The sequence below is a fragment of the Pinus tabuliformis genome, chromosome 2_1, assembly GCF_031772625.1.
Source record: "Pinus tabuliformis cultivar Carrire ecotype Pingquan chromosome 2_1, CPIR1, whole genome shotgun sequence".
NCBI lineage: Eukaryota > Viridiplantae > Streptophyta > Pinopsida > Pinales > Pinaceae > Pinus > Pinus tabuliformis.
Window position 1 is genome coordinate 144,392,209 of NC_142299.1, and position 72,089 is coordinate 144,464,297.

Consider the following 72,089-nt stretch of genomic DNA (forward strand, 5'->3'; position numbering starts at 1 on the left):
CTGTATTCCCTTGATATCTTTGGGATCATGCCCAATCTCAATGATTATATCTTCTAAGGATCTTATTCTATTGTCCTTTGCCTGAGATGATGCTCTCTCCAACTCCAGTTGAGAGGCTGTATTATTAAGGCTACTTTCTAGCCTGTAGTTATCTAGTGTTTTGTCTACCAAGGAGGCATACACCATTTCCCCAGTTTGCTTGTGCAATTCAATCTTGTCCATTGGGTGTATGTCCTTGGCAAGGACCTCCAGATTGGTCCTTAGGTAGTCAGAAGCAGACTGTGGATGTATAGTGGTTGGCATAAAATGGCTCATGATCATTTTGCCTTCTTGGACATCAAATGAGGACATTAGTCACTGCTGATTGGTGGGAGCCATTTTCAACAGGTGGTTATACAGTTGTATCTTTATGGGGTCACTCCTCCTCTTGATCTCTATGAATTGTTGTTTAATACCCATTTCTCCTTCTCTTTGCTGGCCAGAAGAGCTGACCTCTCCTCCCAAAGTTCTATCCTGTTCCTGCTAGAAGGAACTGGTGGATGCTTCTCTACTGGGTGGGCCCATGCCCAATGCCTGCCTTATTGTCATATCCTCTTCAGAAAGATCATTAAATCTTTGCCTTTTTTCTCCCTGGTTTATAGATGATGTCAGGGGAGTTTCTCTGTCCCTTTTTCTGCTTACATCCTCCTTTTGTGGAGTTTGGAGGATGGATGCTTCCACTGATATTTCTTGCCTTGGAGGCATAGTTTGCTGTGGTTGTACAGGCTGTTCCTGTTGTTGCTGCTGTTCTTGTTGTTGTTCTTGTTGCTGTTGCTCTTCCTCTTGTTGCTCCATGTCTTCAGTTGTTTGCTCTTCAGTCACAGGAGGTGGCTGCTCCTCCTCTACTTGTTTTTCTTTGCCCTTGCTAGATGCTTGTTGAGTGTCCATGGCAACTTGCTGATGTGTCGCTGAGGATGAGGCAGCTGCTCCAAGTTGCCTTCGGTATGATAATGAAACCTGTCCACAAGTTTCCAAGTCAGCCTCCTTTCGTAGATTTCTGGCTTCAATTTCTAGCATCTGTTCTCTAGTGATTGGCTCTTCTAGAGTGCCTTCTCTCCAGCTCATGGTGTTAGCATATTGCTCAATGTGAGGCAGCTTTACATGTGCATATGTGCCTAATTTGTATCTTATCCTCCTGAGGGAAATAAAGTGATTACGATCATAAAGTTTCCATTGGAAGCTGGTTTGAAATCTGAGGCCCTCTAGGATTCTGTCTGCTTCCCTCCATCCTTCCTCTCTTTTGTTATATAAGAAAGGACCTAGCTGACTCCTTACCTTCAGCTGTACTTTCTTGTTTTTGCTTTGGAAATGGATGAAGTCAGCATTTCCAAACTGTCTGAAGTATTCTAAGGCAAAGATTCTCATGGGGACATATCTTGGTAGCCTGAAAGGGGTCAACTCACAGCCATAGATTCTGATCACTGTGTGGTGTTGGTAAAAGTACCAATCACCAATGCTGTAGACTTTGGAGAGGTGGAGGATTCTTTGCATGTCATCAGTGAGTCTTGGAGGAGGAACACCATAGAGTAGGGTCATCGCTGGATGGATGAAAAGTCTATGAACTCACAGTATGTATATGGGGACTCTGAATTACAATGAAAAACTGAAGACCAAAAAACAACTGATCTTGGAACTCCCTGGGTATTTAGCTTCTTGAGAGGGACAGGGAAGCTGTCTGGTTGATAGAACAAGAACAAATGGTAAATGTATGAGGTGAATCTAAAGACTCTTTCCCTTAGTAGATTCATTAGTTGTTCATGAATCTTTTCTGCAATATAGGTGGCATAATCATAATGTACAGCAGGAGGCATTCTAGGAGAGAAAATAGACAACATTGCCATTATAGTGTCATCAACATCTTCAATTCCCCTATACCCAAGGACATAGCTGATCAAATATACTAGCATTTTTCCCAAGTCATTTAGGTATACATAACCAATAGGAGGAGTTCTTAGAGTTTCAGAACTTGGATCTACAAACAACTGGTTAATTTTGACAATCTAGGCATTTGACAAGCTAGTTCCCTTCTTTACTAAATCTGTCATGGAAAGAGGTGTCAAAGGCCTTGAAGAATGGAAATGGAGCATCTCATTGATGGTTTCTGGAGTAATGAAAAACAAAATTGAGCCATCAGGAGTGAGAACAACTCTTTGACAAGGATCATAGCATTCCTGGCATCTGTGAATTAAATCTGGAAAGGAATTGCTTTGAGGGAGGTTGTAGATGGGAAAATTTGAATCCCAAATCCCTAAAATATCAGCTCCACTAAGGTGTTGGGCCTTCAATTCATTTAACATATGAATATTATACTTGGAGCCCATTGGAAACCAATCCAACATCTGATAGTCAACATCACCCAGGGGTTTCCCATCAATTTCTCTTTGAGGAGCATTCAGAGGCTGAACATTCAGTACTACAGGTGTCTCCATGGCTAATGAAGCTTCTGAATTATGTGCAGAGTAGTTTCAATTGAACAGAACGACACAGAGGAGTGTCTCTTTACCAGGGGGTTGAACTTATAAGAAACAAAAAGCAGTTTGAATAAGCAGCAATTGAAATACTGTTTAAAGGATCGGTGAAACAGTAGCAAGACTGTTCAGGAGTGTTTTCTGTAGTGAATTTGGTTAATGTGTGGTTTCTAGTTCACGATTGCGCGAACTGGTTGTAAATTCAACTGAATTTTGTCAAATGCAGCTCTGCGAGAGGTTAATGGCTTCGCTGATTGGATATGAATGCAGGCCACTGTGTGTTTGACGGTGAAAACAGTGTCTAACAGTCTGCTAACAGCTTATTTGCGGAATTATGGACAGAACTAGGCTCATAGGATGATTTCGAGGAATACCTGGTGAGTTGGTCGACAAGAGTTGCAAATGCAGGTGCAGTGGAGGCGTTTGGCGGTCCCGGAATAGACTTTAGCAGGTTGGCGCCTCTTGAACGTGAGCAGCATGCAGAAACAGCAAAAGTTTGGTTTGCAAAAAGTGAAAAAACATAACGTTTTGGCCAATATATGGATTTTGGGCGTATTGGCGCATTTTTTAGGATGACGTCATCGGGTGGGGTCGGAGTCGGATGACGTCAGCATGACGTCATCCAGTGAGGAGGCAGGTCGTGATTGGTCCACGGGTATAGTGAGGTGGCGGATATGTCAGCGAGGGGACGGACGAATGAGGTGATGCGACGGCGGGGTGGCAGCGACGTGGCTATGATGTGGGATGACGCGGGACCAGCGAAACCAGGCGGTAAATGAAACAGTGGTAACGGTTCCACTTACGATACAGCCCCGGTTTTGTCAGAGGCCGACCCGAGAAGCTGTGAGGGCGATGCGTGGCGGAGGCCTGACGTCACCCTCTGACAGTTTCTCGGGCGCTAAACGTCGGACCTCGGGCCCAACCCGATATGGATAATAGCCGTCCGATCAATATTGCCCGATCGGACGGTTGACGGGTTGGCAACATGATCGGTCAATATGGACGGGCGGGGGACTAAAAAACTGTTTGTTTGGATTTTTGCGCCCGGCGGAAAACATTGTATTAGGGTGTTTTACAATGTTTTTTAATGTGTTTCGGAAATATAATGAATGCGGGCGGAAACTTTGTTTTAAGCGGCAAAAATAGGTTTTTTGGGTTATTTTGCAATTCAAAGGGGGATTATGGGTAGAAATGGGTTTTTATAAGGTTTTTCCTTTGTAGATGAAGGTTTAATGGGTGGAATGACTTGAAAGAAGGGAGAAAGGTGAGGTTTAGGTTCATCAAGAGACCAAATGTCATTTTGATTCTTTTTTTAGAGAACATATGGCTATAATGCCAAGGGGAGGGATATTTATACTTTGTTTGGGGTTTATACACCATGGTGTTAATAATACTAGGGAAAGGGGTAATGTAAGGAATTACATATTAGTGTTAGGGGTTAATATGAATGAAAGAGTGAATGAGGGGGAAATCACTAAGTTTGTTTGAAACTTACTTAGTTTAGGGAGTAGATCAAAATGAAAATAATTTTTACACAGGAAATGTGGCTTCTAAAGAATAAGAATCAATCATAAAACCACAATTTCTTTGATGGATTTCAACTGATGAGGGAGTGTTAGTGATGAACTGAAAAAAAAGGGAAGAAGGGAGGTTAGACATGCTCCTTTTCTTGCTGCAACTTTGATGAAGAAGAAGACCTTCTCAATTCATTGACTTTGCTTTGGTAAACAAATTTAACACACAAGAAATGGTAAAGATAACCTTTCTGCAACCCCAACTGCCTACCCATCTATTTGCCTAACATTTTTTTGTTTCTTCTTGGAGGGTGCACTTTGGCTTGCAGACCCTTTATTTGCCTTTTCTTTTCTTTGGCTTTTTCCTTTGATTGTCTAACTAATTCTACCCTTATTCCTTCCAAGGTCCCAGATTAAACAATTGGGAGCCTTCCTTTCTCTACCTAAGCTACTTGTCTGCCAAGATTGAACAATTTGGATAGACTTCTTGCTCTAATATACAACTGGAAATTTAAAACATGGCCTGGTCCAGATTAGACTGTTGGACCATCCATCAAAATTGGGACACATTAAGCTATTTACACACCTTGTATTCCTTTGGAAATATGTGATCTTTGCATCATCAAAGTAGAGCATATTTGGAACTTCTATAGCCAATCATGAAATATGAAACCTATTGGTATAGGTAGCTAACAGTGGCTCCACATGGGGATGTTTTTTCATTTGAAAAACCAAGAACAGTAGGTCAGATTGCCTTAGCCCTTGGGTGTTTACCAAAACTTGAAGCATGCTGCTTTGAGACACCAAAATTGTGCTTTTCCTCCTTGGTAGATCTCTGAATCTATGTGCCCTTTGCTGTCAGTCAGTAAAACTTGAAAAGCTATGTTTTTACAATCTAAACAGAAAATAATATATACATTTAAATATATACAAGGGAAACCCATGCTGCACTCATGGGTAACAGTCAAAATAGTGCTTCAGCATCCTGCCATTTGCAGGACCTTCATCCAAGTCAGTTTCATTTAGACTTTTGAGAAAATAGGTATTGTTACCTTGCACTACTTGGACAGCAAATGGTCCTCTCCATAAGGAATCAAATTTTCCATGTTTTCCTTTGTCTTCTCTTCTTGCATCCCACTTGAGGACTTTGTCTCCCACACTGAAATCTTCTGCCTTAGTTCTTCGGTCAAAGGCCTTCTTTAGCTTTTCTTGTAACACTTGAACTCTGCTGAAAACTTGGTCTCTGGTTTGCTGCAAACATATGATTTGATTGATTCTTCTTTGCATATCATTTGGTTCAGCTTGGCTTTCTTGAAGAAGCTTCATAACAGGCACTCCTAGTGATCAAGGAAATTTGGCTTCTAGTCCATAAACCAACTCATATGGGCTGGTCCCAATTGATCTTTTAGTTGTTAGTCTATCTGCCCATAAGGCATTGACCCGCTTCTTATGCCAATTCTTCTTATTTTCTTCCAGCACTTTCTTTATAATGTTTACCAGGCTTTTGTTTGATGATTCAGCAAGGCCATTTCCTTGGGGATAGTATGCAGTATAATGGCCCAAGGTAATGTGAAATTTGTGGTAGAAATTCACTATCTTTTTTGATCTGAAAGTTGCAGCATTGTCTGTGATTATTTTATCAGGGCAACCAAATCTAGCCAATATGTTGTTCTCCAAAAACTGAATGATTATTGAGTCATTTGCTTGTCTGCATGGAGCAGCTTCAATCCACTTGGTGAAGTAATCTGTGGTGGTTAAGATCCATCTGTGTTGTCCTGAAGATGAGGGATGAATTTCCCCAATGAAATCCAAGCCCCATTGTTGAAAAGGTCTCTCTGTTGCAATGGGCCTCAAGGGAAGTGGCAGCAACTGTCTCTTTCCCTCAAACACTTGACATTTATGACATGAGGTGGTGAATTTCTTGACGTCAGAGAACATGGTGGGTCAGTAGTAACCAGCCCTCATTATTTTATCCACAGTGGACTTCCAGTACAAGTGTCCACCACAGTCTCCTGCATGAAATTCTTCTATGATATTGTTAGTTTCATTTTCAATTAAACAGTGCAGCAATATTCCTTCATGGTTTTTCCAAAGCAAATTGCCATCCATCACACAAAATCTTGAGGTTTTCATTTTTAAGAACCTAGACTTAGTTCTGGACAATCCTGTGGGAGAACACAGGTTTTGTAACACATAACAGATATCAGAGTACCAAGGGGATTGTTCAAAGGCTACATTGATCTTTGGAGTCGCCAGCTCCGGTTCACTGTCCAGCTGATTGATATCTAGGGCTTGAAAATTTGCTTCTGTCATTAACTTGGCCAAGCCTTGCCCTTTTATCAGCTTTGTAGGTTTTATTTCAATATCAAATTCCAGGATGTTGGCAATCCACTTTCCTCTTCTGCCCTCTAGGTTTTCTTGAGTGAGTATGTCTTTTACAATAGGACTTGGCACATATCCTACAACATGGGAATAAAGGATATAAATCCTAAAGTCCTTAATTGCTTTGATCAAAGCATAAGCTTGCTTTTCCATGATTTGATATTTTAAAGGTGCATCCCTAAGGGCTCTGCTAAAGAAGGCAATAGGCTTCTCATTTCCTTGGTCATCTTTTTGTAATAGAACAACAACAATTGTATGCTGGGAGGCAAAAGAGAAGATTATAAATTCTCTGTCAAATTGAGGATTGGTCAAGACTGGGGTTTGGGTAAGGGCCAATTTTATACCTTCAAATGCTTGATTGGCTTCAACAGTCCACTTCACTTTTGAATCCTTTTTCAACATATTGTTTAGCAGTCTGATCAGTTCTGCCAAGTTTGGGATAAACCTTCTTAGGAAGTTGATCTTTCCCAAGAATGCTTGCAATTCTTTGATATTCCTTGGGTGGGTCATTTGTAGGATAGCTTGTATCCTATCTGGGTCAATTCTTATGCCATCCTTTGAAATGATGTGTCCTAAAAGCTTACCTTCTTCTAAACCAAATAAAGACTTCTTGGGATTTAAGGAGATTCCATATTTCCTGCATATTAAGAAAATCTGTCTTAAATGTTTTAAATGTTCTTGGTTAGATTTTGAAAAAGGTGTGAGGTCATCTAAGTAAATGACTAAAAAGTCATGAATCTCCTTTGCAAAAGCAATATCCATTGCTCTTTGAAATGTTTCCCCTGCATTTTTCAATCCAAAAGGCATTTTTACATATTTGAAAGTTCCCCATGGGGTTGTAAATGCAGTTTTATCCTGGTCATCAGGGTGTACCAGAATCTGATTAAAGCCTGAGAATCCATCAAGCAGTGATATCCTTGAGGCTCCCACCACTCTTTGGAGAATGTGATCCATCTTGGGTAAGGGGTAGTTTTCCTTGAGTGATACTTGATTTAGATTCATTAGGTCCACACAAAGCCTTATTTCACCGGTTTTCTTTCTTGTAGGGACTAAGTTTGAAATCCAATCAGAGAACCTGATTGGTGCTATGATACCAACTTTGAACATTTTTTGCAATTCCTTTTCAATTGAAGGAAGGAGCATGGGATTGATCCTTCTCAATTTTTGTTTGAAAGGTTTTTTATTGGGCTTGAGGGGAATAGTGTGCTGGATGACAGAGGTATCATAGGACTTTAGGTCTTCATAGCCCCATTCAAAGACATCCTGAAACTCTTTGAAAAGGTCAATGTATTTGGGTTTTTGCTCAGGAGGCAAAGATGCAGACAACGTTATTATTTTGGGCTTGTCAATGGTACCAATGTTGCATTCTTCAATGGCTGCATTTAAGGGCTGCATTTTTGGCTTTCTAGGGATATCATTTGAATCAAAGATGTCCTCTAATGGAGTGAGGCCTATTGGAAGAAAATTATCTTTCAGCTCTATGATTTCAGCTTCAGCATTGGCTACCTCATCACAATCAATTTTTTGAATTTGCTGAATGTTTTCCTCGTTGAAAATGGTTGGATGCAGTATTTGTTTTGCTGTTCTAGGTGATATTGGGTGAACAACTTGTTGAAACTGTAGTTGTGATTAACTTGCTCTGCCAAGTATTTGTGATTGACTTTCTCTCTCAGTGTCAATATTTAATCCTGCAAATTCTTGTTGTAAAGTTAAAAAATTGTTTATTTGCATATCATCCTCAAATACTTGCCAATCTTTGACATTGTTTGGAATAGAGGGTCTGTGTTTTATCTCGGCTGTGAAACAATTGTTGGGTTCCAAAGGCAATTTGCAAGTACTAGCAAATGTTTCCAGACTATGAGCATGGAGATTATGGTTCCTGGAAATTTTGGTGATTTGGAATCCAGAGGAGTTTAGTATTTCAGTCACAGCAGACCTATAAGACCTCAACCTTTTGTCATTGGTGACAAAATTTCCCTTCACTTGTTGAATGACTAAATCTGAATCACCCATGATTGAAACTCTGGTAGCTTGTAATAGCTTTACTAGCTTGAGGCCTAGTAAAAGAGCTTCATATTCTGCCATGTTATTGGTACATCTGAAGTTTAATCTATAAGCTCTGCCTTCTGCATGACTGTTTTCTTTGTTGTGTATCCAAACTCCAGCTCCTGCCCCTAGTTTATTGACTGAGCCATCAAATTCAAGGAACCAAAGAATATCTTTTTGTGAGGGAGATATAATGATCTGTCCATGAGCTGGACTTGTAAGTTGAATTTCTGGTTCTAACTCTGGCTTGTTTTCTATGACAGTCTCATCATTTGATTGAATACGTTTAACAATTAGAGCAGTAGCAGTGTTTAGTGATTGATCTGCTGTTGTTTCATGGGTTGCAGTTCCTTCATTAATGTTTTCCTCTTGTATGAGTGTCTTAGTTCCAACATAATTGTTTGAGAGGGTTGTGGTGTCATTGAAGAGAATGTATGAGTCTATGTCAGAATGGACAGCATATATAGGAAAGTTTTGAGGCTTTTCTTCGTTGCTGACCATGTATTTCATGAGTGTCTCCCTGTATAATCTTTTTGGTTGTCCAAAAACAGAGATAGTGGCATATGACATGTCTAATTGTAGGGAGCCTTGGAGTTTAGCCCCCCATGACCTTGACAACAACATCCCATATTTAGGTGGGATATCAGCAACTACAACATCCATTAGAATTGTTTTGTTTGGGTATTGAACCAGAGACACACATAAATCCTTTATGAGACCTAAACACTTGACTTGGCTGGAGTCAAAGGAAAACAGGTCCTTATATGGTCTTGTTATGTCTAAATTCAGTCTTTCCATGACTGATTTTGGCATGAGGTTGTGAGAAGCACCTGAATCAAACATTGCATTATGTAGTATTTTATCATGAACATGTAAGCTGACATAAAAAGGTAATATCCCTGTAACTACTGTTTTTCCATCTACCTCTGGACCAAACAGTAATTCTGGAGTGTCATCCAACACATTGACATCATCTTTGCTATTGGAAAGTTGAAGGGACTTCTTGATCTGTTGTTTATATATGTCATGCTTGGCTAGTTCTGAGAGAGGAATTGCTATATTTAATTTGCCAAGTTCAGTTTCTAGGTCAAATGCTTTTTCAACTTGGGTCCTAGGGTTGTGTATGACAGTCCTTTCCTTGTTCACAAACTCTTCTTCTTGATTTTCATCCTGATCTTGGGGCTTATCCTTCTTACTCATCTCTTTTGGAGTAACCTTTGCATTAAGGTGAGAGGATGATGTAGCCACAGGCTGTTTTAAGAGGAATGGTTCAGTGACCTCTTCAATAGTTACTTCTTCTGCAGGTGATTTTATTTTATCATCAGGTTCCATCACTATGGCTCTTTTAGGCTGTTGGTTGTCTTTAGTCTTTTCAGGCAGATTTACATTAACAGTTCTGCTCCTTAGCTTGTACTGTTTATGGACTTCATAGACAGCAGTGTCATAGCCTTGTTTAAAGTCAAATGATTCACCTGATTTGGTTTGGAACAGTTTGATTTCATCATCCTCATGATCTTCTTGATCCTCATGATCTTCTTGTGTTAAGAAAACTTGACTTTCACCATCCAAACCCATTAAATTAATGTGAGGATAATCATTGGGTTCAATGGATGTAGAAGTCTCAACATAGTTTTCCTGAAAGGGGGGTCTTATGTCTGGATCAACATTTACCTTGCCTATGTTTGGGTTTTGAGTTCTCCTAAAATTTGGATTCCTAGGAAGGTTGTTCTGTGGTGCTTCCCATGATGACTTTCTTTCAACTGTTTCCACTCTCTCACCCAATCGTTTCATGCCATTGAGTATTGCATCCAGCTTTTGATCAAAGCCAGATGGTTCATCTTTGAAGATGGTTCTCTTTTCCAACCTTGCTCTGTTTCTTTTAGCAATCAGGTTAGCTTCCACTGTGACAGCAACCTTTTGGGCTTCAGCAAGGGATTGAGGATCTCTCTCCTTCAACTGATAAGCCATATCAGGGTCAAAACCGTCAGGAAATTTGTACAAGGCCAAATCAAGAGGAGGCCTTAGGTTTTGCGGAATTGCATTATATACATTGTTAAACCTTGCACAATACTCCAAAACTGTCTCTTGCGGGCCTCTTCTAATAGTGTCATATTCACCTAGTATGTGGAGAGGATCTTTCTTCTTCTCCCATCTGTTAGTAAAGGCTTGGTAGAGCTCATCAGGAGTTGTGATAGAATTTGCATTCAGGGATCTAAACCAAGTTCTCACATCACCAGTTAAACCCTGAACAAAAATTCTCATCCTCACACTGTCATCATCTATTTCATAGTTCTAAAAATGGTCTTGCATCCTTTTGGCATGCTAAGTAGCTGTGAAAGAGCCAGTGGAGTCAAAATATGAGATTTTGGATTGGTAGTCTTGGGGTAGAGTTGCAGGATTGGCAGGTAACTGCAAAGGTGCATACCTATTGGCCATATTTACAGGGTTTATAGGATTGACAGGGATAAATGGGATAACAGGGACAACTGGTATAATAGGGTTTCTGGGAGGGGTAGATAATGGGATGTTGATCAAAGGAATATGTGCAGTAGGTGAAGATGTGAAAGGGGAACTTTGAGATGAAGAAGGGGAATTGGGGGAATCAAGGGTAGACCGAAATAAAACCTTGATTGGAGTGGGAATAAGGTTTGGATAAGCTGTCTCAGGACTTGAATCAGCAAAGGTTTGCTGTTCCTACTGCTTCCTAATGATCCTAGGAATGATATTAGGATTTTCAAAAGCAAGTGGTGGGTCTGGGTCAGGGTTTGACCTAGTATGTTTGGTTTTCCTTTTAGGAGCCAGCTTCTAAACTTCTTTTTGGTATTTTGCAGAATATTTTGTGTCTACAAGGACTGGACAAGATTTTGAAATGACTATATATGTTTCAAAGCTAAGAATATTGACCGAGGCAGCTCTTCCCTATAGCTGTTAATGTAACACAGACAAAGTTATCAAGGCTTCCTGACTGATATTCGGGCCTTCTCTATAGCATTGGGAGATAGGCAGTAATTAGAAAATCCTAAAGTCCCCAGTGGAGTCGCCAATAATGTTAACACCCAGGTTGTTCCCTATGACTCCCAAGGGAATACGGCCGGGGTAACCACTAACCAATCTTTGGATTACAGTTTCTAGCCAAACTGCAATCAGAGAGGGATCTCTCTTTATGTTTTGTCTCTGTTTTGTTAATGTTTTAGGCTAGGTATTATGCTCAGGTTTTGGTTTATATTTTGGTTGGAGGATTTCTCTCAATGCTTAAGGTGTAATGTTTAGACAGTTATATCTCATTGGGCAATGGAGTCTGGAGGTGTGAAATGCTTGAAATGCCTGGTCTGAGATGTATATCCTGCAGGGCCTATTGGGTATCCAACAAAACAATTTAAACTTTAAGTGATGAGATATGGTAAACTCATGGAAAGCAGTTAAGAATTCTCCATTAAGCTGGTGATGGGAAAATGAAATATGTTACCCAGGAGCAAAATTGAATTCCTGAAAACTATGATCAATGTGAAAGATATATCTTGTAAGTATAGCAATTAAGAATTACACTTATGCAGATTATACCTGAAGAAAAACATTCATTAACAACATAGATTGAGCGCAGGGTATTCCATGAATAAATCCTAAAGGATATTCTTTTTCTCTGCTGTTAAACCTTTAGAAAACTAGAAACAAATATGGGTTGCAAGAGATTTAACACATAACGAAAGAGTTACAAAAAACTTATTGTATTGTAAGATGCACAGGGATCCTGCAGTATTTAACAAACACCAGATAGCATTCAAACGTCTTTAGAACTTGAGAAATTCCATCACTTTGCTTTGTTAGCTCTGAGAAGATTACAGCAGAAGAATTCCTTCAAGAGAAATAAACAACAAAACAACCAACCCCTCAAGCTAGTGCGAGAGGCATATATATACAAACATTTTTACAAAATATCTAAGGCGTTGAGTCATCTGAGAAATAAATGTTTCACCAACTTTGTACACAATAGCAGGAAAGAAGTTATTGCTACCTTTAATACAACATAAATGCTCTTATCATCTGTCAGAAGATATTTTGGCTTTGGGAGCCAACGAGTCGGTTGGAGTGATCCGCATCAATGCTGGAAAATGCGCTTTTGGAGCTCCTCTGCTGTCGTTTCTTGGCCTGGACACCTGTAGCTTTTCATTTTTCATTGTTGACCATAAGCTCTGCTGAGTTGGCTCAACTTTCATCTTTAATGTATGCTGACTCTAATGAACTGTCCTGTGCATGACAATTCAGATTTTCTGTAACCAAAATTTGGTGAACGGCTTCCTGTTTATAAAATCATTTGAATTGCCTTGGTCCACCAGTCCTGTGTAGGTAATTGATGCCTGAGAATGGCATCCATAGTCTCCTCTGCCTCTGTGTATTTATAAAAATTTGGGGCCACATCGAACAAGTGTGTGATTTCATTCATTATGAAAAATAAACTTTCTACCTTATTGTAGAGAGTCTGTCCTGTAACTGGCCCTGTTTCTTCTGAGGTGCTAGGCTTCTCATTGATCTGACTTGAGGCAAAAGCATTCACTCTTTTGGCATACTGTTCATGTGTGAATAGTTTCCCTGCACTGTTCAGTAAGCTAGGGAGTCCTCTGCTTTGTAATATCTGAAATTTATCCATGAACCTGTTTACCTCAGTGTGCATGTCTTGGGTTCTTCTTTCCAATGTCTGCACCAGATTTCTCAGAGTAAGAACCCTCTTGATCATTTGAATAGTCTCAGTCCTGTTTGTAATTCCCATGGTAGCTAACTGAGAACTTGTTCTATTGTTAAGCACATTAATCATTCTGGTGGCCACTTCAGGCATATTGCTTAATGAAGCTCTTGATCTTTGAATTTCCTTCTGTGCCTTTGGAATGAGCTCTAATTGCTCATGGATTGTCTCAATATATTGCCATTGATGAGTAATAGATTGGCCAATATTGGACCATAGCACTGTCCTAAGTTCAGCCACAATTTTATCTAATTTGAGCTCATTTTCTAGCTCTTTGATCTTGTCTTTAAGGGCTTTAATTTCCCTGCCCTTTTCTGCCACTTCTCGCTTTGATTTGTCATGTCTATCATTGACTTTGGCCAATTTCTCCCTGGTCTCATTTAATTATGTCATTTGAGCTTCCATGGCTTGAATTTAATTCTTTAGCTTTTGCATATCCAAGCTTTGGGCCTGCTCTATGGTTGCTGGTGCTGAAGTAGATGTTGATGTTTGCTCGGTCTGTCGAGGAGGAGGAGTGATAATAGGAGCAGCTTCCTCAAGATTAATGATTAGAGGAGGAGGCTGAGAGGTCTGACCCTCTTCTCTTTGTTTCAATGCTGCTTGTAATGCTGCTTGTGCAGCCTCTGATTCTCCCAGCTTTTCCTGAGTCTGAATAAGCTGCTTATAGAGAGATATCAGCAATGTTGTGGCATCTTGATCATGCCTTTGTTGAGCTACTTCATCTGCCTGAGGGTGAATTGTGGCTGGGAGCTTGATCTTTCTTCTTAAGGCAGCCATATCAGCATCCCTCAACTTCAATATCTCCTGTATTCCCTTGATATCTTTGGGATCATGCCCAATCTCAATGATTATATCTTCTAAGGATCTTATTCTATTGTCCTTTGCCTGAGATGATGCTCTCTCCAACTCCAGTTGAGAGGCTGTATTATTAAGGCTACTTTCTAGCCTGTAGTTATCTAGTGTTTTGTCTGCCAAGGAGGCATACACCATTTCCCCAGTTTTCTTGTGCAATTCAATCTTGTCCATTGGGTGTATGTCCTTGGCAAGGACCTCCAGATTGGTCCTTAGGTAGTCAGAAGCGGACTGTGGATGTATAGTGGTTGGCATAAAATGGCTCATGATCATTTTGCCTTCTTGGACATCAAATGCAGACATTAGTCGCTGCTGATTGGTGGGAGCCATTTTCAACAGGTGGTTGTACAGCTGTATCTTTATGGGGTCACTTCTCCTCTTGATCTCTATGAATTGTTGTTTAATACCCATTTCTCCTTCTCTTTGCTGGCCAGAAGATCTGACCTCTCCTCCCAAAGTTCTGTCCTGTTCCTGCTGGAAGGAACTGGCGGATGCTTCTCTGCTGGGTGGGCCCATGCCCAATGCATGCCTTATTGTCATATCCTCTTCAGAAAGATCATTCAATCTTTGCCTTTTTTCTCCCTGGTTTATAGATGATGTCAGGGGAGTTTCTCTGTCCCTTTTTCTGCTTACATCCTCCTTTTGTGGAGTTTGGAGGATGGATGCTTCCACTGATATTTCTTGCCTTGGAGGCATAGTTTGCTGTGGCTGTACAGGTTGTTCCTATCTTTGTTCCTCTTGTTGCTGCTGTTCTTGTTGTTGTTCTTGTTGCTGTTGCTCTTCCTCTTGCTGCTCCATGTCTTCAGTTGTTTGCTCTTCAGTCACAGGAGGTGGCTGCTCTTCCTCTACTTGTTTTTCTTTGCCCTTGCTAGATGCTTGTTGAGTGTCCATGGCAACTTGCTGATGTGTCGCTGAGGATGAGGCAGCTGCTCCAAGTTGCCTTCGGTATGATAATGAAACCTGTCCACAAGTTTCCAAGTCAGCCTCCTTTCGTAGATTTCTGGCTTCAATTTCTAGCATCTGTTCTCTAGTGATTGGCTCTTCTAGAGTGCCTTCTCTCCAGCTCATGGTGTTAGCATATTGCTCAATGTGAGGCAGCTTTACATGTGCATATGTGCCTAATTTGTATCTTATCCTCCTGAGGGAAATAAAGTGATTATGATCATAAGGTTGCCATTGGAAGCTGGTTTGAAATCTGAGGCCCTCTAGGATTATGTCTGCTTCCCTCCATCCTTCCTCTCTTTTGTTATATAAGAAAGGACCTAGCTGACTCCTTACCTTCAGCTGTACTTTCTTGTTTTTGCTTTGAAAATGGATGAAGTCAGCATTTCCAAACTGTCTGAAGTATTCTAAGGCAAAGATTCTCATGGGGACATATCTTGGTAGCCTGAAAGGGGTCAACTCACAGCCATAGATTCTGATCACTGTGTGGTGTTGGTAAAAGTACCAATCACCAATGCTGTAGACTTTGGAGAGGTGGAGGATTCTTTGCATGTCATCAGTGAGTCTTGGAGGAGGAACACCATAGAGTAGGGTCATCGCTGGATGGATGAACAAGTCTATGAACTCACAGTATGTATATGGGGACTCTGAATTACAATGAAAAACTGAAGACCAAAAAACAACTGATCTTGGAACTCCCTGGGCATTTAGCTTCTTGAGAGGGACAGGGAAGCTGTCTGGTTGATAGAACAAGAACAAATGGTAAATGTATGAGGTGAATCTAAAGACTCTTTCCCTTGGTAGATTCATTAGTTGTTCATGAATCTTTTCTGCAATATAGGTGGCATAATCATAATGTACATCAGGAGGCATTCCAGGAGAGAAAATAGACAGCATTGCCATTATAGTGTCATCAACATCTTCAATTCCCCTATACCCAAGGACATAGCTGATCAAATCTACTAGAATTTTGCCCAAGTCATTTAGGTATACATAACCAATAGGAGGAGTTCTTAGAGCTTCAGAACTTGGATCTACAAACAGCTAGTTAATTTTGACAATCTGGGCATTTGACAAGCTAGTTCTCTTCTTTACTAAATCTGTCATGGAAAGAGGTGTCAAAGGCCTTGCAGAATGGAAATGGAGCATCTCATTGATGGTTTCTGGAGTAATGAAAAACAAAATTGAGCCATCAGGAGTGAGAACAGCTCTTTGACAAGGATCATAACATTCCTGGCATCTGTGAATTAAATCTAGAAAGGAATTGCTTTGAGGGAGGTTGTAGATGGGAAAATTTGAATCCCAAATCCCTAAAATATCAGCTCCACTAAGGTGTTGGGCCTTCAATTCATTTAACATATGAATATTATACTTGGAGCCCATTGGAAACCAATCCAACATCTGATAGTCAACATCACCCAGGGGTTTCCAATCAATTTCTCTTTGAGGAGCATTCAGAGGCTGAACATTCAGTACTACAGGTGTCTCCATGGCTAATGAAGCTTCTGAATTATGTGCAGAGTAGTTTCAATTGAACAGAACGACACAGAGGAGTGTCTCTTTACTAGGGGGGTGAACTTATAAGAAACAGAAAGCAGTTTGAATAAGCAACAATTGAAATACTGTTTAAAGGATCGGTGAAACAGTAGCAGGACTGTTCAGGAGTGTTTTCTGTAGTGAATTTGGTTAATGTGTGGTTTCTAGTTCACGATTGCGCGAACTGGTTGCAAATTCAACTGAATTTTGTCAAATGCAGCTCTGCGAGAGGTTAATGGCTTCGCTGATTGGATATGAATGCAGGCCACTGTGTGTTTGACGGTGAAAACAGTGTCTAACAGTATGCTAACAGCTTATTTGCGGAATTATGGACAGAACCAGGCTCATAGGATGCTTTCGAGGAATACCTGATGAGTTGGTCAACAAGAGTTGCAAATGCAGGTGTAGTGGAGGCGTTTGGCGGTCCCGGAATAGACTTTAGCAGGTTGGCGCCTCTTGAACGTGAGCAGCATGCAGAAACAACAAAAGTTTGGTTTGAAAAAAGTGAAAAAACATAACGTTTTGGACAATATATGGATTTTGGGGGTATTGGCGCGTTTTTTAGGATGACGTCAACATGACGTCATCGGGTGGGGTCAGAGTCGGATGACGTCAGCATGAAGTCATCCAGTGAGGAGGCAGGTCGTGATTGGTCCACGGGTATAGTGAGGTGACAGATATGTTAGCGAGGGGACGGACGAATGAGGTGATGCGACGGCGGGGTGGCAGCGACGTGGCTATGATGTGGGATGACGTGGGACCAGCGAAACCAGGCGGTAAATGAAACAGTGGTAACGGTTTTCTCGGACCGCTTACGATACGGCCCCAGTTTTGTCAGAGGCTGACTCGAGAAGCTGTGAGGCCGACGCGTGGCGGAGGCCTGACGTCACCCTCTGACAGTTTCTCGGGCGCTAAACGTCGGACCTCGGGCCCAACCCGATATGGATAATAGCCGTCCGATCAATATTGCCCGATCGGACGGTTGACGGGTTGGCAACATGATCGGTCAATACGGACAGGCGGGGGACTAAAAAAATGTTTGTTTGGATTTTTGCGCCCGGCGGAAAACATTGTATTAGGGTGTTTTACAATGTTTTTTAATGTGTTTCAGAAATATAATGAATGCGGGCGGAAACTTTGTTTTAAGCGGCAAAAATAGGTTTTTTGGGTTATTTTGCAATTCAAAGGGGGATTATGGGTAGAAATGGGTTTTTATAAGGTTTTTCCTTTGTAGATGAAGGTTTAATGGGTGGAATGACTTGAAAGAAGCGAGAAAGGTGAGGTTTAGGTTCATCAAGAGACCAGATGTCATTTTGATTCCTTTTTTAGAGAACATATGGCTATAATGCCAAGGGGAGGGATATTTATACTTTGTTTGGGGTTTATACACCATGGTGTTAATAATACTAGGGAAATGGGTAATGTAAGGAATTACATATTAGTGTTAGGGGTTAATATGAATGAAAGAGTGAATGAGGGGGAAATCACTAAGTTTGTTTGAAACTTACTTAGTTTAGGGAGTAGATCAAAATGAAAAGAATTTTTACACAGGAAATGTGGCTTCTAAAGAATAAGAATCAATCATAAAACCACAATTTCTTTGATGAATTTCAACTGATGAGGGAGTGTTAGTGATGAACTGAAAAAAAAGGGAAGAAGGGAGGTTAGACATGCTCCTTTTCTTGCTGCAACTTTGATGAAGAAGAAGACCTTCTCAATTCATTGACTTTGCTTTGGTAAACAAATGTAACACACAAGAAATGGTAAAGATAACCTTTCTGCAACCCCAACTGCCTACCCATCTATTTGCCTAACATTTTTTTTTTCTTCTTGGAGGGTGCACTTAGGCTTGCAGACCCTTTATTTGCCTTTTCTTTTCTTTGGCTTTTTCCTTTGATTGTCTAACTAATTCTACCCTTATTCCTTCCAAGGTCCCAGATTAAACAATTGGGAGCCTTCCTTTCTCTACCTAAGCTACTTGTCTGCCAAGATTGAACAATTTGGACAGACTTCTTGCTCTAATATAAAACTGGAAATTTAAAACATGGCCTGGTCCAGATTAGACTGTTGGACCATCCATCAAAATTGGGACACATTAAGCTATTTACACACCTTGTATTCCTTTGGAAATATGTGATCTTTGCATCATCAAAGCAGATCATATTTGGAACTTCTATAGCCAATCATGAAATATGAAACCTATTGGTATAGGTAGCTAACAGAAGGGAGCCAGTAAGGGTTTCTGAGAGAGAGTGGCCAGAACCTAGTATTTCATTTGGGTTTGAAATACAAGAGGACAATTGTGTTTTCAAAAGTGTAGATGAGTTGAAGTCTAGAGCATGGAGTGCTCATATGGTTCTAGAGGAGAGAACCAGAGAGATGCCAAAAGGCTGAGCTCAAAGGAGAGAATCTTAGTGAGCTATCATGTAGTAGGGAGGACTTACTGTTGCAGAGACTTGTGCAACTCATAGTGAGTGGCTGAAGAACGAATAGAGATGGAGAAGAAGATGACTACTAATAGTCATTGTAGAGGTTCACAGAAAAGCCACAAAGTGAAGAAAGAAGATGCCAAAGAAAATGGCATATGGAGAGAGATGAATGATGAAGAATATGAGAGGGAGAAGGCTGAGATAATAGTCCATCTTGAAGTACTTATGGAACTATTACAGAGGATTGAGAAAGACCAGAGGTGTGGATTTCATATGAGAAGAAAGATAAGGCGGTATAAAATACAGAAGAGGAAAGTGCAAATGATGAATGCTCGACTGAAGGAAGAATTACTCATAATAAATGAGTATTTGGAGGAAGAATTGAAAACTGAAACTTGAAGTGAGACCAAAAGGTCACATGATTTTAAATCTGATAATTTGTGTATTTTTGTAGGTGAAACATGTGAAGAAGGACAATTTTCTGATATTGTTGTAAAGGAGGAAGAAGACAAACATAATCTAAATTCTGTTATGAAAAAAGGTGAGATAGATAGGCCTCATGTAAATGCCCGTACATAGTTTGGGAAAAGTTTTAATTTGTTGTAAAGGAGGAAGAAGACAAACATAATCTAAATTCTGTTATGAAAAAAGATGAGATAGATAGGCCTCATGTAAATTCCCGTACATAGTTTGGGAAAAGTTTTAATTTTCGACATATTGCAGGGACTGAAAGCAGAGGAAGTTTGACTCATGATGATGGCAAAAAGTAGGAAGAAGTAGGGAAGGATATCAAGCAACCAAGTGAAGGACTTGAGGAGATTGAAGAGAAGATCATCGAAAAATTTCGGAGTCATGTAGAGGACTTGGAACAGGAGGAGGACTTGATGGTTGAATCATCAAGTGAGATCATGAGGTCTTGTGGTTTTAAAACTAACAAGTTGTGCGTGAATGTAGGTATTGCAGAAGACAAACCATCCTATGGAACCATCTTGAGTGATGTCGAAAGTTGCTAATCAAAGCATGATGATGATTTTCTTTCAAATGAAGATCAAGTTGAGTTATTACAGTAGATAAGTTCATAAATTCCTTGCTTAGTGAAGGAAATATCTTCAATGGAGATGAGACAATTATGTCTTATGATAAGGAATTTGTTATTGATAAGGAAAAAGAGAAATTAATTTTCTGAAATGGCCAAAGTAAGAGTGATGGATAAACATCTAAAACTATCACAAAGATGGAGGATCTGAATTTTATTCAGATTGAGAATGAAGAAGTAGTGTCACCAAGAAATTATACTTTTGACAAAGAAGAAGATAGTGAGGATTGTACAGATATTTTAGGAGAAATCCCAAGTGAGATGGAAAATTTATGGCATGAGATAAGTCTTTTGGAGAAAAGGCTAGAAAACCAAAGAGTAAGTGTTCAGGTTGTAAAATCAGAGTTGAATAAGAATGAAGAAGTTCACTACAGTGGAAAAGAGTAGGAAGACATCATTGAAGCAGATGGTGTGGAAGAGAGACTTGCTGATAGTCTTGAGAATCCTTTAGAGAATTATTTAGAGAGGTTGAATCAGCATACTGATGTGGTGTTAGAGGAGTAAAAATCAGAGCGGCAAGCTGAATTGTTGCCAAAGGAAGAAGAGGCGTAGAAGCCTTATGTTTTTTATTTTAACAATTGTTTTATGATTGCAGGTTTTGTTGCAGATGCTGGAGAATATTTGGTACAAGAGAGCAGCCAAGTAAATAAGAAAGAAGAATATTCTATGGAAGTATTTAATCCATGGAACAAAGATATTAGAATGTTGGAAAGTCAAGACTTGATGCAAGAAGAGGTAGCCATGAAAGAGAGAGAGAATGTGAAGATGCAAGAGTTAGTGGGCAACAACAACAACCTGAAGCAGAGAGAAATAGATAGCAGTAAATGGCAGAGTATGTACCAACCCAAGGATGTGTTGAGATGGAGATTGAAGAATTATGGCATTTGATGATGAAACAATCCAAGTTGAGGAAAATGACAGTAGGAGGAGTGATCATTCAGAATTTGAAATTGATTGAAGAGAGGAAGTGTTATCACTCAGGTTGTCCCTTGGCTCCTTAAGGGATACGACCGAGGTAACCACAAACCAATCTTTGGGCTGCAGGTCCTAGCCTACCTGTAGTCAGAGAGGGCTCTCTCTTTATGATTTAACTTTGTTTTGGTGTAATTTTAGGATAGTTATGGTGTACATGGGTTTCATTTTGATTTTTATGGGAAGGATGATGTTTTCAAGCAGAGTTGGGATGCATAGTGTGAGAAGTTCAAACCATTGGGCATGGAGTCATGGATTAGGGCTTGCTGTTGCATTTTCTTGGTCACAAGAGGAATACAGAGCAGGATAGCTACACATAGAACAATATCAGGCTGGAATAAAGATGGAATGAAGGTCAGAGATGAAAGGCAACTAAGAATCTTTCATTAGCTAACAGAGAGGGAAGGTGAATGAAAGTTTGTCTAGGAGAAGTCAAGAATTCCTAAATAAAAATCATATGTGAAAGAAACAGGGTAAACATGATCATTTAAGTATGCATATTCATAACCATTTCTGAAGAAAACATATAGAAATAACAAGAACTGAGCATAGAGTGCAGTCAAGTGAAGCCTAAGCTATTCTTCTTTCTTGCTATTTAGATGGTAACACAATGGTGGAGTAAACATATATAAACTTTAAAAAGAGGTAAGAAAACACTTATTGAGCCATGTAGTAGCACAAGAATTCCACAGTCACTCTTTGGCCATTAAATAACACAACAGACAGTTCTTCATCCAAAGCATTCCAACAATCTTTGATTATAGAGCTCTCAAAGTATATAGCACAAGTCTAGAATGAGGATTATCAACCAACCAACCCTTTAAACAATGAATCATGGTGGTTTATATAGAGAAAATATCCAAAAATATCTATTACAGCAGATCTTAAACAGATCTGAGGGAGTTCTTTAATCTAATCTTGTCCTGAAATTAATGCAAGAAGATATCTATTTGAGCTGTGCTGGAGGCAGCTGCATCAAAATGAGTTAATATGGTGTCCTTCGTGGCTCGGTGCAGTGTTTCTCTATAACTGTGCCTTTAATCTCTTATCTGCACCTCTAAGGTGGTTCTACTGCTTTTTAGGTGGCTTTAATGTGCACTAATATTGATTTGATAAGCTTTGAATGGCCTTTACTGCTTCTTTGACTTGGATGGAGGCCTTTAATGTTCACCTGCTTTGATATTGCCGATTTGATACTCTTTGCCACTTGACTGATACTCTTTAATTGAATCTGGGCTTTATCTTTCCTCTGATACTCTTTAACACTTGAATCGGGCCACTTTCTCTCCCTTGATATGATTGAAACTGTCAAATCGCCCCTTTTCTGCCCTTTCAAGGCAAAAATAACTGGTGCAAATGCTTTTCGTGGCCTCCAAAATGCTATCAGCGCTGGCCGATTGAATATGAACAGACATGAAGAAATCTTGTCAAATAATGGCAGAGGAATGCAACCTGATAACTGTGCTGGGCTGAGGCTAGCTTTTAATTTTGCGTTTTTTTTTGGGTTTTGCAGGTAGCCGAGCAATAGGAAGCTCTCCATTTTTAGCAATTTTTCTTAGCGATCCCACATCGAAAACTGCCTCTGTTTCTCGTTTCAGGCATTCTTTGACGCGATTCTCACCTTTTGCGCCTTTTCTGTAATGACGTCAGCATGACATCAGCGGCGGGTCCCGGGTACAGTAGGTTGACGTGGCAGTACGGCAGGGTGACATGGCGGTACGGCAGGGAGACAACGTGGCATAGGACACGGTGGCGGGGTAGGGATGGAGACAGATGCGGTGGCAGTGACACGTAGCAGTGGGGGGTTAATGCAGAGGTGACGTAGTGTTGATGTCAGGGGCGGAGAGACAGAAGGCGGTTTGTGGTTTTATCAGACCGCCTTCTGTACGAGGGCGGTAAGTGTCAGAGCCCTCCTGATGTAATTAAAGGTGGACATGCGTCCTTTGTATGATGGCAAAACCGCCGTGCCATCAGACGCTAACTTTCGAATGACGGGGCGGCTCCGAAATCGCCGAGGGCCGTCGGATGGGGAGGGCCCGATCCGACGGTGGACGGAACTGTGAGCTGGCGGGATGTTAACATATGGGCTCGTTGCGACTCGAGGGCCTGCTCGAATATTAAATTAATATTTGTTTACATGGCGGGGGTTCAAACCTTTGGGTTTGTGGGTTATGGTATGTGCACCGGGGGTAGAGTTTGACTGTTTAAATCAAATAATTAAACAAAACCTGAAAATGTGAGCACGCAGGGTAAAACATTAAGGTTTATGGGTAAGAGAGGGGAAGGGAATGGTTATTAGTTTAACCAGAGGTTAAGCTAACTCCAGGTTAAGACGCGGAAGGGCTAATGCCAAGCCCCAAATGAACTTAGCATTTCCCCAAACTGATGTTATAGGGCTATAGTGCCAGGGGATGGGAATATTTATTATTTTTTGGAATTTTATATAGCTTTTTGTAGCAATAGGGGATAAGGAAATGATCTAGGGAGCTAGATAATAGAGTTAGGAGTTAATATGACTTTGTGAGGTGAAGTGTAGGGGAGAGGCTAAGTTTGTGAACTGAAACTTAGGCATAGTACTGAATGGAATATGGAGAAATGATCTTTACACAAGAAATGTGGCTTCTTTTCATTGAAGGAAGTCAAAACTTGACTTGATATTTTACAAAAATGAACTGAAAGCAGGACTTGTTGGGCAGATCCCAAGGTCCTTCAGGGGTGTTAGTAAGAAACTTTGAGGGGGGGGGTGAAAGGGAGTTAGACATGCTTCCATACTTCTGCCATCAAACAACTGCCTTGACACTTCTGTCATTGATGAGATGAGTTCTCCTTTGATAAGACAAAACTGATCAGAACCTTGCTTCTGCAACTTCAAACTACCTACCCAGCCTAATACACCTAACATTTTTTCTTCCTTTTGAGTGGGTGCACTTAGACTTGCAGACCCTGATTATCTTCTTTTCTTTTGACTGCCCTCCTATCTAAATGTACCCTTATCTCTTCCAAGGGCCCAGATTGAGCAGTTGGGCTCCTTCATTTCTCTACCTAGCTACTGATCTACCAATCTTGAACTGTTTGGACAGATATTCAGTCTCTATCTTCTAAAACAAGCAATTTAAACCTAGGGAACCAATATTAAGCTGTTTGGATTTCCCTTAACTGTAAAACTCTTCAAAAATGGTATGATTCTTCAAAATGGGACTTCTTTGGAAATATGGAACCTTGCAGCATGAAAAGATTACATATTTGGCATGTAAAACAGTCAATCATGAAATATGAAACCTATTGCAATAGGAGGCTAACAGGAAGATGAAACAGAAGATAGCAGACATACAACAGTAGCAAATTTACAGAGCGTTTGGATAGTTGCAAATTAAAATTTGGGACCTTGGAGGTTTTCTATCAACATATGAGAACACAGGATCTAGAGATCATGAATGTTTTCAACCTTGGGGGTATGATGCAGGAGCATTTGGCTCAGAAATATCATTGTATTTTAGTAGACATAGGGGATCTTGTGTTTTAAGGAAGTTGGTTTCTCGAGTATTAAATTAATATAATTATTAAGGTTTTTAAGTAAGTTTATGAGAGATATTAATAATAGGAATTAATTAGATATTGTGAGGCATATTGTAAATGTTCTCGAATGTTGGAGGACATGAGAGATTTAGGCTAGTTAAGATTCCATAGGGATTGAGAGATTTGAAAATCAATTGTAAATCTTAGATTAGGAATTAGTTTCATGATTTTGGAGATTAAAGAGAACCCTTAGGGTTTAGTTGAGTTGTTGAGATCCCCAAGGGATCATTGAGATATTTTAGGACTTGATGAGAAGATTAAGGATCTGAACCGGAATGGGTTACAAAACCTTTTGTATAAATGTAAGCCTAAAAGGCATAGAGAGAGTTAGTGAGTTAGTTAGTTAGAGAGTTCAAAGACTAGATAGAGTTTGACTGTAAGCCTACGGGAAGGAAAGGGAAAAGGCCAATGATTAGAAAATCAAGCCAGAGAGAGAGATTTATTATGTAAATAATTGTTTATAAAGACAGAGAATTCAATTCCTGAGTTGTGCGTTGTGTATTGATTAATGGAATTATAAATTGTGTGTGGATTGGAGTAATTCTACGTAACATAGGTTTGCAGGTGTGTAGAATCAGAGAAGAAGTGTAGAGAAGAGTGTTATGGGTTTGCACACAGACAGTGTTGGAGAAAACCTTCAATGTTACAGTGAAGGTATCACTGCAAGGTTTCCTAAAACCTAAGATTTATGAAGGAAGCGTAAAGGTGTAAAGAAATGAAGTAACATAGGGGAGATTGAGATCAGAACAAGTGAAGATTGTAAGGTGAGAACAAATACACAAGAAAAAAATCCAAATGGGCTATTATACAGTAAAGAAAAAAGAACATAACAGTGCACAGGAACTGTTGGATCAGTCAGATCAACAGACGAGATTGTGTGAGGTAGACGGCTAAGATTAAGTCGTGCAAAATAAAGTCAAGAAGATGAATGGTGGATATTAAACCCACATGTTAGCACAATAGTGGAGACGTCTTCATAGGCGGTAAGTAGTATCTCATGTGCCCTAAGAGTGGTAAATGATATTCTAAAATTTCGCGCGATTAGCGTAAGTGAGTGACACATAGCACGAGAAAACTACTTTTCTCACACGCTCTCGACCCGATATCGATCGTGAAATTATCTACACGAGATTGCACGATAGCCGTTCAATTGGATGGGCCACATCAATGGTGGAGATTGTCCAGGCTAGTTGGCGAGTGGATGATGTGATAGCCATTGGATGGGATGAGACAGATCAACGGTGGAGGTTGAATGTGCTAAAGACAACATCGATATATGTGCAAAGGTTTGAAGAATGACGAAAAGGTAAGGTTTACGTGTGGGTTATGAAATATTTCTATTATACAAGAGTTATAATAGGAATGAGTAGAATAAATGTATTATGGTAAATGTTGGGTTAGACTGAGACCAGAGTTAAAAGGGTACTATTGATATGCGCGGGTAATAAGAATTAACCAAAGATTATGAAGGGTTGTATAAGGTTCCGCTCAAAGGTTTATAAAGGTGTAAACTTTGGATAGTTAAATCAAATGTCTCCGCATAGAGTTTATTGAAGGAGCATTAAGCCTTGACTTGTGAAGGTTTTACTAGGCAAGAATATTAAAATTCCTCGGACACAGTGTGACATGAAATTTTATATGCATACTGTGGGTTTGTGCGGCTTAGGCTACGTAACCCACTGTCGATAGCGAAGGAATCTATCACTAATGACTGTAAACGCTAAGGTATTTCCAAATAGACTTTTGATCTCTTTCCCAGAGCAATGAGCTGAAGTCGATGAGAAAAGATTTGCTAGAAGGAAGGCATTAAGGCATCCTTCATCAATCTAGTACGAGTGGAACCCATAGGCCAATAATGTGGAAGGAATCAGATGAATAAAGATGTAGTAACCCAACCGAAGCATGTTTCTGGCTTACACAAGATGTGGCTAGCGCATGATAGAAACCATCTAAACCAACCAATAATGAAAGTTGACACAAAGGCAAGGAATCCAACAATAGGGTCAAATGGAAACCAATGCACTGCATGAATCCCAATGTGTTATAATGAAAGTTGATGTCGAACACAAGGGAAACCACCCAGTCAAAGACCCATGATACTGATTGATGCTGAGCACAAGGGGACCTATCAATAATGAAAATAGGGCCATGGTGTGGCTTTAGATCTGCCCTTAGAGAAATTTGTCGTAGTTGATAAGGACAAGGCCCAAGAAGTCAATGGAGACCTTCTTAAACTGGCATGAGCAAAGGACCAATAAAATTGATGTGATAACGAACATGATGCTGAAAACCAGGGATGACTGACTAACAAATAGGTCAAGAGACACCACAACGAGGCCGAATCAGGTTTACTTCCCTTGAACAAAAGCATGACTCAACTGTGACTACATGGCAACATATGATAACTTTGTATAATTTTTTCATGCAGGAGGCATAAGAAATCTCTCCATATGATTAGAAGAGGTAACCGATCGGAGGAGTACTGATGAGCCCCAAAAATGCACAATTATTTGGGCTCATTCAACCTCCTCATTTGGCTTAGTCCACCATTTTCATTTGTTTATTGCATGTTTTTGATTATTTTTATGTTAATAGAGTGAATTTGGTTAGTCATTATGCCAAAAAGTCTAATGGGTGCTTTGTGTAGCCTTGTTGGTCAACTTGGAGACAAAATGGAAGGTCTTAATGTGCAATTGGCAGCCAAATTCGTGGGAGAACAAGCTAGAGGATTTGTAGGAAGGTGTCCCCCTCATTTATGGGCCCTTACCTCGAATTCTCCACCATCAGCTCGGAGTTCAAGGGCCACCGAATCAATCAGCTCAAGGGCAGCCAAGCAAGTCAAGTTGGACTGCTGTTAACTACAAGTCTTGGGCAGCCAAGTCCCTAACTTTTAGGAGGACTGTTGGGTCCTCAAACTGTATAAATAAGAAGGCTTGGGGCCTCATTTTGGTTAGATAGTTAGTAGTCATTTTGTAGCTAGTAGTTAGTCATTCTTGGGATTAGCTAGTTAGTCATTTTGGTTAGCCAATTAGTCTTTTTTTTGTAAGCCAGTTTTGGCATGATATCAAAATTTTGATTATGAATAAAGGAAACAGATTTTGATCCAATTCTGAGTTTCTAAGAGAGCAATAGATCTCCTCGGTGTTGTAATGTTGGTTGCATTTCGTTTCAGCACTTTGAGTTTTACTTTCACATGCAATTTGAATTACAGGTTGTTAATTTAGTCTTTTTCATGAGTTTAGATAGGATTTGCTTATGGTGAATTTGTTTCCAGTTGCTTAGGATAGAAGAGGATAGATATAATCTATTGGAGCTCCAGCAAAAAGGTTGTTAAGGCTCACTGCCATCTCTCTTAGGGATTGGGGTGCAGTCCATAACTAACCACCAAAAATATGCATTTCTTTGCTTTATGATTGCTGCAACACAGTCACGTTATGTTATATGCTTCCATGTAATTCACACTTGCACCACACACCTTCATCACAGCTTCATGCACATTTCTCTTCACGTTTTGGATTGCTGTTCATTGAATTCATAGCACAGGTAGTCTAGGTTAATGCATTTTCGGTTTGGTGACATTCATCAGCATTTGTTTCATTTACACCGCTCTCTCTCGTTCCATTACCTTCTCCTCCATCTTGATCACGCATGCAAACACATCCTTGACCTCTGCTCCGCTCTGTTATCTCCCAAAGTCTTTCACTCCTCACGTAACTTCATTCCCTAGCCCTTTCGTTGACATAGCCTTTTATCTTCCAACCTACTCCCTACACTCATTTCCCATCCTATTCCTCCACTTCTGAGCCATCACCAGCCTTATTCCTACCTTACACATCTCCCCCTATCATTCCATCACTCCTCCATCACTTCAAACACCCACGGTAGGTCATCCTGTAGCAGTTTGTAGACATCCTGTAGAAACCTCTGAGTATCCTGTAGGATCCCCTGCAGACATCCTGTAGGAGGCCACTCACTCGGTTGCTGAGCTTCTGAATGTGAGGAACCTCTGTGGATGGATGCTAAGGATCCCTAGGGACCTCTCCTAACCTCCCCAGCCTTTCGCATGCTTTCCTTCCTTCTCCATCCCATCTGCACAACCAAACCCTAGTTAGCACAAAATCACAATCATTCCATACACTTGAAGGAAAAATACAAAAACATGTCTTTTATGATGCAACTAGCTTAGATCCATGCATTTTCACTTATTAGAGGTAATGACATCATTGGTAGAAGTTTTATTCACATTCTTTGCATTGTAGAGGTTAGACTAGTCAAATTAGGGTTTCGTAGGGTTTCTATGCTTTGATTTGCTTTCAGTTCATTTTCTCCAAGTAGATTAGTTTTCTTTGAGCTAGCTTTCGTCCATCATTTAGCAAGCTTCTTCTTAGAGCCTATAGAAGTTGTCTTGAGCCCTAGCGGACTTGTGCCAGCTAACCAAGTGACAGCTGCGACAAGAGCTAGTACTTGTGCATACAGCACCACCGCTTCCAAGTTTGTACGAACTACCGGGTTGATAAAATTAGAGATAGGAAGCTCCAGGAGTTGTAGCATTATTGCTACAATACTGGAGCTCACCAAGTACTGACTTGATAACAAGTTTAAGGCTCTCTTAAGTCAAACTAAAGCTCACCCCAATGGAGTGTTATAGACATTTTTGTGCCTTACATCATGAAGCATGAAATGTCAATAATCTGAGGGATCCAAAGTCCCTAAACATGTTGTTCCTACCCCTAGAGGAACAAGGTCAGCAAACCACAACACTTCAAATCAGTTCTCCACTGAAAAACACTCAAAAACAGGTCAATTTTGGATCATGTCAACTGCTCCACTGAGCATCTGCGCTGAATGTCAACTGCCCCATGGTGTACCTGCGCTAAATGTCAAATTCATCAAAGGCTACCTGCGCTAAGCGAGTTTGGACATGTGGAGGAATCTTTCCTCAATGTGTCAGTGCCCAGGAAGCTTCCAAAATGACACTTGGATCAGAAGATTCACCTAATGATGAGTAAAGAGGTTCTAAAACTCCAAGTGGAAGGTAGAATCTCCAAGTGGACTCAAGAACTAAAGAACAACTGGGGTTGAAGAGGACAATAGTCACACATCAAGCTGACTTATCTTCACTCCAAAACTCTATATAAGGATCTCATCCCATGGGATCTGGAGGCCAGAATTTTGTGCAAATAATTGTTGTTGGTTTATAGTTGAGAGTATTGGGTGATTGCTTGAAGGAGGTGAAGAGGAGATTTCTTTCCGTCGGGACTGTGATGCTGGATTGGGCCTCTTATGGTTGTATCACTACCTGAACCTTACTTTCTTCCATCAATAAAGCATTTGAGGTTCTTCTATTCACATGTGTTTCAATGATGTATTGTCTTACTTGCGTATTTGATTTATGCTAATCCTTGAATCGATTATGAATGCATGCTTCTTGTAGTTTCCTTTTCTTGTCTTGTTTGCAGGATCTTGTGTAGCTGGGCCCGTGAGAAGACTTGGAGCTGGGAGCAAGCAGCAAAGAGAGAAGATTGGATCGACCATTCGCGCAAGACATCGGTGAGTGGATCTCTTCCTTTCCTCTTTTGCATGTCATAAAGAAGTAATCTTAGATAGCTTTGCTTTGACTGTTGCTAAGGAACTATCACCCTTAGAGTGGGATAGGGTCATTCCGTGTTGGATACTTTTTACCTGCGCTGAGCGAGTTTGGACATGTGGAGGAATCTTTCCTCAATGTGTTAGTGCCCAGGAATATTCCAAAATGACACTTGGATCAGAAGATTCGCCTAATGATGAGTAAAGAGGTTCTAAAACTCCAAGTGGAAGGTAGAATCTCCGAGTGGACTCAAGAACTAAAGAACAACTGGGGTTGAAGAGGACAACAATCACACATCAAGCTGACTTATCTTCACTCCAAACTCTATATAAGGATCTCATCCCATGGGATCTGGAGGCCGGAATTTTGTGCAAAGAATTGTTGTTGGTTTACAGTTGAGAGTATTGGGTGATTGCTTGAAGGAGGTGAAGAGGAGATTTCTTTCCGTCGGGACGGTGATGCTGGATTGGGCCTCTTATGGTTGTATCACTACCTGAACCTTACTTTCTTCCATCAATAAAGCATTTGAGGTTCTTCTATTCGCATGTGTTTCAATGATGTATTGCCTTACTTGCGTATTTGATTTATGCTAATCCTTGAATCGATTATGAATGCATGCTTCTTGTAGTTTCCTCTTCTTGTCTTGTTTGCAGGATCTCGTGTAGCTGGGCCCGTGAGAAGACTTGGAGCTGGGAGAAAGCAGCAAAGAGAGAAGATTGGATCGACCATTCACGCAAGACATCGGTGAGTGGATCTCTTCCTTTCCTCTTTTGCATGTCGTAAAGAAGTAATCTTAGATAGCTTTTCTTTGACTGTTGCTAAGGAACTATCACCCTTAGAGTGGGATAGGCCAAAGTCCCTAAACATGTTGTTCCTACCCCTAGAGGAACAAGGTCAGCAAACCACAGCACTTCAAATCAGTTCTCCACTGAAAAACACTCAAAAATAGGTCAATTTTGGATCATGTCAACTGCTCCACTGAGCATCTGTGCTGAATGTCAACTGCCCCATGGTCTACTTGCGCTGAATGTCAAATTCATCAAAGGCTACCTGCGCTGAGTGAGTTTGGACATGTGGAGGAATCTTTCCTCAATGTGTTAGTGCCCAGGAAGCTTCCAAAATGACACTTGGATCAGAAGATTCGCCTAATGATGAGTAAAGAGGTTCTAAAACTCCAAGTGGAAGGTAGAATCTCCGAGTGGACTCAAGAACTAAAGAACAACTGGGGTTGAAGAGGACAACAGTCACACATCTCCCAAGCCCAATCGAAATATTGTAGCAATCAATGTTTCATGCATGGGAGGCGAGCCCAAATCAACGCTTGTCAAGCGTTTGGGTAGATAGGTCTAGAGAATATGGTACCCCTTTGGATCCCTGCTCACGGGTGCATGCCAGTGACGAAGGAATCCTGCAGTCAATGTTGATTGAGGGGGCACCATGGAGTGATAACCACCATCGTTCCCTTCCTCCGAAAGATACTCAAGATGACCTTTATCACCCTTCAGTGTTTGAGTTCCTAACGAATACTGTAAATACGGTGGATTCAACTTTCCATTGAGGCATGCGAGCTCCAAAGTACTGGGGGGGTGTTCCTAGATCAACCTCTCGGATAGTAACCTTGCCGTCTCTGCTCGGCTGGGATCCTTCCCTACAATACTGACGGACATAGTCTCTCACGGAATCACTCCCTCGGGCCGAACCAGACAAGGAAATGGGGGCACCCCGCCTTGACAACCCAGTCAATAAGTAAATGTCCACTATGGTCAAGGGGGTGGACTTGCCCCTAATCTGGAACACTTGGTTAACAGGATCCCAAGCATCAAGCAAGTACTGCAGTAAAAGTATCTGTGCCCTCATGCTAGATATGCGGAAGAATTTCAGCAGGCCACAGTTCCGCAGCGCGTTCACCGTGACAGGATCATGGAGGGCAATCATGTCCTCCTCTTCGTGCTCTCGTTCTCACCATGTAAGAGTCATTTTGCTCCAATAAACTCTGCAAAGCAAACAAGAGAAGGAGTAAGATCCCTGAATTGATGAGAAAATGGCAAAAATTTCATGAAAAATTGTGCAACAAAATGCTTTTCTACGCCCAACGCAGGTAGACAAGGGTCCCACCTGCATTGAGGGTCAGAATACCCTTCAACAACTTGAACCCCAACACAAGTTTCGAATGAGGTGCCTGCGCTGATGGTAGAGTGCCCTAATGAAACCCCAGGGGCTCATTGGGGCAAGGAAACAAGCACAAAACTGAGAAATGAAACCATGAAAAGAGAGAGCTAGGGTTTAGCTCCTACCTGGTCCAAACAGCGCTGAGAATCGTCCACAGAATCTCCCGAAATCAGCTGGTGAAAAATCAAGAGAAGGAGGCACCTCCAAAGCTCCAACAAGCCAAATGCAAATGAAATGGTAAAATGAGAGGTAAAAACACCTTTTAATTGCTTTTTACGTAGTTCAAAGTGAAATATTAGATTTTTTACCTCATGTTATCCATTTCTAACAAGTTTGTTGCAGCAATTGATGATACAGTACTATCTCTGAAAAAGAAAAGCTAGTCATGGTAAAATAAGAATTTGATCTTATCAAACGAGAAGTTTTGGCAAGGTTCATGCTCGTTAAAAAATAAACGCAAAAACGAGCAGTTTTGGCAAGGTTCATGCTCATTAAAAAATAAACGCAAAACGAGCAGTTTTGGCAAGGTTCATGCTCGTTAAAAAATAAACGCAAAACCGAGCAATTTTAGCGCATAGTTCATGCTCATTAAAAAATAAACATAACCCGTGAGCAGTTTTAGCGGAGTATTCAAGCTCGTTAAAAAATAAACCCATCCCGGTAAATAACCATTTGAGACCGTAAATCCATCAGCCATAAAAACCTTCGTCGTGTTTGCACCGTCACCTCCATTTTTCATTTGGCTGATCATTCACCTCCACTTGATTGTTTACCTATTTAGAGGAACAACTGCGAAGAGTGATTTCACATAGCCATCCTTGTAATATTTCCGTGATTGGAAAATTCCAACCTGTACCTGGAATCTGCTGCTATCCCTGTTTATCACTCGTTCCTCAAAATACGAGTCTTCTTTGAGCTCTTTTCACTGAATCGTAAAATATGAAAAGTTTGCCGAGTTTTGGCCTTCCAGCTCGTTAAAAGAACCAGAAGAGCTATCCCTCCTCTAGATTTTAATCTTTTTGGACCTGAGGGATTATTGCACAAAAAGATCGAGCGCTTGTCTAGTTCGGCTCGATAAGACTATCGAACAGTCATCCCTTTTGTATTGTTTTATACTTTTTCGGACTTAAGGGATTAGATGACGAAAAAGGAACTTTGGAGTTAACTTTATGTACCTTTTTAGACTCTCTAAAAATGAAAAGGACCAAGTTGTCTTTGTCGCTAGACTCGTTAAATGCATTAAATAGTGACAAACTTGTCTTTAGTCGAGAACGAGTTTCCCTATCGCTAGGCTCGTTAAAACATAGCGATGGGCTTGCCCGAAGGGCAATTTATAGAACAAGCATATGTTATCCTCCTCAAGCTTGACGAAAATAAAGAGGTACTGGTCAGAAATGACTGGGGAAAAATTGGGAGAACCTCAAAGCTTAATGGTAGCAAGTCGCTCTTGAACATGACACTTTTGCCTCCGTACCACATCGGGTTGGGTTGTTTTCATTCACCGGTCCCTTCACCATGGTCTCGCCATACCATCCACATTTGGGGTAATGCTACCGATCCATCACATCAGTGTCATTATATGTTCAAGAGATGTCGTTCAGGAAAAAGTCAACCGTGTCCCATCCACTGCCATACATCATCTTTCATCCTTTCATGACCGCCACCCTGAATCATATCTCACAGATCGTTTTCACCTTCATCACAAATCATTAGCTCCGTTCCGTGTCACTAATGTGGGATTCATTAAGGCCCTCCTTTGACGGATCGCTTCTTGTCAACATGAGATCACTATCCAAGAAGTTGATCTAGGAACACCCCCCCAGTACTTTGAAGCTTGCATGCCTCAATGGCAAGTTTCTCACTTTCGGCGACAGGTATACATAAATGACCTTCGACCGGGAGATTTTGCGTGGTGTTTGACGCCAAGTCCTATATTCACACCACATGAATTGTGCTGAAGTACCTTGAGGGTCATCATCATTATCGGTGATTCCTCTCGCGCTTTTTAACAGTTTACATCATTGACTGGTAATCAAGCGATGTCTTTCCATGTTCGACTCCAAGAAATTCTCACATGGATCGACTTGTACCTAGAGTGAAGATCGGACGACTTTGAAGACCCCGGATCTAGTTTCATCCATCCGGGCTGCGATAGATATTCAGGAAATAAAGACATTAGCATGTGCAGCAGATGATCATCCTAATCAAAGGATGATAATTTCAGCAGAGAATTATCAGTCTACCTGTTATCACTGAAAATGCTGTTGCCAAAAAATTTTAGCCTAGCTTAAAGACAGGGTGTTTTCGCAGCGCCTGAATTCTTTTTTAGCAGTTTCGCAGCACTACATGTTTAGGTGTTTTCGTAGCATGCTACGAAATTGGGGATTTGTTCGAGTTTTCAGTAGAGGTTAAAATCCTAGCAGGGCTGTTGATCCAAAATGGCCAATGGAAGGATTCATTGAGTTCAACCAAGTTATGTGTAAGGAATGGAAATGAGCTGCCCTTCTGTATCACTCATGTTCCAAGTTGGCGGTAATGCAACATGTCATAATATGGGTGCTTGCAAAGAGACGGTTGACAGTTGTAGAAGCGAAAGTTGCGGTGGTTATGAGGTGGACATAACGCACTTTCAATAGGAACCGTAATTCCAGGTCGTTTGTCTGGCACCAACATAAGTGATAATACAAATGGCGCTGGAGGAAATAGGTTTGCCCATTTGGTTAATCTATATGCATCCACATAGTCGGTGTCTTGATGGATTGGATCCTCTTTGTGGCAGAGTCTAAAGATATTTTTGATCAGAAGGCAAGTGATAGAGATTGGATTGATGTGCAACTTCGGTGGGGAGATTATGATTCTCATGACCTTGAACGAGAGCGTATAGGAAAGGGCCTGCAACTTTATTCTTTGGAACCAACAGAACCGTATTTGTCATCTCAAAATTGTGTACAATAATAATGGGTATTTGTTACAGTCAATGTGTTTAGTTGATGTAGAGTCTGATAAGGTATTGATTGTATTTCTATTCCGAACCGTGGGTATCAGAGAAAACGCAGAACTAGGTATCAGAGGTAGCCAAGAAGGTAATAGCAGTCGAGTTGGATCCTCGTATGGTGCTGGAATTGCAGCACAGGGTACAAGGCACAAGCAGTGCCATTCGGCTGCAGGTCATTCAAGGAGATGTTCTCAAATGTGAACTGCCTTATTTCGATGTGTGTGTGTAGCAAATATTCCTTATCAGATATCTTCTCCGCTTACATTTAAATTGTTATCACACAGACCAATTTTAGATGTGTCGTTATCATGTTCCAAAGAGAGTTTACTATGAGACTTGTTGCAAATCCAGGAGATAATTTGTATTGCCGGCTTTGAGTGAATACTCAATTGCTAGCTCGTGTTTCACATCTCTTGAAAGTTGGCAAGAACAATTTCAGGCCTCCTCCAAAAGTTGACTCCTCGGTTGTACGTATTGAACCCTGTAATCCTCTTCCTCCAATTAGTTTCAAGGAATGGGATGGCATGGTTCGCCTCTGTTTTAATTGTAAAAATAAGACTTTAGGGGCGATCTTTAGGCAAAAGGCTATCTTATCACTACTGAAAAAGAACTTCAAGACATTTCAAGCATTGCAAGAAGCATGTCAGAAGACAAATGAGTCTGAGAACAATTCCAGAAGATATGGATATTCTCGATGAAAAATTGCTTGAGAATATTGATGATACAACTGTCAAAGGTTTGAATGGATACAGAGTTACCGCACAGATCCTTCAGCTAGTACCCAAGATTGAGAACTTCCGTTCCACCCTGAGATGTATCAAGTTTTGGGCAAAGAGGAGAGGAATATATTCACATACTTTCGGGTTTCTTGGAGGAATACACTGGGCTGTGCTTGTTGCACGAGTTTGCCAAATGTTTCCAAATGCCACCGTCAGTATGCTGGTTTCAAGATTCTTTTGGATATATGCACATTGGCAGTGGCCAACTCCAGTGACATTGGTGGAGACCCAGCCTGATTATTCTGATGGATCAGATAGACATCACCATATGCCAATTATCATACCAGTGTACCCCTATAGTCGCTGCAGTTACAATGTTACAAAAAGCACCCTACAAAAACTCAAGTCAGAATTTTCACGTGGCTGGGATGCAATAATGAAAATGGAGTTAAATTGGAGCACTTTGCCAAACAGTGGTGACTGGAATCTACTCTTTGAACGGTTTCCTTTCTGCTCTAGTTATGATTTTTTCATTCAAATCCATGTTACAGCTTCAGATGAAGATGATTTTCAGAGTTGGAGAGGGTGGTTTGAATCATGTTTCTGTCATCTTCTCTTGAAGTTTGAAAAGCTTCCAGCATACTGTGATCCAAATCCATACCCATATTTTGACAAGAATCTAAAGGAAGCCACCAACAGGGTAGTTTTTCCATAATGACCAATAGCAACAGCTGCAACCAGTGGGTTTGTCTACGATGGTAGTATCTTTCAAATGGTGAACCGTGAAGCCTAGCAAACAACAACTATTCAATTTTGTGAGGATTTTAGAGGAAGACAGTGTTTTTTAAATCACACAGCAGTTTTGTAGCGCGCTACGAAACTGCTGTAGGTGGTGTTTTTAACATAAACAGGCAGTTTGGTATACAAGCGGGAATTTTAAAAAGAGAGACACATGTCCATCAATACAGCCTACAGCTCATCCAGGATGTGGCAATCCGCTCTATTTTGGTTAATGAAAGGTTAAAAGCATACTCCTTTGGATTCGAATATGTTGAGGCAAACCAAAGACCGACAATCAGGAACAATTTCCTATATTTAAGGGTGTGGGAGAACATGTTATATTAAAGGCCAACAAGCAACTACAAACACCTGTCACATCCAAACTTAAAGAAGCCATTTGTCAGAGGATGAACCTGTTCTCTCATTTTCCTCGCAGGAGCACCAGTTTGATTGTAATAAATGCTATTTCCAGCATGATGTAGAAGTAGAGTTTTAATTGTTTTAGGATTCCAGCGCTGTCAATGAATAGTCAGCTATAATTATTAGTTAGTTAAAGATTAGTAGGTGTCATCATAGGTAGAATCGAGCTCCCCTCATGTTGGAGGAGGAAGCTCCAGGTAGTTAGAAGCATATTCCTATATATGGCTAGATCATCTATGTATTCAGGGTTGGATGTTTTGATAAAAGACAAGACTATTTTGGTTTATGTATAGCAGATTTCAGTAATGCAAATAACTGTTGCTTCTTCTCAGGATTCACAATAGATCTAATGGTTCAAATGTATGATGGTTTATTCCCTTTAGTGTTCTTTTACAGTGTTGTTACAACATAATCACTCAGAATTCATGTTTAATGCTCTGACTTCCTGTATGCTTTGCAAGTTGTGTTTTATGTAAGTTATGTTTGAACATTAGATGTAAAGTGCCCTGACTTCTATGAAAGGATAGTGTTTTGTTTGCTGAGATGTGTGAGACTCCATAAGCCCAATGGGAATCATTTTGATATTTGTCCAGCCAGCTTATTTTTCATGTGTCTTGTAAGAGTTAGCCATCTTGTTCAATATCAATAACCTATGAGAGAGCCCTCTCTGACTAAGGAGGCTAAGCCTTAGTCTAAAGCCTGGTTTGAAATAGTTTCATGAGATCTTGCTAAGTAGCAGCCCTTAGTACCTGATTTTGTGATAACATTTTGGTGCGTCTGTGGGGAGTCTGAAGATTAATCATTCCCGAAATCATGAAGCTGAACTTCTGAAGGTAGCAGGAGCTCAGACATGTTTTTGAGGCTGCAAACTACCTTGGCGACTCCACACATCAAATAAGGAATTGGAAGGTGACTCCACTGCTAGAAGATCAGTAGCTTGATGAAGTTTCAAGATGGATTCTACTGCAAGAATGAATGCCAGGTATGCTCCTATGGATCGGTCTCATATCCCTGGTTTTCCAAATCCTATGCCAGAGGTTGATTGGTTAGATGATCTTCCAATATTCAAAGATGAAAAGAAGGATAATGCTGCTCTTCATTTGGTTAAATTCCATATGCATGTACGCAGTCTTAAAGTTCATTTCCCTGAAGATTGTCTCATGAAAATGTTTATCACCACTTTAGAAGGAAAAGAATGGTCTTGGTATAAAAGTCTGGAAAATGGTTCAATCTATTCGCTTGCTAGTTTTCATGATGAATTCTGTGAAATGTATAAAGAAGGTTATCCTTCCTTATTGCTGCTTAAGGATTGTTGTAGACATTCTTTAGCTATTATTCAATACTTGGAGAATTTTTATGATGATGATGAATTTATGGATGAAGAAATTTTAGAGGCTCTTCATAACAATGCATTCCAGCACCAAGGAGAAGGTATAACATCTCATGAAATGCAGCATGAAGATCAGCAGGGGTTTACTTATGAAAATCATATTACATCCTCTGAGATTGATGTAGAGATGCAGTAGATTTGTCAGGCTTCAGATCATTATGAGTATGAAATTGATTGCAAACATCAAGTAGAAGCACTGGAAAATAGCTTTTATAATCCTCAGGCAGAAGAAAAGGTTGTTCATTTTTGTGATTCCTTGCAGCAGCTTACATCAAAGAATGATCACAATAGTGAGGAAAATTACATTTTCTATGGGAATCATGCAGAAAGGCAGTTGGATAGAACATCAAAGGAATTTTGTGTGGTTGAGTATTAGTGGTCTAAAGATGTGGAGTGTTATGATGATCATCAACATAACCATGTATTCTTTGACCCCATAAGTGAATACATGGCAAAGCTTTGCACACCAGTATTTCATTTTCATTTGCATTATGAAGATCAGGTACATTATAAGTTGATTTTTTCATCTCACTATCATGGTTATTTTGAGGTTGAATACAGTCAAGAGCCTCCAATATCAGAGAAGATAATTGATTGGCTTTATTGGAAATATCATGTTGCTTGAGCTACAAGTGGAGATTGCATCTGATAGGGTAGGTAGGTAGGAAAATTCAAATAAGCTCAAGGTTGACTGAGCATTCTTTTTCAGTAGATATAGACTTCTTTCTCATACAGTGATCATCAAGCTTAAGCCCGAGGTGAAGGCCCAAGAAGATTAAAGGGGATGCTTGTCAAACAAATTTCCATTTATCATAAGAGGATAAGGCACTGGACCTGCGAGTTCTTAGTGTACCACAAGGGCACACTATCCGAAGTGGAGCCACTGTTATCACTGAAAATATTTCAAAGGAAAAGGAGAGAAGAAATCTTCATCAAATTCAAGCAAGGCAGCTCCTCAATTAAGCAAGGTATTTTCTTCCAAGTTGTTTTGTCTAAAGAAATTTCAAAGGAGAAAATGTCAAAAGAAAGGAAAATATCATCATCAGTACAACCATCACCAATGTACAAGAATGACAGAAACAAGGCAGCCGACAGCCAAGAAGAAAGACAGAGCTTTGAGGAGGATAAGGAGAAATTTTGAAACCAGCTACGAATCCACGTTTTCGTAGCGCAGACAGTGTAAAAATCCTGTTTTGCGCTACGAAATCAGTGTTTTCGCAGCGCGCTGCGAAACCCCTTTAGCAGCCTGTTTCAACAGAGAAAACAGTTTTACTAGGTAACTTCCAGAAACTTTTCAGAGCAGCTGAGAACTCAATTTGGCAAACTGAAAGAGGCTTTTCTTCCTAACATTTTTAATTACAAAAACCTCTTTCAGATTCTTCAATTCCATTCTGAGGTGGGAGAAATGTGTGGTCAAAGTTGCGCTACGAAACTGCTGTAGGTGCAGTTTTTCATCTCCTGTTTTACACCTGTTTTTCAAAGACTTATTCTGGGCAGCTGGAGAAGTGTTTCAAAAAAAAAAAAGAGGTTTTTGTTCCGAATGGATTTTTTCACAAAAACCTCCTTCAGTTTCTCCAAATACATTTTTTACGAGAAGTTATGACCTCTGTCCCAAGACCTATTTTTCAGCCAGAACAGAGCAAGGGACAATTTCCTGTTTGACACGTGTTTTTCAAGGACAGATTCTGAACAGCTGGAGGAATGTTTTAAAAAACCGGGAGTTGTTTTTGTTCTAGACATCATGGGCTACAAAAACCTCCTTTATTTTCGTAAAATGTGTCATGAATGAAGAAATAAAGGCTCTGCAATTTTCAAGGATCTAAACCTAAAAACAGGGAAACATGTTCCCTAATTTCTAGGGTTTGTCATCAGCATTTGGGTGACCACGTGGGAGGCTTCATCAAATTCGACTTCATGGAGTTTTAGGTGTCAAATAATGCTTTAAATTCTTAGATAAGGTTGTTGAATCATGATAAGGAGTTACACTCCTAGTTGGATTAGGTCTCTAGGACTGCTAGTTAGGTGTCATTTGCATTTAATAGTTAGTTTTGAGTGTCATTAGGTGTCAGGTCAGGTAGAATTCGAATTTTCCTCATCCTAGAAGAGGAATCCAAGTTGTGTAAAGAGCTCTATATATACCAGAAGAGCTGATGTACAAAGGGTTGGAAAATGTTATAGAAAAAGACTACTTTTGTAAATGCTATGCAGGGATTGATATATACAGAAGCAGTTGGACTTTTCTGAAGCTGAGATTCTTAGTGTACTTCAGTGAGCTTCATCTTTGTTCTTTGATATGCTTTAGTTCCATAGTCTTAATGCTTATTACTCAGAATTCATGGTGGAACATGCTCTGACTTCCTTTAAGTGTTAAACTATGGTGAATTGAGTTTTTGAGTCCTATCTTTGGATGTTTTTCTTCAATGTTTTAATACTTAATACTCAAAATTCATGGTTATTCATGCTCTGACTTCCTTTAGGTATTAAACTCTGATATATCACTTTAGATTCTTTCCTTTTAAATACCTTGATGTATCATTACTCAGAATTCATGCCCACATGCTCTGACTCCTATGAACTTCAAGTTATTAAGACTTTTTTGAATGTGTCACTCTTTCATTGAAGTATATACAAGCCTCAATTTTATAATAAGAGTTATTTGTTATCCTTATCTCTGTCACTGACTCCATAGCCCAATGGTAGCAAGTCTCCATCTTCCAACCTAGAAACATATAAAATCACAAACCATAGAGTTAGCCATCTATCCATATCTTTAATCAATATCATTAACCCTTTGAGAGAGCCCTCTCAGGTTGAGGAGGCTAAGCCTCAGCCAAAAGTTGGTTTGAAAGAGTTACATAAGGTCTTCCTGATTAGCAGCCTATCAGGAGCATGATTTTGTGATAACAGAAGGGAAAGTACCCCTAGGGTCCTTTGGGTTAAGACTCTACCAGACTGAAAATTGCTTATTCAAAGAAACACACACACAGCCATTATCTTTACTTTAAGCAAATTCTAATGTTAAGGGTATGTACCTAAGGTCCTACGTTCGAGAAGGCCTTTATGGTCCAAATCCTTCTTGGAGTTCCCTTCTTTCTCCTTTGACCTGTAAAACAAACAAATCAAAGAACACAACAGTACATGGACAAATACTTATGCATAAACCATTTTCATGCTATAAAGTTAGTTATAAAAAATCTTTAAGTAACTACTTGCATAAGAATTCAAAACATGAATCTCATAAGCATAAATAAAGATTGTTTCGGGAACCAAGACGTGTTTCTTTATATAAAGGCAAGTAAAGTACATATAACGGAAATATATCACCTGAAACACCTTGAGCAGGCTCCAAGCAAAGCTTCCTCCCGGATTCGTATCAACTAGCAGCAACAGGAGCAACTGTCAAGTGAACCAACGAATGTTGATACAACCTGAGGTCTTCACTGACCATCGTGGTACATTTCTACACCATGGGAATAAATGATCTGAAGTCGACCATGTGAGAAATCGCTTGATTACCGGTCATTGATGTATACCGTTAACAAACCTGAGACTACTCACCGATAATGATAATGAGTGTCAAGGTACCCAGTACAATCTAACAAGTGTGAATAGATGAGCTGAAGTCGGACACCTGTAAGAATCTATCAATCAGGAGACAATGATGGTTTCCCACTGTCGATAGCGAGGAATCTGCCACTAATGACTGCAAACCCCAAGGTACTGCCAAATGGACTCTAGATCTTTGCCCCAGAGCAATGAGTTGGAGTCGATAGGGAAATATCCGCTAGAAGGAAGGCATTAAGGCATCCTCCATCAATCTAGCGTGAGTGTAACCCGTAGGCCAATAATGTGAAAGGAATCAGACAAAAAAAAGATGTAGTAACCCAACCGAAGTACGTTTCCAGCGTACACAAGATGTGGCTAGCGCACGGCAGAAACCCTCTGAACCAATCAATAATGAAAGCTGACACAGAGGCGAGGTATCCACCAATAGGGTCAAATGGAAACCATGGTACTGCACGAATCCCAATGTGTGATAATGTATGCTGACGTCGAACACAAGGGAAACCACTCAGTCAAAGACCCATGATACTGATCGATGCTGAGCACAAGGTGACCTATCAATAATGAAAATAGGGCCAGGGTGCGGCTCTAGGCCTATCCTCAGAGCAATGTGTCATCGTCAATCTCCTTTTGGTGGCTTGGCAGGCTGAATTCTGGTGAAGTCCTCCTCAGTTTTTCGACAAAGTTCCTTTCCTTGTACTTACTTAATATATTTCGGCCGTCATGTTCCCCTTCTGACTTCATACATTAGGGGGCATCTGTTATAGCTCCAAATCTAACTCTTATGGTTTGTGATGCTGCACTCATGGCCTAGGGCAACCCCTCCTTCCAGACCTGGTCCTAAAATTTAAAAAACAGTGTTTTATTCCCTATACGCGACATTGCCCTCAGTTAGACGCGTGTACACACGGGTTTATGTATACCCAACCCGCGTGTATGTATTAAAACACTTAAAAAAATAAATAATTCCTCATTTTCAGGCGGAGATCGCGGGTTTTACCTGCTGGATCACCTGTTAGTGCCCGTGGCCCAACTATTCCCAAACAACTCCTAACTAAAAAACTACTTTGGAGATGGTATAAAAAGACATCAAAGGGAAGGCCAAAGGGGAGAGAAAAAGAGAGCAAGATTATTATGCTGAGATTTTCCCCTTAGACCAGGTCTGAAGTTCTTGGTGCTTTCTGCACTTCCCCCATTTTGCATAGGAAACCCTTGTTTCCATGTGTGTTGGTGATCATTCATCCTTTATATCACCATTGAGTAAGACTTGGAAGGAGCTCTTGTTGGAGGCTTGAGGCTGGAACGAATCCGGGAGGAAGCTTTGCTTGGAGCCTGTTGAAGGTGTTTCAGGTGATATCTTTCCATTATATGTACTTTACTTGCCTTTATATAAAGAAACACGTCTTGGTTCCCGAAACAATCTTTCTTTATGCTTATGAGATTCATGTTTTGAATTCTTATGCAAGTAGTTACTTAAAGATTTTTTATAACTAACTTTATAGCATGAAGATGGTTTATGCATAAGTATTTGTCCATGTACTGTTGTGTTCTTTGATTTGTTTGTTTTACAGGTCAAAGGAGAAACAAGGGAACTCCAAGAAGGGTTTGGACCCTAAAGGCCTTCTCGAACGTAGGACCTTAGGTACGTACCCTTAACATTAGAATTTGCTTAAAGTAAAGATAATGGCTGTGTGTGTGTTTCTTTGAATAAGAAATTTTCAGTCTGGTAGAGTCTTAACCCAAAGGACCCTAGGGGTACTTTCCCTTCAACCAGTGAGTTGGCATATTTTTCCATTTTCAAATGCTTTTGAAGCCTTACAAAAAATAAAGGAACTCTATGACTCACACTCTACACTTGAAGTTGTTCAACTCATGATTAAATTGTTCACCATTGAATTACAAAATAATGATCCTCTTGCTCTTGCATCAGAAGTAAGATCTATTATGCATGATATCAAAGCCACTAATGTTGAACTAGACATTCCTCTGATAGCTTTTCTCAAGGCACTTTATCCCACTTACTCAAATTATCTTGACTCATTGCAAGCAAATGGAAACCTCAAAGATATTTCCTTTGACTCCCTTGTAAAAATATTGTTGAAAGAGAGAAAGGATTTGGAAAGAAGAAAGCTCCTCAGTATTCTAAAGAGGTTATGTGTCTTGCACATAGAGAGAAGAATATTCCTCCAGATTCTTTGAGAGGAAGAGGTGGTCAAAGAGGAAGAGGAAGAAATTTTAGAGGTGGGGGGGCAGACACTCTCAAGGGGAAAAGTCAAATTTTCATTTCATACGCTACAAAAGAGATGGATCACATGATGCATCCACATGCAAGTTGCCTTGGGACATAATTAAGCATGAAAGAAACCAACCCAAGGGTAAAAATAATGACAAAGAGAAAGTTAAAGCACCTGAATACGCTCACTATGTTGTGGCACACTGTAATATTCGAGTAAATGAAGACTTATTTAATGCTTCACTTGCTTCTTGGAAAAATGATTGGTTGCTTGATTTAGGAGAAAATTGCCACATAACTTTTAGAAGAGATTCTTTTGAATAATTTACAAACAATTTTGATGGAGCAATATACTTTGTAGACAAATCGAAACTCAATCCATCAAGGCTTGGTACAATCAGGCTTAATTTGCTTGGTCTTCCATATTTTCTTCTGCATCATGTTTTATACCTCCCACAACTGAGGAGAAACTTGTTGTCCTTGGTCCACATCTTCTAGCAAGGGCAATCCATTCATATGTTTGATGGAAAGCTTTAGGTGAGAAAAGCATTAGAACACTCACTTGTCATGACACGGATAGAAGAAGAAAGGCTTCTCAAGTTGCAGGGTACCTCTGCTCGTGCAAAAAAAATTCTCATACAATTCTCATTATGAAGAAGGTACATTTCCATCAAGTTTATTATGGCATGCTAGATTTGGTGTTGGGTCCCTATAATACTAGTGATTACCCCATTACTATTGTATTTATACCCCTTATTTATATTGTTGTGCCCCTATTACCCCCATATTGTTTTTTTTGTGCCCCATAGAATCCATCTATTGTTATTTTTGTGGCTTTATATTATTATTGTTAGGTCAGCTGGATTATATTGTGACTCCTTAGACTCCTATATATAGAAAGGAGGTTTTTTCATTTGTATCATCCAAGAATTGTTCATTTATGTAATGTAAAGGAGGTTGCCCCCTCGAAGAGGCTGAATTCTAAGGCGTTGATCTATCTGTTACACTAAAAAATGTCACCATGACTACTTACTGTTAGTATGGCTCAAATCAATAGTCATGCTACCCTCTTAGGCAAGTCTTATGCCTCTGCTATCCATCTCAAACTCAAAGAAGAGAGAAAGTCTTGTAAAAAATGTGTTTATCTCTGGGGTCGCAGGTTCTCTCTAGCCTTACCTGCGGGGACGCTCATCATGTTCACAAAAGTTGCGTCCATGGACGCTCTGTATGTTAAGGGACAGGTGCGTCCTTCTGTAAAAGGCAAAATGCGCGAGTTTCATCTTAAAAAAGTTACTTGTGGTTACTTCTAGAACCTTCTAGAGGTCGGTTTGATGAAATGGATGCGCCTCCAGTTGGTTCATGTATCTCTATTAAGGGGGAACTTATCCCATCAATAAAGGAGCTATCCCACCCAAAGAGGGGGATTATCCCATTGATGGTGGACCTGAATAACCTCTTTACAGCACTATAAATAAAGACATTGAGCCAGAGGGAGGGGAGGTTGGAGCTATACATTTTCTTTGGGTAAACACTGCAGGAATTAGGACTCCCATTTAGAACCTTGTGAGGAGAGATTGTCTTTGCTTGATTCTACTTGGAAGTGGGTGAGCTTTGTCAAAGTAGAGGAAAACCCTTGATGGACCCTGGGAGGAACTTGCACAACACCAAGGCCAGGTTGTAAGAGTTTCTTTGTTTCGTTATTAATACCAACTGGTTTATTTTTCTCAATAGCTTGTGTTGATGAGTTATTCCATGTGTTCCTTGGTCTGCATATTGAATATATGTTTTATTATATGAAATGCAAGTGCTTGGTAATTGTTTGATTGTTGGTGGTTGCAGGAATTGACATGAAGGAGGAGCTCATCCGGATCGACAAGAATGGACTACAACAACAGCGTTTTGGAATAAGGTAAGCCTAAACACTTGTAGTTTTCATGTTTTAAAAGGTATATTTAGAGAAAGATCACTCCATTTTGTCTTGTTTGTCGCTAGAGAGTCTAGACTCCTAGGGAGGTCAGTTGTGTCCACACAAACGACTTTTTCCGCCACGACAAATTGGCGACTCCGCTGGGGAATCCATTAATGAGAGAGTCTTTTCCTTTGTGTGAACTTTGCTCTAAGAAAATCATTTTTATTTTCTGGTTTTTGACTGTGAGAATTAGTATTTGGGTGGCTTAGCTTTAGATTTAGTTAGATTTGGTTTTTCTTACTTTTTCCAGAAGGACGCACCCTCTGAGTACTGCACAGTGCGTCTTTGGACGCGCTGTTGCCGTTTGCACAGAGCGGGCCCGCACCTGTTATAACGGGTTGCCTACGTCTTCCTGTAAAATTTAGGAAAATTCCATTTTTTGCTTTAATTACTTTTAGATTTTGATTTTTCTTAGTGTTTTCTGCCCAGATCCTTTAGTACCCTATTAAAAATTTTCACCTGAACTGGTTTTGTGAGCTTTGAGTGTTTTAGTGGATTTCAACGAAGTTTAGACCTAGGGTTTGATTTTTGGATAGGTCCTGTAGTGACTTTGACGGTAGAAAGTTGTCCAGCCTTAGATCTCTCTGGTTGGTCAGCCTTCTTAGAAGTCGGGCCTGTCGTAAAGTCTCCTTGTGTGAGCAGCTTGCCATTTAAGTTGTTTTGGGTCAAATTTCGAATTACTTGTTTATAAAGTGTTGATTTCCATTTTACAAAAGAACAAAAAGATTAGAATTTTGTTTTGGCTAGTTTTTGGTTCTGCAATAAGCTAGTCCTTGATTTGATTGTGATCAAGTAAAACACCTTAGAATAATCATTGTTAGTTTTGGCCTCGTTAAGATTGCTTAGAGTAAATTTACCTTTTAGTTTGCTTATGAGTGAATTTTCGTAGATTTTGATAGTTATTAAGATTGATTTTTTGGTTATATTAGATTTATTTTCTTTATTAAAAGAAAAATACAAAAACATCTTCTTTAAAAGTCTTGTTTCAAGTAGCTTTTTGTTTTTGAAAGAGGAAAAGAGTTTTTTCGTGCATGTAAAGAGTGGTCATGTTTTTATGCTTGGAAAAGACAAACGAATTGTTTCTTTGATTGTCTTCAATTAAGAAGTTGCTTTTATAAAGATTGCATTCTCTCAAATTTTTAGTTAAGCAATTCATCGAAAAAGTAAAGTAGTGGGTAAATCATCCTAGGTGCATTTTGTAGCGGTTTCGAGTCGAGTCAACACACCACTAGTTTCACTTCCATCACCTTTTGACTTAAGAAACAACCTTAAAAGTAACGCTTAAATTAAAATCAATCTAGTAATTTTTATTTTTCTAGGGCTCTGTAACACCAACATAGCTTAGGCTAGGGTCTTGGAGTAGGTGAGTACTTAACTCTCCAAGACTACAAAACCAAACAGATAGTTTATCTTGAGTAGATTAAATCCAATTGTTTCAGTTACACTCTGGGAAAGCTCCTCTTAAAGGAGAAGCACGAGCTCGTGTCCGAACCAGTGAGGGGATCATTCCTCCCTCGTTGGGAACGACGCCAGACAGTACGTATTACAAACGGTAAACCTCGGATTAACCATTGTCGAGGAGCCAGGGGTCACTTATCGGTAAACCTTGGATTACTGTCAAGGAGCCGGTAAGGGGATTGAGCTTGCTACTCTGCCCTTGCGTGCTGTCGGAGTTTAGACTGTTCCCCCAGGTGTACTTGTGGCCGTTGGTAACCTTAGTGACCATAATCTCTAGGATTCTACCCAAGGTGACGGTGGAGGGAAGGTCCCACTGTACCTGGAGCAGACGTCGGCTATACTCACTTGGATTTTCTGGGGGGTTCACTTCACTTCGAGACGGTTAAAGTGGAGGAACTTGGTCCAGTCTATTCATTAAGCAGGTTGTCGGCGTAACTGTTCCACCCGCCATTTCTGTACTGAATCCTGCGAGGTTGGACCTAATCACCAACTAGCGCTTTTGGTCCGGAAGATACTGTTTGTGTTTGGTTTGACGCTCTAGATTCTTTAGGCGTGTGCTTCAAATTTGTTTGCTTCTTTAGAAGACTTTAGGTGGTTTGATTTGAAATTTTTACTTTGTTTTCGTGTGTTGTAGTTAAAAATCTTTAATTGTGGCGGAATTACCGAGACAGTCCCGTCGACTTCGGGGCAAGTCTCCTGAGATTGTTACCGGAATAGATTTGTTAAGAAAACTCTGTAAATCACGTGGTGAATCTCCTGAAGACATTCCGGGTCAGTACGAAGGGTTAAAGGTCCTTGTAACTCCTCCTAGTGACAGTAGAGTAGGTTCACCTGAAGAAGGAGAATCTTCCTTGGTAGTCCATCCAGATTACCAAAGTTTAGAAACAGGTTACAATCCCGAAACTTTTACAGTTTCCGAGTTTGCTGGTAGTTTTTCATCTGCCAGTGAAACAGGAGAAGAACCTGAAATATCCGAACCTGTTACTCCAACTCCTAGTGTTCCTGATTCACCAAGAATAGAAAGAATTATCACCGAAAATCTTCCTGTTGGTTTAATTGCTATAGAAGAACTTGTTCCAGAGGAAGAAATAGGCGTCTCTGATCCTGAAGATCAAATTACCCTTGATCTAAGGGAGCGTGAATCCATCTTTTACAGTCCTCCTAGAAGTACTTCTTGGTACCTTGCGTTAACCAATTTTTTAGAAAACTCAGTAGGTTTTTCCACACCTCGAACTCCTTTTCCACCTAGAGGAATTCATACTCCTGTAAATATGTCTGGTCAGTCATCTGTGTTTACACAAAGTCCTGAATCGTTTTTACATGGCGGTCCTTCTGTTCCTACTGGGTATCAATCTCTTTCTGGTACCTTTGCGGGAACATCTCCTCAACCCATTGATCATGGGTTATTAGTTGGAAACAGTGGTAATGTACCACTGAGTATAGGTGACATTTACATGATGTCAGGTTCTGTTCCCGTTACCCAACCTCAAGGTGGCCAATTACCGCCTGGGGGGCAACCTTCGTTAATGCCTGGGGGGCAACCTCAAGGTACTTCATTCGTGTCTGGGGGGCAACCTCAAGGTCAGTACGCTCCTATGGGGCAATACATACCTCAAGGTCAACCCCAGCCTCAATATGTACCCCAAAGTCAACCTCAGTATCAATATCAACCTCAAGGATGGCAACCTCAAGGATGGCAACCCCAAGGGTATCAACCCCAAGGGTATCAACCTCAAGGATACCAACCTCAAGGTCAAGGTCAACCCCAGTACCCGTATTTACCTCAAGGTTATCAACCTACGGGTCAATACTCTGGTCAAAGTTATCAACCACCTCAAGGGCAATCATATGGGACTGCACCTTACAATTATCAACCTTATCCTCAATCCGGCTATGGATCTCAGTATCCTCAACCTGTTACGGGTCAGTACCCTGGAATGTTAGTGTGGGATCCGTCACAGGGTCAACAGATGTTGCAACCAAGTATACAGTCGGTACCTCAAGAAGGACAACTTGTAGTTCCTGGTCCAACCCAGCAACCGCAACCTGTCCAGTCAAGTGTTCAGACCCCTGTAACTTCGGTAGTTACTCAGCCGCCAGTTGCACCTGGTACTCCATCTCAAACGGCTGCAGCAACTACCGCCACATCTACCATACTTACTTCTGGAGTATCGGCAGCTCCGGTTTCTACTGTCCCTGTAACCACTCCTCAGACATCTGTACCGTTGTCTGGATCTACGATTCAAACCACAGTCCAGATGCCTGTAGGCCAACCTGGTACAAGTACGGTTGTTACTACTCAACCTCAATTTGTTCAACCTCCGTACCAGGGACAGTATCAACCTGGGCAAGCTGCCCAACAACCGGTTTACCAGTATCAACCGTATCCTGGGTACACTTATCAACAACCTCAACAACCCCAGTACGGTCCGGTTAATCCTGGTTTTCCAGGAGGATATAATATCCCAAATGCGACTCCTGTTCCTAGTTATCCTGGATATCCTCCTCCTGGGGCTGGTATTGTGACCCAGAGTTTTAGAGATCCTAACCGGCAGTTACCGTTTATCGCAACTTTGGATTTACCATACTTGACGCGCCTAACGAACGATCCAATTCAATATCTTCCATTCTGGCCGTCAATGCCAAATAAGTTGCCCAGCGATATACCCAAGTTCGAAGGTAAGTCTGGAGAGGATCCGTCCAATCACGTGATGACTTACCACCTCTGGTGTGCTTCAAATTCCATCTCGGATGATTCGATCCGTTTACGTCTTTTTCAGCGTACACTCATTGGTCTCGCGGCCAAGTGGTACATTGAGTTACCACAGGCCTCTTTTTACAATTTTAGCCAGTTAGCTACCTCGTTCTTAACTCATTTTCAGTTACCAGTCAGATACGATAACGGTACAGAGTTATTAACTTCACTAAAACAATCGACCTCCACGTATATTTCAGATCACATCCATGAGTGGAGACGTCGAAGAAGACTAGTGAAAGTTTTTATCCCGGACCAAATCTTAGCTGAATGGTTTGTTAAATCACTATTACCAAGAATTACTGAAGATGTAGCTAAGGCCGGAGTAGTTACTGAGGAGCAAGTCATTGCTCAGGCGTAGTTACTGAGGAGCAAGTCATTGCTCAGGCACAATACCTTGACTTAATTTACACGCAGTCAGGTACATTACACGAGAAGATTCCGGATCTTCCAAAGTCGAACCAAATCGCTGCTGCTCCTTCGGGATCTCATGCCGCTGATGGTATGATTGGTATCGTGACTACAAAGAGAAAGAAGAAGTCTTCCAAGGCTTCAACTACTCCTATTATCACTTTGCCCGATTCCCCGACAGGAGAGTCTTCTCCTGAACTTACCGCCGATATTCACGCTGTAGAGTCATCTACGGCCAAATCAAAAAACGGTGGGAAGAAGAAAGGAAAGAAGAAGGCTAAAGCAGACAAGGCTCCAAAGGAGAAAACTGAAAAGTCGGAAACCAATGACGAAAAACGCAAACCTCGATATCCTTTTCTTATTTGTGAAGAGGATCATTTTACGAGAGATTGCCCTCATCAGGCCGAGGTTGTAAAAATAGTCAAAGGTTCTCCCACTCCTGCTGTGTTAAAGAATCCATTTCCAGAGCAGGAGAATAAGATGATAGGTTCTTCTTCGAATGCCAGTGAAGAACCCATTTTGATGATGTCTCATGTGAGGATTGCGACTCGATCGCAAGATTATGGTAGTAAGGCTCCTGTTGATGGCAAGGAAGCAGAATCTTCTCACTCTAACCCATCAACCTCAGCTCCTGGTTCCGATCCACTACAGATCGAAAAACCTAACCCAGACTTAGTGATTAAGCCACCCGCCAAGGGTGTACTTCGAAGGTCTGCTTTCAATCCACATGCGAGAGCAGCCCAGAATTACAACATTGTTGAGGACTTAGCTGTTTCACCTTCAGCAATGTCGGCACTCGAAGTGCTGCAATCATGTCCAGCACAACGAAAATTGCTTTTGTCGGCTATCGGAGCTGTCGATGTTCAGGACCCGAACCTAATGATCTTTGATCTAGAAAATAGTACGCCACGTCTCCCCCATCAAATGGCTTTCCAAATTCCAGTGATAGTCAAAAACAGGCCTATTCATCGGACTGTGATTGATGAGGGAGCTTCTACGTGTATTATGTCGATTCAATGTTGGAGATCGCTTGGTTCTCCTTCGTTGAACCAATCCCCCACCATCCTTAAGGCCTTTGATGGCCGTGGGTTCCGTCCGTTTGGTATTCTACAAGAATTGCCTATAGGGGTTGAAGGTAAAACCGTTAGTCTGGATGTGGAAGTGGTTGATGCCCCTCTAGACTACAACCTTCTTTTGGGTCGAAGTTGGTCATATGCTATGACAGCGGTCGTTTCATCGGTCTTCAGAGTAATTAAGTTTCCACATAACGGTAAGATCGTGACTATTGATCAGCTGACATACTTTTCATCCGACCCAGCCTCTTCAGAGAGTATCCAGCATGTCGGTAAGACGACAATCCCTTATAAGGACGTTGGTGTAGGTTTAGTTAAGGATTCCGGTTTACTGGGAACTTTTCCTCTCCCTCCACTCAGCGTAGAACCTTCGTTTGCAACAATTCATATGATCACGTCAGAAAACATTATTTATGATGATCCTTGGTATGTTCCATCTGACTCTGAGATAGACTCATTCGGTGATGTTATGCCGTTGAGTCCGTATGAAATTGCTTATGAAGCTCTTATGTCTTTTACCGATTTTCATTCAACCAAAGTCGACCAAATGAATGTGGTCAGTGAAGAATCACTTTTCACCTCACCCTTAGAACGGATAGCGTTTCCCGAAGTCGTGTCATCTGACGAACAACTTCGCGAAATCCTAAGTGTAGACAATCTACCATGGGAGGATCTCCATCACAGATCTTCGTTTTTACCTAAGGATGATGCATTTGAAAATGATTTTTCATCTATCTTTACCGCTGAATATGTCAAAGACGCTCAGGATCCAACGAAACATTCTGATTCAGAGTTGAATTTAGGGAATATTTCTCGTACTATTCCCATTGATATTTCAGTGAAGCCCGGAATCGAGGAGAACATTCATATAGGTGCCTCATGTACAGAAGAAGAAATCCAAACTTACAAGGCCCTATTCCAAGAATTCCGCGATGTGTTTGCATGGTCTTACGAGGAAATGCCGGGAATCGATCCTGCCATTGTTGTTCATGAAATCAAAACCTACCCGGATGCTAAACCCATTCGGCAACGGTTGCGTCAGATTCACCCTCGAAAAGCGGCTGCGATTAAAGCAGAAGTCGAAAAGCTGTTGAAAGCAGGTTTCATTTATCCGATCCCGTTAACGGATTGGGTATCGAATATTGTTCCCGTCAATAAAAAACAAGGAACAATAAGAATCTGTATCGACTATAGGGATATCAATCGAGCTTGTCCAAAAGACAACTATCCTACGCCTTATATCGATCAAATTATTGATGATTGTGCCGGAAGTGAAATGTTTTCCTTCATGGATGGTTTCTCGGGCTATAATCAAATCAATATTCTACCTGCCGACCAACCAAAAACGGCATTCATTTGTCCATGGGGGACATTTGCTTATTGCAAATTACCTTTTGGGCTTAAGAATGCCGGCGCTACTTTTCAACGGGCGATGTCTTATGCATTTCATGACATCAAGCACATTGTGCAACCCTATCTCGATGATTTTCCTGCTCATTCTTTACATCGAGCTGATCACCTTGTCCACCTACGAGCAATCTTTATGAGGTGTAGGCATTATCGAATTCGGTTGAATCCCCACAAGTGTGTTTTCTGTATAGAAACAGGTCGATTGCTGGGATTTGTTGTTTCAAAAGCCGGCATTCGCGTCGATCCCTCGAAAGTCGAGGCTATCATCAAATTGCCTCCTCCTTCGAGTTTGCGCCAACTCCAAAGTTTGCAAGGGAAAGCAAACTTTTTACGCCGATTCATCCCAAACTACGCCGAGGTCACTAAAGGTTTTACACGGTTGTTGAAACAGAACACACAATTCTTTTGGGACGAGATTGCCCAACAATCTTTTGATGCACTTAAACACGCGTTGACCCATGCACCGTTATTGCATCCTCCCAACTACAACCAGGACTACTTCTTATACCTCGCAGCTTCGCATTCCACCATTGGAATGGTGTTAGTTCAAGAAGATGAATTCGGAGCAGAGCATGTGATATATTATCTTAGTAGAACCTTGAATCCCACTGAGCTAAAATATTCGCATGTGGAGAAATTGGCCCTGGCAGCCGTTCAAGCTGTCCAGCGTTTCCGTCACTACATTCTTCTCCGCAAAACTACAGTTATTTCGGATTGCAACCCTATGATTTATATTTTGACAAAACAACTGCTAGGGGGCAAGTACTCTAAATGGATTGTCATCCTGCAAGAGTTTGACTTGGAGTTCGAGAAGTCCAAGTCTAAGAAATCCTTAGTTTTTGCGGAATTGATGTGTGATTTCCCGAGTGCTGACACAGAGACTGTGGCAGAGGAGTCCATTGCGGACGAATCTTTGTTTCTTATCAGTACTGTAGATCCGTGGTACGGGGATATAATCATTTATCTCCAAACCCAAACCTTTCGGCCTGAAGCTTCCAAAGCGAAACGTCGAAAAATTCGTTTCAATCCCAGCCATACAAAATTATTGGAGATACACTTTATCGCCGGGGGACAGACTTAGTTTTTCGACGTTGTTTAACTCACGAAGAGGCTGAGAGGGTTTTGAATGATTGTCACTCTGGAGCATGTGGCGGTCATATGTCTGGGTATGCCACAGCTCAGAAGGTGTTGCGCGCTGGCTATTTCTGGCCGTCTATGTTTAAGGATTGTATCATTGCAGTCAAGAAGTGCCACAACTGTCAAGTGTTTGATCGCAAGATGCGCGCTCCACCTGCTCCTCTCCACCCTATAATTGTCGTTGGTCCATTCGCCAAATGGGGTATCGACTTTATTACTTGTAACCCTCACTCGGCCGGGGGGCATGCGTATATCATCCTTGCGGTTGATTATTTTACTAAGTGGGCCGAGGCGATGCCTACATTTGACGCAAGCGGCAAAAAAACTGCAGTTTTCGTATTCAATCATATCATAACTAGGTTTGGTGTCCCACAAGCAATCAATACTGACCATGGGAGCCATTTTCGAAACGTCATGATGACTGAGCTTACAAGCCAGCTTGGTTTGCGCCACGATAGTTCTACTCCTTATTATCCGCAAGCCAATGGTTTGGTTGAGTCTATCAACAAAGTTCTAGTTATCATGATCCAACGAACCATTGGTGTTCATCGGTCGAATTGGCACAACATGTTATTTTCAGCGCTATGGGCATACCGAACCTCAGTGAAAAATTCAACAGGGTTCACTCCTTTCCAGCTAGTTTATGGCTTAGAAGCTGTGTTACCCATTGAATGCGAAATCCCATCACTTCAAATGGCTGTCGAATTACTTCCAGCTACTTCCGAAGAGGAGAAACGTTTATTATACTTGGCTAAATTAGATGAGACTCGACGTGACGCTACATTGGCAATCGAGACTCACGCGAAACGAATGAAAGCTCAGTATGATAGAAATGTAACCCCTCGAAGTTTTTCGGAAGGAGACCTAGTACTATTATATGATCAAGCTAACGATAAGCTAGGTGCCGGAAAATTCGTTCCCATGTGGCATGGGCCCTACATTGTAAAGCGAAAGCTAGCAAAAGGGGCTTATGAGCTAGTTGACTTTGATGGGGACTCTTTGGGTAAACCCAGAAATGGACTTTACCTAAAGAGGTATTATGCTTAAAATGATGGGTATGGAGAAATTTTTAGATAGGTTAGATTTTCTTTCTAGCTAGCAAGTGTGTTAGTTTAGTCAGTGTGCTTAGTTTAGTGAGTGTGGTTTTTCGTCGTTATTCTGGCTTATCTTGGTTTTAATCTTGATATTGTAGATGTCGACGCCTCTCCAAACATACATTGGATTTGCTGATGGTGCTTGTCGTAGTACACGGAATATCTCTTCCGCAGCTTGGGTTATCTATTCACCCTCTGACGAGTTAGTTTCTATGCATGGGGTAAGCCTCGGTCAAACAACGAATAACATTGCAGAATACATTGCAGTGGTTGAATTATTATCCGAATCTATTTCATTTGGAATTCGACGTTTGATAGTGAGGTTAGATTCTGAACTTGTTGTATTACAGCTTAATAGAGTTTATGCCATTAGAAATCCTGTGTTATTAAGGTTGTTTTTGAGAGTGCGTCTCTTGGAACGTGAATTTGATTACATTGAATATCAGCATATTCCAAGGTCCTTGAATACATTAGCAGATGCAATTTCTTCTCGAATGTTGGACAGACATTTACAATAATCATGCAAGTAAATTTAAAAAACATTTCATCACATATGTTAAACAGGATAAGCCGGTAATAGTGATATATATATAGATAGAAGTGTGTCAAAAATATATACATCGTCTTCGATCATAGGTTGAAAACACCTTATGATCGGCAAAATGATAGTACAAAAAGTCAAAATGTCACATGTGACTACAAAAGTGACTAGTCAATCACTGGTGGTGCTCTCTGTATGACACCACTGCGCGGGCTACCTTACGCAAAAATCTCCTAAACGGTCCAGGAACCGCGACTACGAAACGCTGAAGCCTAATAGGAATGTCGTCCATAGTAGTCTTAGGTATATCTGCCGTGAGACGCTCTAGATCATGCTCCAACTCAGCTAGTACTTCTGCTGCCGCGTCCTGTGGGGCCGGTACCGGTGCAGCTGGATGTAGTCTATCAAAAGGCCGGAGGTTGGCTGGACGCTGTGGACCAACATCTGCATTTTGAAAATTTTACTGTTAGTTTTGAGACGATATATATGAAAAATAAAAAAATACATAATTAGAAAACTTGTGAAAATAAAAGTACCTCTGTCGTCCCATTGTTCTCCCGGTGGAAGAACCATTTCCGGATCACCTCTAAAATCCATTCCGGCATACAGAAAGTCCTGTATTGAAAAAACCTGGTCCTCTAACCAGTGAAAGTAACTATCTGAGAATCGAACCACTGTCGCACCCTCGTCAGGATGCCGGGCCATCACTGCAACCCATCGTATCAGCTTTGGCTCCCGAGGACCCAAGATATCAACAGTGAGTTGCTGAGGGATCAGCATTGGAACTCTCTCCAAGGCAAATCTCACGACTATAGGCCCATATCCAAAAGTCTTTAGTCGTCCGTTCTTTGCCTTGGTCAGTTGGCTCTTCATATGAGCCGACACAGCTTCACACCAGTTGAAAATGGTGCCTTGGTAATAGTCAATTGCCATCCGCATTTGGGATCCGGAAGCAATGTGTAAAGCGTCAGCGCCGCAAATTCTGGTAACCGTGAATGCTATGACTTTGAGTTCAGGCAGAGTGATGTATTTTATCTCTACGCCTTTCGAATGGTGAGCCCCAGGTGTGCACCACTCGTCGCGGAGACTATCAAGGGATTGGCCACCCGGCCTAGTCCCCGCAAGACTGAGTTGCTCGCCTCTGTTTGGCAAGCCAGTGAGAAAGTATACATCTGAGGGCTCTATCTCGAGCTGGTGCCCTCCTATGTAAAAGCATTGTTCTTGAACGTTCCATCGCTCAACCAGCCATTCCAAGAATCTTACCTGGCCCCTCATGCCCGGTATGGTCCAATATTTGTATAATCCGCATGCTCTTAGGGCATCCAGGGAAGGTTGATGATTTATTGCAGCTTCATGTTCCTCTACATGCTCTCTTTCTCTCCAATCTAACATGGTTAATGCCCTGCATATCAAAAATAGCAATTAGAAATTGATTTGGGGATTTTTGGTAGTTTTTTGAGGGAGTTGGGGTTTTGAAATGCGCACTTCTCGGAGGACGCACCCTGGCTTTGTAGCACAGGGCGCCCGGACGCGGCTGGCCTGAAGGCGGGCCGCGTCTTCCAACCATTTTCCCGTATGAGAAAAAGTCGGGGGACGCGGGTCGCCCGAAGGGCACCTGCGTCCGTCGAGAGGCGCATTCCAAAACCAAAACCCCCCCAAAAAATGAAACTAAGACCTAAAAATTAATTCTAAACGGATAGAAATGCAGAGTAGGATGTGTAAAATACCTGGATAAGACGGCGTTCGATTCCGACGGTCAGATTTTCCGCAGCGACCACGGGAAGTTTCTTGTCAAAAGCTCCTTTTTCAACCTCAAAAGTCAAACGGTAAAAATGACATGGTAAAAGGTCTTTTTATAGGTTTTTTGGATGAATTAGTTCATTTTTTACCATGAAAAGATGTTTTTCGACGTATTTTTTCCTATTTTAAACAGGTATGAGTAATGTGTTGCTTTTGTGCAGGACAAAGGGATTTCGAGGGAAATTGTAAATTTTCACAAACAAAAATATCAGAGTCATCTTTTAAGCCCTTTTCTGACTCCTAAAACATGAAAAGATCGCCGAGCGTTTCTTTTACACTCGTTAAAACGGAATTAAAAGACGGTCCCCTTTTATCTCTTTTCTGACTGCAAAATCAGGAAAAGATTGCCGGGTTTTTGTCGTTTCAAACTCGATAAGTAAATAAAACGACATGTCATTGGTCACTTTTTACTTTTCAGGTCAACGACACTATTATGAAAGTACTCCTTGGTCGCAAGATCAAGCGGTTCCCCCAGGTATTATTTTATACTTTTTCGGGCTTGAGGGACACAAATATACGAAAAAGTTCAACGTGGAGTCTCCTTTTGTTTTTTCAGACTCTCTAAAAATGAAAAACGCCGAGTTTCTCCTATACTGGACTCGTTAAAATTTTACAGTAAAGGACCTGTTCAATTACAAACATGAGCGAACCACTCCTTCCTAGGGTTCGAATTTAAACTAGGTTGGACTCGTCCGAAGGATGAGCTTATAATCAAGCATATGTTATCCTCCTCAAGCTTGTTAAAAATAAAGAGGTACTTGCCAGAAATGGTGGGGGAAAAGAGAGAAGAATGGGCCTATTTGTTACCTTTTGTCTCAAAAGAAACTCTATTACCGCTCTTGAACACGACACTTTTCATTCACCTGGGTTGGGAAATCTTTTACCTCACAGTTGACCAAACCACTTTGAAAGTCTTTAACCGGGTTCCGGGGATTAACTTTGAGTTATTCGTCACCAAGCCATCTGTCGTGTCGTTATGTGTTCAAGAGGTCTGTAAGCAAAACTTTCATCTGCAAAATACTTGACATCCATTTGACCATCCCTGAGTCGGTCCTTACAGCAACATTTCTTCAACTTGAACAATGATTTCGTGTTGCAGGCTTGCCTGCAACGGGTCGCTTTCTATCGACATCGACACATTATCTAGAAATATGACTTAGGAATCGACAGTACCTTGAAGTCTGCATGCATTAATGGCAGGTTTCTCGCCTTTGACGTCAGTTTACATTATTGAATTTCGATCAAAGGATTCCGTGAAGTGTTCGACATAAAAACATCTATTCACATTTCACGGGTTGTGCTTGGTACTTTGAGAACCATTGACATTACTGGTGGTCTCTCTCACGCTTGTTAACAGTTTGCATCATCGACTGGTAATCAAGTGGTTTCTAACATGTTCGACATCAAATCATTTAATCACATGGCTAGAATCGTACCAATTCGGGAAGTAGAAGTGAAGACCCTGGATCTAGTTTCTACCATCTAGGCTGCGAGGAGTTTTGTATTCATTATCTATGTAGACTAATCATAAACAGATGGTTGCGTCCATACTATGTCTACAAAAGTCTATAAAAAATGATGTACTACAAGATCATTCCTGTATCAGAATAGTTAGTCCATTAGTTAAAGTTTTGAATCTGAGTATGGGAATGCCTACCTCAGTGATGATATAATCTTATACATGTATTTTGTGTTGAAAATTGCAGGTTCCAGCCAGGTCATCCACAAGACAATCCTTGAAATGATAAAGCGCTTCACCCTTCCTAGAATTACAAAACCCTAATCTATTCCAGGCTTCGCACTTTAGGGGGAAATCTGTTACACTAAAAAATGTCACCATGACTACTTATAGTTAGTATGGCTCAAATCAACAGTCATGCTACCCTCTTAGGCAATTCTTATGCCTCTGCTATCCATCTCAAACTCAAAGAAGAGAGAAAGTCTTGTAAAACATGTGTTTATCTCTGGGGTCGCAGGTTCTCTCTAGCCTTACCTGCGGGGACGCTCATCATGTTCACAAAAGTTGCGTCCATGGACACTCTGTATGTTAAGGGACAGGTGCGTCCTTCTGTAAAAGGCAAAATGCGCGAGTTTCATCTTAAAAAAGTTGCTTGTGGTTACTTCTAGAACCTTCTAGAGGTCGGTTTGATGAAATGGATGCGCCTCCAGTTGGTTCATGTATCTCTATTAAGGGGGAACTTATCCCATCAATAAAGGAGCTATCCCACCCAAAGAGGGGGCTTATCCCATTGATGGTGGACCTGAATAACCTCTTTACAGCACTATAAATAAAGACATTGAGCCAGAGGAAGGGAAGGTTGGAGCTATACATTTTCTTTGGGTAAACGTTGCAGGAATTAGCACTCCCATTTAGAACCTTGTGAGGAGAGATTGTCTTTGCTTGATTCTACTTGGAAGTGGGTGAGCTTTGTCAAAGTAGAGGAAAACCCTTGATGGACCCTGGGAGGAACTTGCACAACACCAAGGCCAGGTTGTAAGAGTTTCTTTGTTTCGTTATTAATACAAACTGGTTTATTTTTCTCAATATCTTGTGTTGATGAGTTATTCCATGTGTTCCTTGGTCTGCATGTTGAATATATGTTTTAGTATATGAAATGCAAGTGCTTGGTAATTGTTTGATTGTTGGTGGTTGCAGGAATTGACATGAAGGAGGAGCTCATCCGGATCGGCAAGAACGGACTACAACAACAACGTTTTGGAATAAGGTAAGCCTAAACACTTGTAGTTTTCATGTTTTAAAAGGTATGTTTAGAGAAAGATCACTCCATTTTGTCTTGTTTGTCGCTAGAGAGTCTAGAATACTAAGGAGGTCAGTTGTGTCCGCACAAACGACTTTTTCCGCCACGACACTATCTTTTCTATCTTTTCTTGAGCTGGTTTCATAACATTTGGTATCAGCGCTTTGGATTCTAGGGTTTCACTGCTCCAAAAAGGTCATCGTGGCATTTTTGCTATAACGTTTTTTTCTGTGATGTTTCAGAAGTCGCAACAAAAACCCATTTGAGAAGAAATCGCGCTGGACCTTGGGTCCAAATTTCAGAGCTTTTCGCGCAATATTTGCGGAGATATGATCTGAGGAAGTTGGTCTTTTTGCAGACTCCTGAATTACATTCAAAACCAGCGACCTGGGGAAAATAGTCATAACTTTCTCTCTGGGGATCAGATTGAAATTTCGTAATAAGGTACAGAAAGAGGATGGACTGTAGTTTCTTGTATATGTGTTTTAGATTCAAAGGTTGAAACAGTGACTCGTGGCACGTCGTACAAGTTCGATCTCCTGAACCAGTCTAAAAGAAAGTCACTGTGGGAGATTTCACATAACTCTTCCTTGGAGAATCCAATTTGGCTCAGACTTGTGGCATTGGAAAGAGGACGCAGAAGGCTACTACAGGTAGCAATTTCAGAACTGGATGATCCGAAATTACAGAGATACATCAGATTCAATATCAGGCTTCTATAAAGTGAAAAAAGGTGTGTAGTTTTTTTTTAAATTTTTTTGTAAGCTTGGTTTAACAGAATTCAAAGGGCATAGTAAAGCATTATTATCGGTAACTGATGCCCCAAGGAAAGAAAATGCAAACACCTAGTAAGGAACCTAAAAGCTCTAGCATGACTCATGAAGAAGAGGAAGAAATGCTACATGATATATCAAAATTACAAGAACAAGTGCAACAAATGTCACACTCACAAAAGATAACTGAAGCTATGATAAGTGGCGTGGAATCTAAGGTAAATGGTGTGGAATCTAAGATAAAGGGCATGGAAGTTAAGATGGATGATTTGAAGATAGATTTGAAGACAAACATGGAAGAATTGAAGAAGTTTCTACAAGAAAGGGTCACTAATGGTGAAAAGGCAGTAAAGAAAACTCATGATGAGAACAAAAGAAATGTTAATCATGATTCCATAGACGCTAATGTTGGATTGAAGAATCACCATATTCCAAAAATCGATATGAGGAAGTTTGATGGCAAGGATCCTGCCACATGGATATTACAGATGGAGCAATTCTTCGATCTCAATAATGTGCAAAACGCACAAAAGGTACGTATAGCAACTGTATATTTGGAACCAAATCAGTTTGTATGGTATCAATGGCTTTGCTCTCGTAAACAATTTATCACTTGGGCAATTTTTACAGAAGAATTGATAGCACATTATGAAGATACAAAAAGCAACACTTTTTTTAGCCAATTGATAAGTCTCAAACAAAAGGGTTCAGTAATGGAGCACATTGAGGAGTTCCAAAAATTGAACATAAGGGTAAAAGATATTCCAGAGGAGCATAGGATTGATGTGTTCATAGGGTCTTTAAAGGATAATATCCAACATGATGTTCGCCTTTGGGAACCTGATTCATTAGAGAAGGCATTCAGGTTAGCAAGAAAAATGGAAAGCAAAATTATGGCAACCAGGAAGCATACCACTCACAACTATAAAGACGGAAGTGTTGTTGCCCCTAGTCTTCCACAACCTATAAGGTTGACACCACAAAAATTGGAAGAAAAAAGAGCAAAAGGGCTTTGTTACAGTTGTGATAGCAAATACACTAAAGGTCATAAGTGTGCTGAGAAGAAATTATTCTACATAGATTGTGAAGAGGAAGAAGAAAAGGAGCAAGAAAGGTCAAAAGAAGAAGATATACTCCAGGAACAAAGCCTAGATGAAGAACAAATAAATCCGACCATATCTTGTAATGCATTGGTGGGAATTACCACTCCTCAAACCATCAAGATAAAAGGACAAATCAAGAAGAAAAAGGTAATAGTGTTGATTGATTCAGGAAGCACCCACAATTTTATTCATTGTAGGGTAGCAAAAGAATTGAATTGCTTCCTATATCCAGCACCAGAGTGTCAAGTGATGATTGCAAATGGAGGAACAATAAATTGCTCTGGAAAGTGCCATAATATCAAGCTATCCATGGGAGAATATGTATTGACTAGCCCAATGCTTTCCATTCCAATGGGAGGTGCTGATGTTGTACTAGGAGTCCAATGGCTACAATCCTTGGGTACAATAGCTTTTAATTTTCAAGAACTTTTCATCAAATTTTCTACAGAAGGAAAGGAAGTTGAATTAAGGGGTATTGCAGGGAAACCAAGAAAGATAATCAGCTCTAATGGCATGACAAAGCTTCTAAAAAAGGAGCAAAGAGGTGTAATTGCACAATTATGTTCGCTAGATGTTTCCACATTGGAATCATCTATTTCTCCAGATCTCCAAAAAGTCTTGGACAATCATTCCAAGGTATTTGAGACTCCAAAGGTCTCCCACCTATGCGTGATCATGATCATGCTATTCATCTGATTCCAGGAAGTGTTCCTCCAAACATCAGGCCGTACAGATATCCCTATGTCCAAAAAAGTGAAATTGAACGTATGGTTGCAGAAATGCTAGAGGCTGGTATAATTCAACCGAGTCAAAGTTCTTTCTCAGCTCCAGTAGTATTGGTGCACAAGAAGGATGGATCATGGCGCATGTGTCCGGATTATAGGGAGCTCAACAAGCTCACTATTAAAGATAAGTTCCCCATTCCTGTTATTGATGAATTACTGGATGAATTGCATGGATCAATTTACTTCACCAAGTTGGATCTTCGTTCGAGATATCATCAAATCAGAATGAAGATTGAAGACATTTCGAAAACGGCATTTAGAACTCATGAGGGTCATTATGAATTTTTGGTCATGCCTTTTGGCCTTACCAATGCACCTTCAACATTTCAAGGTTTGATGAATTCAATTTTCAAACCATTCCTTAGAAAATTTGTGTTAGTATTTTTTGATGATATACTAATCTACAACAAGTCTTGGAAGGATCATGTTGAACATGTTGACAGGGTGCTACAACTATTGGAGGAGAAACAATTATATGCAAAAAGATCCAAATGTTTCTTTGGAGTCCAGGAGGTGGAATATTTGGGTCATATTGTATCTCATGAAGGAGTTAAGGTAGACCCTAGCAAAATTAAAGCCATTAAGGAATGGAAAATCCCCACATCCATAAAGCATCTGCGAGGATTTCTTGGGTTGACAGGGTATTATCGCAAGTTTGTTAAGAATTATGGGAGAATAGCAGCACCTCTAACAACATTATTGAAGAAAGATTCATTTTCATGGACTCCGGAAGCAACAAAGGCCTTTGAACATCTTAAAGAGGCAATGTGCCAAGCACCGGTCTTAGCTACACCGGACTTCACAAAAACCTTTATTGTGGAATGTGATGCTTCAGGAAATGGAATTGGTGCTGTTCTAATGCAAGATGAAAGACCCATTGCTTTTGAAAGTCGTCCAATCAAGGGAAAGTTTTTAAGCAAAGCTATTTATGAGAAGGAAATGTTGGCAATACTCCATGCACTTAAGAAATGGCGACCCTACCTAATGGGAAGACACTTCAAGGTAAAAACAGATCATGATAGCCTTAAATAATTTTTAGAACAAAGATTATCCTCTGAAGAGCAACAAAAGTGGGTCACAAAGATGTTGGGTTATGACTTTGAAATCATCTACAAAAAAGGGAAGCAAAATGTGGTGGCAGATGCACTCTCAAGAAAGGATGAGGATGTGGAAGCATTGTTGTGTGCCATTTCTATTATCCAACCAGATTGGATAAATGAAGCAAGGGAGGAATGGAAGAATGACGAAGAAGTGTGGGCACTTATTCGAAAGCTACAACAAGATTCCAGTACTTCTGATACATTTAGCTGGCAAAATGATTCGTTATGGTACAAAGATCGCTTATACCTCTGTAAGAATTCCCAGCTAAAACAAAAGATTCTTATGGAATTGCACACTTCTCCCTTAGGAGGGCACTCAGGATTTTTAAAAACTTACCACAGGGTTAAGAAGGAATTTTTTTGGGATGGCCTTAAATCAGATATTCAAAAGTTTGTGGCGGAATGTTTGGTTTGCCAGCAAAATAAAGTTGAAACAATTAAGACACCAGGTCTATTACAACCTTTATCCATTCCAAGCCAACGTTGGGAGGAGGTTTCAATGGATTTTATCACAGGTTTACCCAAGTCTGAGGGAAAGAGTGTCATCATGGTGGTAGTTGACAAACTTACCAAGTATGCACACTTTTGTGCATTATCACATCCATTTAAAGCCAGTACAGTTTCTACTGCATTTATGGAAACAGTTCAAAAGCTACATGGAAACCCAAAGATTATTGTAAGTGACAGAGATCCCATTTTCACTGGAAATTTTTGGACAGAATTATTTTCTTGTCTTGGTACTCAGTTAGCTCATAGCTCATCTTATCATCCTCAATCTGATGGGCAAACTGAGATAGTAAACAAATTTTTGGAAGGATATCTTCGTTGCTTTGTATCTGATAAATAGACACAATGGGTCAAATGGTTGCCTCTGGCTGAATGGTGGTATAACACTTCCTTCCATACAGCAACAAAAATGACCCCATTTATGGCACTTTATGGGTATCAACCACCATCCATCACATCATATTTAAGAGAAAATTCTAAGGTTCAGGTAGTGGAACATCACATCGAACATCAACAAAAAGTCCTCCAACTCTTAAAGGATAACCTCGTGTTGGCACAAAATAGAATGAAACAACAGGAAGATCAACATCGCACCGAAAGAAGTTTTGATGTAGGTGATTGGGTATTCCTACGTCTACAACCATATAAGCAAATGTCCCTAAAGCAAGCTAAGAAGGATAATAAATTATCACCAAAGTATTATGGTCCGTACAAGGTGTTGCAAAAGATTGGTACTATGGCATACAAATTGGAGCTTCCTGCAGCTTCTCGATTGCACCTAGTTTTCCATGTTTCATGTTTAAAGAAGGTTATAGGTGACAAGCTCCCAATTCAAACAATATTGCCAGAACTTGACAAGGAAGGAAAAATTATATTGGAACCGGAAGCAGTCACAGAAACAAGAACTCGACAGCTACGAAATTGATCAATTTCAGAGTATCTTATCAAGTGGAAGAACTTATCCGCTGAAGATTCCACATGGGAGGATGAGAATTTTATGCAGAGGTATCTAGAACTACTCAAGCGTTGAGGACAACACTTTTTTGAAGGAGAGGGGCATGTTGCATCCCTATAATACTAGTGATTACCCCATTACTATTGTAGTTATACCCCTTATTTATATTGTTGTGCCCCTATTACCCCCATATTGTTATTTCCATGCCCCATAGAATCCCTCTATTGTTATTTTTGTGGCTTTATATTATTATTGTTAGGTCGACTGGATTATATTGTGACTCCTTAGACTCCTATATATAGAAAGGAGGTTTTTTCATTTGTATCATCCAAGAATTGTTCATTTATGTAATGTAAAGGAGGTTTCCCCCTCGAAGAGGCGGAATTCTAAGGCGTTGATCTATCTTTTCTATATTTTCTTGAGCTGGTTTCATAAAATTTGGACACTTGAACTATGAAAACCTCTTCTTGTTGAAGAAAAATGGTGTTACTGGTTTGCCTACAAGTCCTAAGAAACTTAAGCAATGTGATGCTTGCATTCTAGGAAAGCATAACAAACAGTATTTTCATAATTCACATTCCAAAGAACATAGAAAAATTAAACTCATTCATTCAGATTTATGTGGGTGAATGCCTATTCCTTCAGCAAATGGAAATAAATATATGATGACATTTATTGATGACTACAGCAGAATATGTTGGGTTTATTTATTGAAGAACAAATCTGATGCTTTTCAAACATTCAAGAACGTTCATACGTGGATTGAAAATGATGCACAATCTCATATTGGCTCTATTCGCATTGATAATGGAAAAGAATACACTTCAAATGAATTTGAAAACTATCTTCACCAACATGGGTTCAAACATCAAACAACTATGCCTTATAATCCCCAATATAACGGAGTAGCTGAAAGAATGAATATGACAATCTTAAATATGGTGCACACCATGGTGTTTTTCAAAAATGTAAAAATGATGTTTTGGGCTGATGCAGTTCTATGTTTTCTATATGTAAAGAATAGATTTTCATCTAATGCTATTAGAAACAAGACTCCTTATGAAATGTGGTATGGGCACATTCCTTCGGTAAAGCATCTCAGGGTCATTGGTTCCACATGTTATTCCTTGATACGAAAGGTACATAGAAACAACCTTGGTGCAAGAAGTCGTTAGTGTATCTTCCTAGGGTATTCAAACACCTCCAAAGCATACCGTCTCTATGATGAAGTCAATAAAAAGTTTGTTGTATCTGGAGATATAATCTTTCTTGAATCATCCAAAACTGACAATGTTGTTGAGTGGAAACTTGATCGCTTGGATAGATTCGCAAATGAAAAATCATTTCAAGAATTTGATAATCAGATTCCACATATTCAAGGGGAGATTCCTATACTATATCAACTTGTTGAATCTTCTTCTGAAGCACTCATTCCCCCGCATGAAACTCCAACAACGAATGATACTTTGAGTGATGTGATTGATAGAATTGGGAGACTCAATCTTGATACAGTCCAAACTCAATCAACCGAGTAGCCTGGACCATCTCCGAAAGGTCCCCTAAAGTGGCTGACAAAGACACTTGAAAGTGTTCATCCTGATGAGGTTGGAAAGACAGGAACTAGAAATCCAACCTGACAAATGGGAGGTGATGTAGATGAGTCTGATTCACCTATTGATATGGAGGTTTATTATGATTGTGAATTGAATTTGTCTAGAGAATTTGAACCAACTTCCTTCAAAGGATCTTCTTCTCATGATGAAAGGAAAGAATCAATGCAAAAGGAGTATGATGCCTTGATAAAGAATGGCACTTGGAAGCTTTTTGATCCTCCATTGGGAACCAAACCAATTGGCTGCAAGTGGGTCTACAAGAACAAGGATAAAGTTGATGGCTCACTTGAAAAGCACAAAGCCAGGCTTGTGGCAAAAGGTTTGGACAGAAGGAAGGGGTCGATTATGAGGATACTTTTCCCCCACAGCAAAATGGGCTACCATCATAACACTCTTTGCCCTATTAGTTCAGAACGGTTGGAAAGTCCATCAAATGGATGCAAAAACTGCTTTCTTGAATGGAGATCTAAAAGATAATGTTTTTATGTCCCAGCCTAAAGGATTTGTTGTAAAAGGACATGAAAATAAAGTATGCAAACTTGTGAAATACTTGTATGGCCTCAAACAAGCACCGCAAGATTGGTATGAAAAACTAATTGAGCATCTTCTAAAACTCAGTTTCAAACATTATGATCCTGATGATGCAACTTTGTTTGTCAAGAAGGTTGGAAAAACAGTTGTATATATTGTGGTATATGTAGATGATCTTTTGATGACAGGGAATAATGAGAGCTACATTGCATCCATAAAGAAGGAATTGAGGAAAGGTTTTGAAATGACTAATTTAGGCTATGTTCATTACTATCTTGGTATTGAAGTAACTCAATATTCGAAGTCCATATTCCTTTCTCAAAAGAAGTACATTGGAGATTTGTTGAACAGGTTTGGCATGACTAAATGCAATCCTTTAACTACTCCAATGGAACAAAACTTAAAACTCACATCCATTGAAGGAAACGAATTTGAGGATGCAACAAAGTATAGACAACTTGTAGGAAGTCTCAACTACCTAACCATTACCATACTAGACATTTTTTTTGTTGTTGAAATCCTATCCGGGTTTATGCAAAAGCCTCATGAGGGACATTGGTCTGCTGCAAAAAGAGTTCTAAAGTACTTGAAGGGAACTCAAGACTTTGGAATCAAGTATACATAGGTGGGCGACTTCATCTTGATTGGATACTCTAACTCAGACTTTGATGGAGACAAAGAAACTGGAGTATCTACTTCAGGTTATGCTATGAGTCTTGGATCAGGAGCTGTCTATTGGAGATCACGTAAACATTCAGTTCCAATAGATTCCACAACAGAGGCAGAGTATGTGGCAGTAGTTGAGGCAACAAAAGAAATTGTGTGGCTCAAGAAAATTTGGAAGATTTGCAGGTAAAACAAGTACAATCGACTCTACTCGTGATTGTCAATACCTCGGCAATAAAGTTGGTCAAGGACCTAAATTTCCATGATCGAATGAAACACATCAATACAAAATATCATCTGATTCGACATCATGTTGAGGCCAAAACAATTTCCACTAATGAGAAAATTGTAGAAATATTCACCAAAGCTCTTGGAAGAGAAAAGCTTGAAAGATTCAGAACAATTCTTGGACTCACCAACATCCCTTCAGATTAAGGGGGGGAATATTGAAACCTAATCATAGAGATTGGGTGAATAACTGTAATTAGTGTAAATAGATAATAGAGAAAATGGAGAGTCATCAGGAGATGAACCTAATAGTCACTCCCTCTTATATATAATAATGAACAACCTGAATGAATAATATGATTACATTTGAGGAGTTACCTCCTGGTCTGACATGAATGAAGATTTACCAAACAATTTAATCTTGGTAAATCAATAGCTAGGTAGAAATAAAATTGATTTAACAGCTTAATCTGAGTCAATGGTGAGATAAGTGATGGGATAAGGTAGATTTTCATAAAATAAAAATGATTTGGGTGTGCTATTTCAAATGCACCCTGTAAAGAAAGAAGAGAAAATGTTAGCTTAGAAAAAGAATTGAAATGAGAAAGGGTAGGTAGAAGCACCATGGTGGTTAGAGGAAAAGCATGAAAGTTTTATTCTAAGATGAATTTCAAATACATTTCATGTGCAAAGCAAAGGCAAAAGGGTTGAAGTTTTACTCTAAAGTCTGATTTATCAAATAATATTTGATATTTTATCCACTATCCCTAAAGTTTCAAAACCCCAAATTCACCCCTTAACTCATATTTTCATCCACTCCCCTACCCCACTATATACTCCAATTGTTCCCCCGCTATGCATTAAATATACTTCTGACCCCACCATACAACTTGTCACATCAGATTAACATCCCACCATTTCTCCCCTCATTTGTGCTAACCTCTCAACATTCGATGACCCATAGTATGTTTCGGCACGTCCTCACCATCCGAACTTTACCATCGGGGGGGGGGTCCAAAATGGGTAGTATTCGAAACTGTGCCTGCTGCAACATGTCAACACCATATGATTTCGCACCCCTCGGCCGAAACCATTAACCACCTCCCCCTCCAAAAAGTGGTTTTTATGCCTCCCGATACCACTTTTATCTCCATTGCGCTCCCGCCACTCACCCTTTGCCACACCGTCTACCCGTTGATCCCACCAATCACATCCGCTCCCTCCAAAATTAATCTGTTATGTAATTAAATGCCTTAACCGTTAATTCACTGGACCCGTGCCACCATTAACAAGAAATCCAGAATGTTATATAATCCTTCCTTTCACTCATTCACTAGTTACTGATTTTCACACTGCCATTGTCATTATCTTGTTACAATTTTGCTAGGATGAACTCCAACAATTTCACCTGATTGGGGACATTGCTCACTCACTTAATTTCAGGCCAGTACCCTATCGTCCTATCTGAAAATCCCAAGTCCTCTCTGCACACTATAATCCTCTAACATCAATTTAACCAATCATGCCTCCTAAAGATAAGGGACAGGAAGAACCAATTAGTCGTCTCATCCACCCTCCCGTTGATTTCACCACATCCCTTAGGTAGAGAGAGACTATAAGATCCATGAAACCCTCTGTAAATTTAAACTTTTGAGATGTATTGTTGGCCCGAGAACAAGTTTATGGATAAATCTGATGATATTCAACTGTGTGAATCAAATTTGAACCACTATATTTTCCCTCGTACCCACAACACCCCTGAATTTGTTAGAAAATGCCATGCTTGTTACCTAATGAGCCAAAGAGCTATTATTGCCCCCACTGGAGAAATTCTATTCACTATCACTCCCCAAGATATACACCAAATGATGCAAGTTCCTACAACAGAGAATGCCACTCCTTTTTCCCATGAAGCACTGGTTGAATTGCATCAGAAACTGGACTTTGCTAAAAGAGAAAAAACCCTTAAGCTTTTCTTGACTGAAGATGCCCCATTACCAAAGAAAAAAAATCTCTATCCATCCTCTATTTTCCCTGAGAGAGCCAAGAAAATCATCGCATTCATCTCCTACCTCCTTGGCTATTACTCAGATCAGTGGGTAGATGAGGCAATTATAGGATTTATTTCAATTTTATCTATTGATTCCAAGTATTCAATCTTGTTCAAATTTAGCCCATTTCTTGCAGATTCTATCCATGAACAGTTTATCAAATTCCACACTGAGGAAGTATTTAAATATTCTTCTGTGTTAGTATATATGTTTCTATATTTTCAGGGAGACAACATCAAGTTTTCCTTGCAAAAGCTGGATGAAGAAGGAAATCAATAGTCAATCATCTTCTGGACTATGCTAGTGATGAAGGAACAAAAAGAATACTCATATAAATAGTTCATAGAAATGTTTGTACATCTAGCACCCAGTGTCCTAAGGAGCAGGTCAGAGCCAAGGATCAATGAAGAAATTAGGAAAGTTTTGCAACTATCAAACCAAGTCCAGATAGGGGATTGGTACCTCTATCAGAATTATACAGAAATGAGAATATCTGGGTATGAACTTTCCCCTTACAAGCTGTCAAAATTCCTCCCAATGAGGATTTTTTTCACTAGAATACATCAGGAAAATGGTCAATATGGATGAGATTCACTTTGCAGCTGCCAAGAAGAAATACCAATTCAAAATTGAAAATCAAATATGGCCTTTCATTTGCAACAACAGGGCAGCAAGGGAAGAAGAAGATAACCAAGAAGTAGAATTTTAGAACCCTCATGTAGCACTACAGGACCTTTGTCTAGCAATTAAGTCCTTCCTATAGTAGTCCAAAGAGGGGGTGAACTTGAATTTTGGACTAATGGGATGGTGGAGAGAGGTGATAAAATGAGTGAATATGATGGATAGGAAGTGTACAGATGGAAGAATGAAGGAAATTTTGAGAATTTTGTCCCTATAGCCATGGAACCTGTTGATGTATATAA

At 40.3% G+C, this 72,089-nt stretch overlaps 1 pseudogene; it reads left to right on the forward strand.

Annotated features, from left to right (window-relative positions):
* Positions 1 to 19,477: 19,477 nt before the first annotated feature.
* LOC149199178 (uncharacterized) lies at positions 19,478 to 36,039 on the forward strand (annotated as a pseudogene).
* The last annotated feature ends 36,050 nt before the right edge of the window (positions 36,040 to 72,089 follow it).